The following is a 72,089-nucleotide window of genomic DNA, read 5'->3' as shown; positions in this document are numbered from 1 at the left end:
CCTTCTTGATAAGAAATGCCCTGATCACTGGAAACTGAGATTCTCATCTATCTAAATTTAGGAATTCCCTAGCATTCAAAGCAGAGTTAGACATTTTTCAAAGTTTGGCAAAGCCTAGAAAACAGAGGCATAAAAAAGGAGTTCAGTCTGCCCCTTGGAGCTTGCCCCTTGGGTGATTCTTGTGGGAGCCTCACCCCTGGCTCTGGAGACAAGGGGCAGAATGGTCCTGTGATGCTCTAAGGAAGAGGGAAAGAGCATGAGCAGTGAACACTGCCCCATCTGCTGCCTGGAAAAGCTAATAGTCTTCCCCACCTCCTTCCCTCAAAATCCCTTCTCCTCGTTAAAAATAAAGAAAAGAAAAATCTCTGGAAAAGAGATTTTACGGTAGAAAAAATGCACATGAAACGTCACAGGCTACAGTGAGGGATGTATTTATTTTGTGGAATAATATTGATGACTTTCAGTAGAAATGATAATATATGGCTAATAATATCTTCCATAGCATCCTCATTCTAAAATATTCAAGGATGCATAAAATAGGCCAACTGGGTACCCTTCACACACACAAAATATATATATACATACACACAAACACACACACTTCGTGGTGCATCATCTGGCTAACCCTCACAACACCCCTTTACATGTGTAGTGATCTATTTCACAGATAGAGTAGAGTTCATCAGAGCGCATGTGTGGTTTGACCAATGTCACATGGTCAGCGGGTGCTGGGCTGGGATTCAAAGTCAGATCTGTGTGACATTAAATCTGTTCCTTCCATGAGGCCACATCCATCCCATAAATGAGCTCATGGCCTATAAAGTAGGAGAAAAGACAAAACCAGAAGGACCTTGTTAGATTACAGCTCCCTGCGGCTCCTGCCCCACACCATGCTGACCTTCACCTTAAACTCAGCCCTCAGCGGTTTATCCTATAAAGCACAACTCTCTCCAAACCTTTGCAAACTCCCAGTGACATTATTCCAGATTGTGAGAAGAGGCACTTCTTGCATTGCCTCGATTGCTTCCTCATCTCCACGTTTCCTTCCCATTTCTCCACCTCTGTCTCTCCCTGTTAAGATTGTGTCCTATAAGGAAATTCAACCTCCCCAGGTAATCCAGCATAAGATAAAAATAAAGAAAAAAGATAACAACAACATCTCCCTTTTCACATGTGCTTTGGGAGCTAACCCCAGGCTCTCAGATACCCAGTTTGTACAAGAGCTAAGCAAGGCATCTTATCCAAGAGACTTTTCTCCCTAAGAGAAATTCTGCTTCTCCTGCAGTAAAATGTTCTCCATCTCTTATCAAAATTGACACCAAATGATAACAAGTCAGAAATGTTTGGGAGAACAGAGAATATCTATCCACCCAGAGAGGCAGTAGATGGTCCCTCTCCTCATATAACTTCCCTGCTATAAAAAATTACCATGACCTTATTGGCTTCAAATAATTGAAGCTTATTATCTTGCAGTTCTGTGAGTGGGAAGTCTGGCTGGGTCTCCCTGGTTGGCAATCAGTGGCGGACAGCACTATGTTCCTTGTGGCAGCTAAAGGGAATGACTTGTTCCCAGCCTTTTCCAGCTTTTAGATGCCACTCTCTTTCCTTGGCCCATGGCCTTTTCCTCACATCACTCTGGCCTTTCTTTCCATCATCATTTCTCCTCTCTATAACTCTAACCCTCCAACATCCCTATTATAAAGACCCCTGTGATTACTTAGCACCACCTCACCAGGTAATCCAGCGTAATATCCCCTTCGATCTTTAACTTAATCACAGCTGCGAAGATCCTTTTGACATAGAAGGTGACATTCACAAGTTCCAGAGATTTGGATGTGGACATCTTTGGCAACTGCAGGGTGGCATAATTCAGATCATCAACCCCTCTAATATTGCCAGAACCTAAATTAGTTCTCCCCTAAACGAAAATCTTAAAGCACATGGCTAGGAGGAGGAGAGAACGGGTAGCAATACACAGATATGTGAAGCCATAAAGCTGGGAGGAATCTGAGACTCAGGGGCCCTCTGGTCTGCGGGTCTTAGGGGTTGAGAGACTTGTTCCATGACCTCTAATGAGGAATTCACAGGGCATAACTGTTTGTGCAGAGGTTCCTCTGATTTAGTGCCACAGAAGAAAAAATTTGCTGCTTAAACCTAATCTAAGAGAGATTGGTAAGGGGAAATTAAATGTTTCCTAAGTTTTCCTATTCATCAATAAAGGAGAAATGGAAAAAATTCAGAGCAGAGATGCCTTCCAAGAATAAGAACTTGCCTATGGTCAGGCTGAGTCGCCCAGCGGCAAGGGTGTCCATGCAGGCAGCATATGTGAGAGGTGCAGGGAACACTGCCAGGGGAGGAGGGAAGTGAGACAGGGAAGAGAAGATAGACCGTGACAGCACACATCAGCAGGCCTGTTGTTGTTGAGGTTGACTGGACCTCAACCCCACCGTGGAAACAAGGTGAATGTCCCTGAGTTATTCCACCTGAGATGTGAGGGCGCTGAGGTATTTACACACCTCCTTCTGTCAGTCACTGATTGAGGGCTGTCCTAGGAGGTGCTCATTCCAGGCCCTCTGGCCTGCGACGCATGCAGGCACAGCTGCTTCCCCCTTATTCAGAGTGAGCAGTGAGGCACAGATGGGGGTTTAGGAAGTCAGCAGAGGCGCACGGAAGTGGAAAGCCTGAGGGTACCAACAGCAACTGCTACATCCACCTAGAAGAGAATGTGTATTTTCAGTCAGGAGCTCCATGTGAGCTGCATCTCTCTGGTACAGGATACTGGCTGCCTAGTGACAAGCAGGTTCCTTAGAAACTCAGGCCCTAAGGCAGTAGGAGTTTTTTTGCACAGACTGCACCACTGTGGTTTGGCTACCTGCAGTCATGCCTGCAGTAACACCGCCCAGAGTCCCCAGGCTCCAGGGCGCTGATGCTAAAGGCTTAGTAGGTTCTACTGCCCCTGCTGCTGTGCTGGGCTGGGACAGGAGGGGCCAAGGTACAGACGTGAGATATAAAGGGCTCAAACCTTTGTCCAAGTTTTATTCGGATCCAGATATTTCTCTGTGTACATTGGCACTGGCTTGATAGGAAATGGTGACTCTCTGTCCTTGTGTCTGGGCATCTGGGTCAGGATGATGTCTCCACTCACTGCTAAAAATTAAAATAGAAAAGTGGCATTCATGGTGCACAGCAGGGGACATGCACAGAGCATGCATGTTCACTTAAGAGAGAGGGTTTACTCATCTGGTCTCTCCCCACAGCCTCCCTGCTGACCTGCTCTCCAGAGAGCCAGGTTCCAGAGGAGTCTGCAGTAACATCCTGGTAGGAAGTGCTCAGAGACTGGGGAGTGCATCAGACCCATACAGAGAGACTGGGCAGAGGGGGTGCTGGTGCAGCAGAGAGGGGAGGGATGCAAAAGAAGAGGCACCAAAGAAAGGATTCAGATAGCCCTCTGTGGCTGTGGGGTTTCTGATCTGAGATGGGGGCTGGAACCCTTGTAAAGAAAACAAATATTTAGGAGGGAACTTTTCTATCCTAACCACACTTGGAGAAAAAGGTAACAACTAGCTCTCCTGTGATACTTTTCTTCTTAGCCAGCCCAGAATCACACAAGATGTTAGATTTCAACAGCTACAGAGTAGATTGACTGTAAGTGGGAAACACCTGAAGTTTAGAAGATGTTAGTACAAGTGGTATAAACTCTTCAGGAATTCCAATGCTCGTCTGTTATTTTATCCTATTGATCACCAACCCATCTGCTTTCTTTCTTTTTTTTTGTTTTAAACGTATTTATTTTATTTATTTATGTTTGGCTGCATTGGGTCTTTGCCACTGCATGTGGGCTTTCTCTAGTTGCGGCGAACAAGGACCACTCTTCACTGCAGTGTGTGGGCTTCTCATTCTGGTGGCTTTTCTTGTTGTGGAGCACAGGCTCTAGGCACATGGGCTCAGTAGTTGTGGCTCATGGGCTCTAGAGCTCAGGCTCAGTAATTGTGGCTCAGGCTCAGTAATTGTGGCTCAAGGGCCCAGTTGCTCCGCGGCATGTGGGATCTTCCCAGACCAGGGCTCGAACTCGTGTCCCCTGCATTGGCAGGCGGATTCTTAACCACTGTGGCCACCAGGGAAGTCCCCCCATCTGCTTTCTGAATGGGGTCTCACTTTCAAGTTCACACACACCCCTGGGTAAAGCCTATTTCATCCAGAGGGATCCATCCAACCTCCACTGAGGGACCTGACAGCCATTGTTTCGGGGACCATGTGGAGACATCGATCAAGAGAGATCCTGGCCTGCAGGACAAGCAGGCATGTCCACTGTTGAAATGGACTTCCTGATGAGCGCCAACTCAGATCCCAGAGGCTCTTTGACCAGTGGCCTCACCTTCCAGCTCCTAAGGCTGTGGCCGTAGGTCTGGGGTTTAAGTTCTTTCTTCCCACATGCATAGCCCCTCTCAGAATTCACTCTGGACTCCTCCATGCTTTGAATGCTAAATCCAGAACCATCTTCCTGCTTCCCATCCCAGGAATCGAGCATTAATTTTTCTTTGTAAATCCTCAAATTGCACCCTGATAGGAAATGGCAGGATTTCCATTTCCATTTCCAAACAAGGAGTCAGCATCTCCCCTGCAGGAACAGCTGAGAATGGAGGGAAAACCTGGAACACAGTTTTGGTGTTGAGGAGACTCATATAATCCATAGACTTGGTCTTTTCCAACTTTTCCTGTTTCTTGACCACAATTCTATTTGAATGACCCCTGGAGGATGGAGGGATTAAGGAGAACAAGAGGCTGTTTCCTACTAAAGTTATAAAAAGAGAAATAAAGATAAGGGAAGAGTAGAATTCATGAACTCTTCAAAGTGGTTTGGGTTTCTCTAGCCATGGTCATAGCATGACATGCCTGGGAGAGCATTACTTATTATGGTTTCCTGCCTTTATGCCTCCAAATCCCCACCAGCACTCACACACGTTGATAATGACTCTCCTCTACTAAAGAGTAGATCTAAGGTCCCGCCAGCCTCTTCCTTTTACCTGCCTTTTCTGTATAAATGAGAATAAATTTAGAAGCAAATTAAAAAATGATAATAGAAGTTAAGCAATAACAAGAAGCCTGAAGTTTGGAGCTTGTAGAGTTGATGCAGCAGCTCAGTGACAGCAGAAACGACCTGGTTTCTTTCTATATATTTGCTTTGCCACCTTCACCTCATTGGTTTTTCAATCTTGGGCTTAATGCCTCATGGACTCAAGAGGGCTGCAATGGCTCTGAGCATCATGTTCTCTCATAACTCTTCCAGGAATAAAGGCAGGGCTTTGCTCTTCACCTCTTGTCTCCCCACCCCCAATCCCTGCTCCTCCCCTGAGGCTGAGAGAGGTCCCCTGTCCTCACCTGGCACAGCACTCTCCCCAGTGAACCTGATAGGAAATAAAACTAACTAACTAACTAACTAACTAACTAACTAAGATTCTCTCCTTGTCCAAACTCTACTCAGGCTCCCCTGAGCCCTTCTTCAAATAGGCCCTGATTTTGTTTTGTTTTGTTTTTGTTTTTCTGCAAAAACTCTTTTTTGATTGAAGTATAGTTAATTTACAATGCTGTTAGTTTCAAGTGTACAGCAAAGTGATTCAGTTATACATATATATATTCTTTTTCAGATTCTTTTCCATTATAGGTTATTACATGGTATTGAGCATAGTTCCCTGTGCTATACAGACTTTTGGATTCCATGTTTGTCTCTGCATGATCCAATTTTAGCAAGAATCCTGTTAATTTAGCAAGAATCCCCCATCCTCCATCCCCAGTACCTAATCAGGTTCCTCATCTTCCACCATCCCCCAGGTGATGTCTTCATCAAGACTCCTTCAACAAGACTCCTGTTAGGGTGATTTAGCCAGACCATCCCATCCCCTCACCCCTGATGTTTCCCCTTAGTAATTTTTCATCCACAGCGTTAGTAGCCACACTTCTTGGCTACAAACTCTCACTTGTCCATGCTGTCTATATTCAGAACTGAACCTCTGTACTGAGGTGTCTTTTCCCCTATTGCAATTGTCCTGGACAAAACCTGTTTTTACTACTTAACTACTGCCCAGTTCTGATTCTTCTTTAACAAAACATGGGTGATGAAAGAAAAATTCGTGAAAACAAGACATGGGTGATGAAAGGAAAATTGGTGAAACTTATAAAGCCAACTGTCCGGAGTGTGCCTCTTTCCAGGTCCAAAGCGATTTTGAGGTAATAATCTGAACCCCAGGGATATCCTTCTATTGGAGCAGTTCTTGTAACCACATAGGTTGTGTGAACCCACGTACAGACAGAGAAAGAAAAGCAACTCTTGGGTCCTCAGACCAAGGTTGTATGAGAACTCTTCCTTGTCCCCATGCCATCAAGTGACAGAAAGGGATTCAAGAAGATTTGCCGCATCAGAGCCAAGAGAGTCATTAGAAAGAGCTATACCAGGTTTTTTTTAAAAAATAGGAAGTGTAATATACATATATGTATATATATATATATAATATATATATAAAATTTTTATTGGAGTATAGTTGCTTTACAATGTTGTGTTAGTTTCTACTGTACAGCAAAGTGAATCAGCTATACATATACCTATATCCCCTCTTTTTTGGATTTCTTTCCTGTTTAGGCCACCACAGAGCATTGAGTAGAGTTCGCTGAGTTACACTATAGATTCTCATTAGTTATTTTATACATAGTATCAATAGTGTATATATGTCAGTACCAATCTCCCAATTCATCCCACCCCCCCCTTTTTCCCTTGGTATCCATAAGTTTGTTCTCTACATCTGTGTCTCTATTTCTTCTTTGCAAATAAGATCGTCTGCACCATTTTTCTAGATTCCACATATATTCGTTAATATATGATATTTGATTTTTTCTTTCTGACTTACTTCACTCTATGCCAGTTTTTCAAATGCAACATTGAAACATACTATAAGAAAAGAAGGATGCTTACCAAATACAGACAGAACATATTCTGGAAGAAAGCATCACCTGAGAAATAGAATGATATCCCTCACCAACATGTTGACCTGTGAAAGTACTTAATAAAGATAAATTCCATAAAATGAGACCCCCCAAAGTTGAGATGAATTAGTTAATAGAATTGAGTGGAAACGGAGATTTCAGAGCTGAGGAGACAAATTGAGACCTAAACCAGCAGGATCAAAGAACGATTTCTTTAGTCTACACAGTTCATACCCAACTAGAAGCTAAGGGGTAGGGGAAGGGCTATTTGGACTCCTCCTACTCATCCTTGCTGGCCCAGCTGGCCAGGTATCAGCCTCAGGCAGATAACAGCACAGATGTGGAGACTCAGATGAGCTTCCTGTATCCTGCTGCTCTGGGTCTTGCATGAGGAAAGAGTATGGTAGATTCTAAGAGAAGAGGAAGTGCCCCCAACCATTCTCTGGTCTCAGAAGAAGACTGTCTCTCCACCATTGCTCCTCCAGATCCACCTTATCCACTGTCCCCCTTTTTGCAGCATCTTCAACCTTCCCCTCACTGACCTCTCCTCCTAAGCTAATCAAAATGCTCAAATACCAGCCTGCTTTCCTTGGATTTGTGATTCCCTGTGGCTACCACACTTTCCTTTCTTTCTCTCCCTTTACTTTCTAAGTTAAGAGCATTGCTCAACATCACTAATTATCAGAGAAATGCAAATCAAAACTACAGTGAGGTATCACCTCACATGGTCAGAATGGCCATCATCAAAAAATCTACAAACAATAAATGCTGGAGAGGGTGTGGAGAAAAGGGAACCCTCCTAAACCGTTGGTGGGAATGTAAATTAGTACAGCCACTATGGAGATATGGAAATTCCTTTAAAAAATAAATATAGAGCTACCATAGGATCCAGCAATCCCACTCTTGGGCATATATCTGGAGAAAACCATAATTTGAAGAGATACATGCACCACAATGTTCATTGCAGCACCTTTTACAATACCCAGATGTGGAAGCAACCTAAATGTCTATCAACAGAGGAATCGGTAAAGAAGATGTGGTACATATATACAACGAAATATTACTCAGCCATGAAAAAGAACAAAACAATGCCATTTGCAGCAACATGGGTGGACCTAGAGATTGTCATACTGAATGAAGTAAGTCAGACAAAGACAAATATCATATGATATCACTTATATGTGAAATCTAAAACAAAGTGGTACAAATGAAACTATTTACAAAACAGAAATAGACCCAGAGATATAGAAAACAAACTTATGATTTCCAAGGGGGAAAGGGGAGGGGAGGGATAAATTGGGATGGACATATACACACTACTGTACATAAAATAGATAACTGATAAGGACCTGCTGTACAGCACAGGGAGCTCTACTGAATATGCTGTAACGACCTCTATGGGAATAAAATCTAAAAACGAGTGGATGTAACTGATTCACTTTGCTGTACAGCAGAAACTAACACAACATTGTAAATCAACTATGCTCCAATAAAAATTAATTTAAATATATATATAAATATATATATATATATATATAAAATGGAAAAAAAGAGCATTTTTTGAAAGAGTCTTCTACACTGACTGCCTCCAATTCCTCACCATCCTCTCACTCTTCAAGCTGCTACTGAATGTCGCCCTCACCACTTCACTGAAACTGCAAAATCACCGTTGCCAAACCCTCAGTGGCCACGCAACCACCAATTCCAACGTCTTAACCCTTCCCTTACCTGCTCCGCTTGCAGCATCAGACACTGTTACTCATCCCCCCCCTTCAAATGCTCCCCTTTTGTTTGTGTGAGTCTCTTCTCTCTTAACTCTCCTCCTTCCTCTCTGGTGGCTCTACCTGTCTTTTGCTGAATACATTTTTCTGCTCTCCCTTTAAATGTTGGCACGTCTGGACTCTCTACTCAGCTCTCTTTCTTTCTTCCTCTGCCCAGTCAAATTGCATACGTGAAAGCTCCATTAAATATAGAGTGTGCTTGTGATCCAGCGAAGGATCCACCTGGAACTCTGTGTAGGAACCCATGATCCTCCAAAATTAACCTCAGTCCCGCTCTTCCCAGGGAAACTGCGGCCTGGGAAAAGTCTCCCATTATGATTTATTAATACCCAATAGAAATGATCTTTGTGAAGAATAAGGTCACTGAGGTAGGATTCTGGTCCTCTGGAATCCTGTCTTGCCAGAAGTTACATGAGCTTTTCAGAGTTTAAAGGTATGAGAAATGAATGCACAACTCATTTTGTGAGACCCTACCTCTGAGGAGCACCTCTGCAGCCCAGGTGAGAATGAGGTGTCAGGAGCCCCGCTGAGGTTTCCTCATGCTGGTGGAAGCGGGGGGTGGGGGGGCGGTGGAGGGGAGGGGAAGGGGCTGGTGCTCAGGTCATTTTCCATGGGAAGGACCATAAGACTCTGGGGCAACATTTGTTTTCAGATTGTATGAGTCCCAATACAACATCAGGAGAAGAAGCTGAGTTGGGGGAAGTTGGGGGTGGGGTGTAGCTAGGAAAACTGCATGATGCATATATGCAGGTAGCAGCTTATTTATATGATGCTCAGATTGTTCACAAGGAAGGACTCCTAATGCCTACCCTTCTTGCTCCACACACACACACACACACTCACACACACACCCCTCAGGTCCAGAAAGAGTGGTGAGGAGGAAACCAGACAGAATTGCAGCATCTGGAGTAGGGCTGGGCCCTAAGGAAGCATCAACCATGGCCTTTGGAAACGAGAGTTCTCTTCTAAGCTCAGTTCCTAACGTCTGTATGGCCTTGCTCAAGTCACTTCCTTCTTATGAAACTTGCTTTGCTCCTTTGTAAATGAGGAAATTGAACTATGTACTCGCTAGGATTCCTCCTAGTTCTTCATCTCATGAGTCTATAAATATAAATTAAGCAACATTAATGCTTGTGTTTGGAGAAGTTGCACTTACCCACTTTGACCACTAGAGGAAGACATGCGATCGTTACAAAGGCTGGGTTTTTAATTTATTTTTTTATTTTCTATTTGGTCGCTGTAAGGTACTCTTTCCCTGCACTTAAAGGCAAAGAATTTCTTGGATTTTTCCATTTTCCTCATCAGTTGTGATTATCAGAGAAGGTCAGAAAGAGTCACCTTTTCAATTTAACAATAATTTATCAGCAAAACCTCCTAGAGAACACATTTAAGAAGGAATGTTCAAAGATAATCCCTTTAAGCCTGGTATTGGCTAATTATGACTACAACATTCTTTAAGCATTACTTACATGATATTCATTTAAAAATGACTAGAAATCTGCATATTCTGTTCATCTCAGCATTATTTATATTAGGGAAAAATTAAATACTAGCCAAGAATTCAAAAAAAGAATGGTGAGGGGAAAGCATATGGTTCTTTTAAATAGTAGTACTCACTAAAACTGATAATAGTAACTAAAAATAATGACATAAGAAAAATGTATATTGTTGAGTGAAAAAATCAAGATAATTTAAAAATTATTATTACATTTCAATCTTGACTATAAACATATAAAGAAAGATAGGAAAGAAATCAACCAAAATTTGAGAGAGTTTATCCTTGTTCATGGGATTATCAGTTGTTGTCATTTTTCTCTTTTTAATGTTATATGACTTTCAAATTCTTCAGTATGGACTGGTATTACTCTTGTATTTTAAAACAAATATGAAAAAAAAAAAAAACCTGCCATGAACTTTCCAGTAGATTTAACTGATCAACCATATCTGTATTTCTGGCATCAGCAAACAATGAACACACCCTTGGCACCATCCATTTCTTGGCTTTACTTTAAAAATGCCTGTGATGAAAGACTTCTACTTCCCTCGTACATCCTACTGTATAGTTGGTTAGTTCTGATTATGACAACATTCCAGATACAAAGCCAAACTCTGCCTTTTTGAATTTCCACCCATCAGTCTGATTCTGCCTCCTGCCGCAAAGGCCATGACAGGACTTCACAAGTTTAAGGCAAGCTCACAGGACTCCTTGGTCCTGCAAGTGTTCTCTTGTCCAAGCTGAATAGCCACCATTGATTCCTTCATTCTGTTAATATTTAAGGGTCAGAAATTGTGCCAGATCCTGACATTTAGCAAAGAGCAGAGCTCAGGGTCTAACATAATAAACCATAAACCAGCTGTGTTACCATCAGTGTCACATGTTTGATAGGAGTAAGCAGGGGCCCTGGGCCACGCGTGAAAAGGCATCTCCTTGGACTTGAGAGGTTAGGAAGGCTGCTCCAAAGAAACATCTTCTCAGCTGAGAGCTGAAAAGAGTGAGATAGGAAAACGGTAAGAGTTGGGATGTGGGGAGGAGAGCTCTAGGGCTTTAGGAGAACATAGCAGGAAGACGATGTGCAGGGACCCAGAGGGGAGAGAGCTGGGGCTTTGGGAGAGCATACTTCTCCATCCCCTCAGTCTTCATGAAGTCTCTGCTTTGTCAGGGTTACCCCATCTTATAAGCTATTTGAGGACAAAGATTGTTTTATTAAAATTTTTATTCTCTCTTTTGTCTATCCAAAACATCCAGCCCAGTGCATGGAACATAGTAAACCACAACGAGTTTTTGTTGGATGAGTGAATAAATAAACATGACAACACTCATACAGCCTGATAAGCACAGAGTAGCACAACAATGTAATCTGCCTCAGTCAAAATATGGGTCTTCAATTTTTTATTTCTTTTTTACTATAGAGATCAACACTCAGTGATCGCTTAGATCTTTGAGATGCCGTAAAAGGTATAGTCACCCTCGTGGACTCAGTTTTCACCCATTAAGTCACTATTGATCAACCCATGATATAATTCTCCATCTTTCTTTCTTTTCTTCCATTTCAGTTAGTTCATTTATGTGTCCCAGGGAAAGAAGCGCATGATGTAAAATTCACAAGGGTTCCCAAGCCTCCAGCTTCTCTCCCTAGAGTCAGCCACTGCTTCTAGTTTCATGAGTATCCTTCTGGAAAGAGCCTATGTCCCCGCAAACATGTATGCAGGTGCACTTTCTGTCCACAAATAGTAGCAGAGTAGGCCTGTGTACCATGCAAGAATTCAAAGCAGTTGGGAAAATGGATGAGTTGTGAGTTCCAAGTGTACAGGGCAGTTCCCACACTGATGGATCCAGCAAAAGCAGGGGATACCCGATGCAACCATCACAGCAAATGAAAGGTAGTGAACATTCATTCTTGGTGTGTTCCTTGTGACTGTGGAACAGATAAAGGGCTTGCTTGTTTGGCAGATAGTAAACGTTCCAGTTCTGCATTCAGCAACAGTGATGGAAAATTTCACTCTGGCCCTAAATGTTCACCTGCCCAGGAGTTTTTCACTAATTAGGAACAAGAGGGTAAGATATACACAATGCAGTGATTTCTTTTTTGAATCATTTTTAATATTACCACAAGTACTAGTTCTATAATGAGCTAGACAATAATGACCCTTGGAGAACTAAGAGACATAAATGAAAATTAACTAATTAATTTTAACTAATTATGGATCATACATCATGAACAAGGGAGAATTATCCCTGTGATGCAAGGATGGTTCAACATATGAAAGTCAATCAATGTGATACACCAGGTTAATAGAATGAAGGATAAAAATTTCAGGATCAACTCAATAGATGCAAGAAATGCATTTGACAAAATTCAACACCCTTTAATAAAAGAAATTCTCAATAAGTTACATATAAAAGGAATGTACCTCAATACAACAAAAGCCATTTTGAAAAGCCCGCAACTAATATTATATTCTAGGGTAAAAAGCTGAAAACTTTTCCTCTAAGATCCAAAGCAAAGCAATTATTCCTACTCTTACCACTACTATTCAACATAGTACTGGAAGTTTTACTCAGAGTAATTCGGCAAGAAAAAGAAAAAAAAAAGGCTTTCAATTAGAAAGGAAGAAATAAAATTATTTGCTTGTAGATGACATTATCTTATAGATCGTCTAGAAAACCCTAAAAATTCCATCAAAAAACTGTTAAGACTCATAAACAAATTCAGTAAAGTTACAGGATACAAAATTCAGCTATGTTTCTATGCACTAACAATGAACTATCCACAAAGGAAATCAAGAAAACAATCTCATTTACATTAGCATCAAAAAGAATAAAGTACTTAAGAATAAACTTGATCAAGAAGGTGAAAGACTTGTATACTGAAAACTATGAAACGTTGATGAAAGAAATTTTAAAAGATATAAATGGAAAGACATCCTGTGTTCATGGATTGGAAGAATTAATATTGTCAAAATGCCATACTACCCAAAGCAATCAACAGATTCAGTTCAATTCCTGTCAAAAAGCAAAGGAAATTCTTTACAAAAATAGGAGGAAAAACCCTAAAATTCATATATGAAAACAATAAAGACTAAAAACAGCCAAAGGAATTTTGAGCAAGAAGAACAAAGCTGGAGACATCACACTTCCTGACTTCAAATTTTATTGCAAAGCTACAGTAACCAAAATAGTATGGTTCTGGCATAAAGACAAACAAATAAAACAATGAAATAGAATCAAGAGAACAGAAATAAACCTCAACATACACAGTCAACTAATATTTGAAAAGGAGCCATACTCAGTGGAGAGAAGACAGTCTTTTCAATAAATGGTGCTGGGAAAATTGGATATTCACATGTAAAAGAATAAAAACCCCTATTTTACATCACTCACAAAAAATAACTCAATATGAGTTAGAGACAAATGGACAAATGTAAGACCTGAAACCATGAAACTCCTAGAAGAAAATATCAGAAAAAAAACCCTTGACATGGGTCTTAGTAATGATTTTTCGGAAATCACACCTAAAGCACAAGCAACAAAATAAAAAGTAAATTAGTGGAACTATACCAAACTGAAAAGCTTCTGAATGGTAAAAGAAACCATCAACAAAGTGAAAAGACAACCTATGAAATGGGAAAAAAATACTTGCAAACCATATATCTGTTAAGTAGTTAATATCTAAAATATATAAAGAACTCATACAATAAGAGTTAAAAATAAATAATCCATTTTAAAAAGCAGCAAAGGACCTGAAGATACATTTTTCCAAAGAAGATATACAAACAGCCAACAAGTATATGAAAAGATGCTCACCATCACTAGTCATTAAGGAAATGCAAATTAAAACCACAGTGAAATATCACCTCACACCTGTTAGAATGGCCATCGTCAAAAAGATGAGAGATAATAAATGCTAGTCATGATATGGAGAAAAGGAAAGCCTTGTGTTGGTGGCATTGTAAATTGTCAGGTCCACTGTGGAAAACAGTATGGAGGTTCCTCAAAATATTAAAATACAACCACCATATGATCCAGCAATTCCACCTCTGGGAATATATCCAAAGGAAACAAAAACAATAACTCAAAAATATATCTGCACCCCCATGCTCATACTAGCATTATATACAATAGTCAAGACATGAAAACAACTTGAATGTCCATCAATAAATGAACAGATAAATAAGTTGTGGTATGTACATACAAAAAAAATATTATTCAGCCATTAAAAACTACCATTTGCAACAACATGGATGGACATTGAAGGCATTATGCTAAGTGAAATAAGTGAGACAAAGAAAGACAAATACTGTATGATCTCATTCATGTGGAATCTAAAAGAACAAAAAATCACCAAATCAGAGAGATCAGATTTGTGGTTACCAGGAGCAAAAGGTGGAAGGAGGGGAAATTGGAAGAAGATGGTCAAAAGATACAAACTTCCAGTTATAGGATAAATAAATACTAGCAGTGTAATGTACAACATAATAACTGTAGTTAACACTGCTGTATGATATATGGAAAGATGGTTAAGAGAGCAAATCCTGAAAGTTCTTATCACAAGGAGACTTTTTTTCTCTTTTCTTTTTATTGTATCTCTATGAGATGGTGGATATTAACTAAACCTATTGTGGTAATCATTTCACAATATAAGTAAATCAAACCATCATGCTGTATATCTTGAACCTTATGCAATGATGTATGTCAATTATTGCTCAGTAAATCTGGGGAAAAAAAACAGACACAGAGACAAACGAAAAAATAGAGCCCAGAAATAAACCCACATGTAAACAGTCAACTAATCTTCAACAAGGGCACCAAGAATATAATGGGAAAGGGATAAATGGTGTTGGGAAGACTGGATATCCACAGGCAAAAGAATGAATTGGATCCATATCTTACACCATACACAAAAATAAACTCAAAATGGATTGAAGACTTAAACATAAATCCAGAAACTGTAAAACTCCTAGAAGAAAGCAAAGGAGAAAATATCTTCCTGACATTGGCCTTGATAATGATTTCTTGAATATGACACCAAAAGCACAGGGAACAGATGGAAAAGAATGTGATTATATCAAACTAAAAAGCTTCTGAACAGCAAAGAAAACAATTAACAAAGTGAATGGGCATTCTATAATATGGGAGAAAATATTTGCAAACCATGTATCAGATAAAGAGTTAAAACCTAAAATGAATAATGAACTCCTACAATGCCATAGCAAAAAAAAAAAAAAAAAAAAAAGATAAATGTTGGTGAGGATGTGAAGAATAGGGGACACTTGTACACTGTTGGTCAGAATATAAATTGGTGCAGCCACTATGGAAAACAATATGGGGGTGTCTTTAAAAATTAATAATAGAACTACCATATAATCCAGAAATCCCACTTCTGGGTTTATATCCAAAGGCATTTAAATCAGAATCTCAAAAAGATGTATGCATTCCCATGTTCTTTGCAGTATTATTGACAATAGCCAAGACATGGAACTTAAATGTCCATCAGTGGATGAAGGGATTAAGAAAATGTGATATTTGCTTACATACAACCTTAAAAAAGAAGGAAATCCTGTCATTTGTGAAAATATCAATGAACCTAAAAGATATTATGCTAAGCCAGTCACAGAAGAACAAATACTACCTGATCCCACTTATGTAAAGAATCTAAAACAGTTTTACTCCTAGAAACAGAGTAAAACGGTGGTTACCAGGGGCTGAGAGGAAGGGAAATGTGGAGGTATTGGTAAAGGATACAAAATTTCCATTATGCAAAGCAATTAAGTCCTAGAGCATAATGCCTATAATTGATAATATTGTATTGTATACTTAAAAATTTGTTAAGAGTGTAAATCTTATGCTAAGTGTTAAGACAAAAAATAGATAGATGGGAAGATAGATAGATAGATAGAATAGATAGATAGAGGGCAGGAGGAAACTTTTGGAGGTGATGGATAAGCTTATGGCATTGATTGTGTGATGGTTACGTGGGTATACTCATCAAATTGTATACACAAAATAAATAAACTCATCAAATTGTATACACAAAATAAATACAGCTCTGTGTATGTCAATCATACATCAATAAAGTGATTTTTAAAATGGCCACAAGTAAAGAGGTAAAGTCAAAAGACAAATGAGAAAGTGGGAAAATATATTGCAGCTTATATCACAGACAAAGGACTACTCTCTCTAATATACAAATAGCACTTAGAAATTGATTGAGGAATAGGCAAACAATCCAATAGAAAAAAATTTAAAACATATGAACACAGAGTTCATAGGGAAATAATTGAAACTAGATCTTAAACATAAGAATAGTTGCTCAACATATCTCATAATAAGTGTAAATTAAAGCTACAATGAAATGCCACTTCTCACCTATTAAATTCAACAATATATTCTGTTGGTGAGGCTGTATGGGAACAGATACTCTTATACATTCTTAGAAGTGATACAAATGGTGCAACCCTTATGGAGGGAAATTTGACAATGTCTAAAACATTATACATGTATTTCTGTCTGTCTATCTATCTCCCTCTCAATAGTGAACTCATAAATTTCATAGAGTCAATTGTTTTAATCAATTGCTTTCATTATCCTTTTTTGATATTCATGTTGTTCTATTTTTGGTTAATAAGAACCCCTTCATATGTACGTCTATGTCTTTTGACCCAAGCCATTACTCTTTAACTTCCTAGCTTTTTAGCATGAAAAATATGCCAGGATCATCTTGTATATTTCCTGCTCCAGACCCGGAATCAGCCATTCTTTTAAGAAATCCTGATTCCTTTTAGTGAAGACTAGTATTAAGAGGATCACATGTTGGTTCTGGGCACACTCATTGTTATCAGATTGTTATTGATTCTGAGATTTTCAGGAGAGCTAGAGGAAAAGGAGGACAATCCACTGGATAGCAAGAAAAGCAACTACCATAACAACTATTTAATATGAAAACTGACAATTCAAAGGAAAACGTCAGCATTTATCCTATCTTATTTATATAAACTATATGAGCAAAATCGTTCTAAATGATGAGGAAAACTGCTGTGACAAGAATGAACGAAGTAGAAAAATCACTATTTTCAAAGCCTAATGAAAAAAATTTTTTCAGGCAACAATTACTAATGCATTAAATCATTATCTGTCCCTACCTGAATGTAATGATTAATCTTAGCATCATGAAAATCAGAACAACAGGGACTTCCCTGGCAGTCCAGTGGTTTAGACTTCGCCTTCCAATGCAGGAGGTGCAGGTTCGATCCCTGGTCAGGGAGGTAAGATCCCACATGCCTCGTGGCCAAAAAACCAAAACATAAAACAAAAGCAATATTGTAAGAAATTCAGTAAAGGCTTTTTTGGGGAAAAAATGGTCCACATCAAGAAAACCATCTTTAAAAAAAGAAGAAAATCGGAACAACAGACATTGGGAGTTTCCTTTGTGATGTGACATGAGGCACACTGCACCTCTATAAAGTATTTTTGCCACAGAAGTCAAACATGAATTTATTAAGCCTGTGGAGCTAACTTCCTTTTATAAGAAATATAGTAAACAGAGAAAGAAGATAAATGACACCACAAAGAAGCAAGTAGACAAGTCCAAGTAGGAAGACAACCAACCTGGTTAGGGCAGTTAATCTGATGTCTGCAACAAGTCATTGGCAAGGTGGTTAAAGGAAAGAGGGACCATTGTAGATTACAGACTCAAGAGTCATGACAACCAAATTTAATTGTTAAACTTATTTGGATCCTTATGCTCAAAAGCTTGCTATAAAACAACAATTATGATATAGTTGGAGAAATTCAATTATAAACAGCATAATAAACGATATTAAGGAATGAATGTTTATTTTGTTAGTTATGAAAATCAGGGTCACATTATAACTTTTATGTGTTCTAGAAACTTTTGTGTCTGTGAGCCCCTTCCTCCATAGGAAAAATATTAAAAAGTGTATTTTATGACCACAATGGTGTAAAGACTATTTAAGTCCAAGGTGAATTTGATATTATGTATTCAATATTATTATATTTATTTTTTCTTATTTTAAAAGAAATAAAAATTAATACATTTCTCTGGGCTCCTAAAAGTACTGTGGGTCCTGGACACTGTGCCCACTGTGCTCGATGGATCACTTAGCCGCAATGATAATGGCACAAAGAACTGAAGAAAGTTCTTCACAATTGTTTTACACCATCGAGTAAGTCAATAAGAATTTAATTCAACAAAATAAGAGCCCAAAGATGAGAACATAAACAAAACAGAATAAGACTGAAAGCGAGTGCAATTCTAAGGAGAAAAAAATGAGAACCCACATAAATAACATTGTTAAAAATTAACACATAAATTAGAAACAGCAAGGAAAAGAATAGTCATTACCTTAGACCATTTGTGCTGCTATAATGAAAACCACAGACCGGGTGGCTTAAAAACAGCTGACATGTATTGCTCACAGTTCTGAAGACTGAAAGTCTGAGTTCAGGGTGCCAATTAATCAGGTGAGGGCCCTCTTCTGAGTCACACACTTCTCATTGTAACCTCACACTGTGGAAAGGACTAGGGAGCTCTCTGGGCTTCTTTTATAAGGGCACTAATCCCATTCATGAGGCTCCACCCTCATGACCTAATCACCTCCCAAAGGCCCCCATTTTCTTTCTTTTTTTTTTTTTTTAACATCTTTACTGGAGTATAATTGCTTTACAATGCTGTGTCAGTTTCTGCTTTATCCGCCATTTTCTAATACCATCATCTTGGGGGTTAGATTTTCAACATATGGATTTTAAACATTTCTGAACATTCAGACCATAGCAGTCATCTTTCAAAATATTCTGTTGACTGAATAAAGACTGGTGATAATCACAATGAATTCATAAAACAAAGACTAAGATGAAAGAAATTAGTCTAAATATCCCCAGTTTTATTTACTGATCCCCAAGAGAATGAAGCACATGCAGGGTCTTAGCCATTCACCTCTTGATGAGGTCTGGGTGACCTATGACCCTTTAAAAGTGTGGTGCCCAGAGTGGAATATAGTTTCCCAATTATGGTCAAATCAACAGAGAGTAGGGCAAAGCCCTGATATTATTTGTCTCCAATCAGTACAAACCAAGGGTGATAACTGACATATCTGGATCAATGTAAGGAAACAGAGCTCATCTAGGAATCTCAAAGAAGGATGCTCTGTTATGCTTGGGAATTCCACTGTACTATTGTAGTTGGAAATGCAGTACCAGGTGCACATTCCTGTGTATTAGTAGTACCATGGGAATGGGGTCACCACAGAGCCACCCTCCTTCAAAGAGACCTCCCTGGCCAGTATGGGGACATAGACCAGCAGCCATCAGACAGGAAGGGATAGTGGTCAACAGCACCCTCTGTGGTGGGTGGGAGGGAATGGTAGCAATGGTAGTACAGTAAGTACCCTACATACGAACGAGTTCCATTCCTGGAGTGTGTTTGTAAGTCTAGTTTGTCCTTAAGCCCAACAAAGCCCAGGTACCCAACTAATATAATCAGCTATATAGTACTGTACTGTAATAGGTTTATAATACTTTTCACATAAATAATACATTAAAAAAACACAAAAAATAAAGAAAACAATTTTAATCTTATAGTACAGTACAGTACCTTGAAAAGTACAGTAGTACAGTACAACAGGTGGCATACAGGGCTGGCATCGAGTGAACAGGCAAGAAGAATTACTGACGGGAGGAGGGAGAGGAGGTGGGAGATGGTAGAGCTGAAGGATGTCAGCAATAGGAGATGGAGTGCAAGCTGCAGTTTCACTCACGCCTGACATGATTGGACAGGCGAACATACGTTCGCATCTTTGAAAGCTCGCAACTTGAAGGTTCGTATGTAGGGGATCTACTGTAGTGATCCCCCAGGCATGGTCTCACCTGCCCTTGGAACCTCCTAGTTTGGACAGCATAAGTCTTCCTTATGACCCAAGGGCTAGACTTGCTGAAAGTTTGGATTCTTAAGCAGTTTAATTTAATTTGCATAGTAGTTTGTAGCTATTACGGTTACATGAACTGATGTATAACATTTAAGAAAAATATGGTTTTTCTATGATGATAATTGCCTTTTTAAATGATGATAATTGCCTTTTTAAAACAAGTTAATATTCTCATAATATTCTTTCTCTTTTTTGTTGGTTGCTCAAGCCAGACTATTTTAGTCATATTTTTAAATAAAGAATCAAATCTTGGTTTTTCATACTTGGGTTAACATGTCTTCCAGTTTCAATTTTTTTTCACTGTTACAATGAGTTTTTTGCAAGGGCTGACTGATTTGTTGATTTTCTAACTATTTTAATTACTTAGGTAGGTGTTCCATGGAGGATTTTATTTTTCTTTTTAAAGTCTGGATTAATGTTACGTATTTTATACTTGCTGCTGCTTCCCCCGCATCATGTACAGTCACTGGTTTCATCTCTGGTATATCCATCATCTGCAAATAGTTGTTTCATGTCTTCTTTTTGTTCATGACTATAGAGTCACTGGATATGCATTCTCTTTGTCTGTCTGTGTATTTTGTGTGTGTGTGTGTGCTAGAATTTGATGTTGCACTATGCCCACATCTGAAACAAATAAACAAGCAAGCCAACAAAAACAGTTGCCCAAGCTTCTGCCTGCAGGAATTCTCAGCGAGGACTCTCAATGGGAGGTGAGAGACTGTTCCTCAGCCCACTAGGATGAGACCCCTTTGAGTTGTAATGAAAGAAGATGCCTCTCCACACATCTTCAGACAAAGCCCTCAAAAAACGCCACCAAAGTTCCTGAACGTCGCCAATTGTGAATGAAAAGGACTAGATTTCCTCCGGGGGCCTGAAAAGTTCTCAAACCTCAGTGCCCATTAGAACCACATTGTAGGCTCCTTTGAACAGATTAGTGCCTGGGTCCCATTGGAGATCACAAGAATCAGATCTCTGGGGAGTGGGGCCAGCTTGCACAGGTGACTCTACCTGTGATTTGCTGTCACTTGCAACCACTAAGACTTGGGAACTCCTTCCCCACAGCTGGGCCCATGGGTCAAGAAACACCGGCAGCTGTGGCACAACAGACAGTAGAAAAAAGCACCCATGGAGAACCCATTAGATGAACAGCAAGAGTGAAGGTAAGAAGAGCTTGATGGCAAGTGTTAACACCCATTGGTCCAGCTGCTTTATCGGACTTCTCTCCTACATGTGACAAATTGGCAAGGATGATGGTTTTACAAACCTGATTACTTTGAAAAAGTTAATTTTTTTTCAAAAACAAAATTATTTTGTTCTTCTTTCCATTTTTCCTTTCCTGGGGGTTCTTACAACTTAGGGATTATTGCTCCTTGACAAACTTTCAAGGCTGTCAATACGGTTGTTAAATTGCACTGCTGTCTAAATTATGGAAGTTAAGTTAGCTGCTTTCTGCTTGGTCTCTTTTCCTAATTCTGTAAGTGTGTTCCCTGTTACCTTTATTCAGCTGTTAATGACTCCCAGTGTGCCTCTGAGGGTCTAATTGTATCACGTACCTTACTGAGAAACGAATTCTTTAAAGCTTTAGAGCTTTTAAGTAGAAGAGGTGAGAGCACAAATGCCTTGAGCTAGCTGTAGTCTCTAACAAAGCTCTCCTCTCCCTCGGCCTCTTTTCCTTCCCCAGACAAGTGGGTGGGTGAGAGAGCGACCCTAAGCCAGTGTGGGGTGGTGAGGAAATGGGGGGGGGGCTTCTAAGTTTCCCACTGTGCTCTCCTGCCTACTTTATTTTTTTTTATTTTTTAAATTTTTAAAAATAAATTTATTTATTTATTTTTGGCTGCGTTGGTCTTTGTTGCTGCACGCGCTTTCTCTAGTTGCAGTGAGCGGGGGCTACTCTTCGTTTTGGTGCGTGGGCTTCTCATTGCGGTGGCTTCTCTTGTCGTGGAGCACGGGCTCTAGGTGCACGGGCTCAGTAGTTGTGGCATGTGGGCTCAGTAGTTGTGGCACACGGGCTCAGTAGTTGTGGCTCACGGGCTCTAGAGCACAGGCTCAGTAGTTGCGGTGCACGGGCTTAGTTGCTCTGCGGCATGTGGGATCTTCCCGGACCAGGGCTCGAACCCCTGCCCCCTGCATTGGCAGGCGGATTCTTAACCATTGCGCCACCAGGGAAGTTCTGTCCTGTCTACTTTAATTTTAAATTATACACTGCTGCATCTGGAAAATCCTGCTATGACAACCTTTCTTCCTTTCTTGCATTCCTGCTTGCTTAATTTCCTTCCACTCTCCTTTCAATTGTTCTTTCTTTCCCTTCTTTTTCTCCTTCCCTCCCTCCCTTCCTTCCTCCCTTCCTTCTTTCCTCCCCCACTTACCCACCTTCTCCTCCTCCTCCTCCTCCTTTTTGACCACCCTCCCCCCTTCCTTCTCCTCCTCCTTCCCCTCCCCCTTCCCCTCCCCACTCCTCCCTCTTCTTCTTCTTCCTCCTCCTCTTCTTCCTGTTTCTTCTCCTTCCCTTCCTCTTCTTGTTCTCTCTCTTTCTCTCCCTCTCCCTTCCCCCCTTCCTTTGTTCCTTCGTTCCTTCCTATCTTTCTGTCTTTTTTTTTCCCTCTGCCTATTATTTAGCTGGAAAAACTGAGTTGAAGAATCTACTGCTTGCTTGGGGCCTCACTAGGTCCAAGTTGAAATCTCTCAATGTTGATTATTTTCTTGATCTCTAATCACAGTTTTATGGATTCGTAGATATGAGTAGTAGAAATTTAGGCATTTTCTTCCCAATTTAACCAGGACCAAGAGCATTTCAGAGGCATTCCATTATTGTCAATAATGATGTCTTGAGTATCACTGCGTGATAACCCCTATGCCAGTGTTCTTCCTGCCTTAACTCAGACCCTGCCCAGCCGGGGCCCCCGAGCTTCCACCTCCATCAGCTGTTCTTACTTCTAACCTTGAGCGTGCTTTTCAATCTGATGAGTCTAGTCGCTGGCACTGAACTGAGCCTTGCTTCCCCTTCTGTATAACATTTCTAATTTAGTCACTGGGCTCTCAGTCTGATTTTAGTTCCTTGCCTGCATCATATCCCCATTACCATTTACAGTGAGGCACTAGTCCAACTTACATAACAAGTGCCTATAAATCACCTCAAGCATGTTGGGGAAGGGGAATCCTTCTTCTTCTTTCTCCTTGTCACTGTGGGTGGGCATAGCTCTCCCCTAAGGAATTACTGTGTTGGGGCGTGGGCTGAGGTAGGAAGAAACAGACAAGTCATTTTCCACTCTACATCTGATCTGTTACTGGAGAACAGTCAAATCATCTGTTATGTTCAGTGACATGTATCTTTTACCATCTCTCAATCAAGATGAGGTTACATCCTCAGTGTTTCTCCAAATTTCCAAGCCCAGTCTGCAGTTACCCAAATGATCAATGGACAAGACAGGTTATAAACTCCATATTCCTCTACCATTTTATGGGACCACTGCAGGGAATATTGGCTTCTTTGGATCACGTAAGCATCCACTGCCCCTAATTCTGGAATAACAACACCTGGTAGCTTTCTTCTAGTGAACTGTTCTCTCCCAACTCTCAGCCCTTTTCTTCTGATGATGGTACTGAGTCCATCCCCTGCTCCCAGGATGGGACCGTGTCTCATAACAAGCTGATCAGAGCCTTGCATTCCCTTGGCCATAGTGATTGGTTCTGGGATCAAGCCATATGTGAAGTCACACCCTTAAACTCTCACCTGAACTGACGAATTCCATCTTTGCTTTAGCAGCTCTGGGCTGGCTTTCTGTCACTTGCGACCATAAGGGCGCTGATGATTCATCCATCGGAAACTGGTGCCTGCAAGGGTGTTCCCATGTAAGACCAGCTGCCAGCATGCAGGAACTTGGCCTTGGGTCTGTGAGCAGCTGCTCTGACTGAGACTTCCGGGGAGAGAAGAGGCATCTGGGAGACAAGGTGAAGTGGGATGCGTGAACACAGGATGAGTGTACAAGGGGCCGCCAGAGGACACTGTCAACCCCGTCCAAGGCCACCAGTCCCCAGGCCTCTGCTCTGGCTCCCTTCCAATCTGGGCCTTTTTTGTGCCTCTTCTTCCTCCATTGTAATGAATTCAATCTTGCAGTCCTTGTGCGTCACTTTGTCACTTTTCAAGTCCAGTCCAGACTAGCCCCTGATCTTTCTCATCAATACCCAGGGCTCATAAAAAAGAAAGTAATCTTGCCATTTGTGAACACATGGTGAACCTTGAGGCTTTATGCTAAGTAAAATAAGTCAGATAGAGACAGACAAATACCATCTGATCTCACTTACATGTGGAATCTTGAAATTAAAAAAACAACAACAAGATCATAGAAACAGAACAGTTTGCTGGTTGCCAGAGGCTGTGGCGGAGGTGGGGGATGAAATGGGTGAAGGGGGTCAAAAAAGTACAAACTTCCAGTTATGAAATACCTAAGTGATGGGGATGAAATGCACGTACGGTGATGATCGTTAACAATATTGTATTGCATATTTAAAAGTTGCTGAGAGAGTAGATCTTAAAAGTTCTCATCACAAGAAAAAAATGTTTTGAAACTACGTACGGTGACAGATGTTAACTCGACTTATTGTGATGATCGTTTCACAATATATACAAATATTGAATCATTACGTTGTACACCTGAAACTAATATAATGTTATATGTCAATTATACTTCAATTTTGAAAAAAAAGAAAAAAATACCCAGGGCTCTGCAGCCTGTTTTCTTCTCCTTCTCCTTTCACAGTCTATGGGAGTGATGGTCAGCTGTCTCAGAAACCCCCCAGACCCTCTTGAGCCCTCACCTTAACAGCCAGGCTTCATTGACCACCTTCAGCCAAGGCCAAGTTTCCCCAACACCCAGTGGTTCTCAACTCTCGTGGTGCATAGAATCACTGGAAAAGATTGGAGGAAATACCCAGGCCTGGGCCACACCTGCAGCTCTTCTGATGTAATTACCCGTGTGTTGTACCCGGGCATCAGTATTTTGTAAAATTCCCCGCATGATCCAAATGTACACCTATATAGCATGGGTCTCTTTACAATTTCTGGAGAAGGTCTGAGCATGGCCCTTTGTACCTGCTTGTTCAGTTTAACGGATAGCCCAGGCAGAAGCACAAAAAGCCTCACGCGGCTTTGCAGATGATGTCAGCCTTTTCTTAAAACCTTCTTGTGGTTCCCACTGCATAAGGAATGGCCTGGAAGGCCCCGCGTGATCTGGCCTCTGCCCACCTCTCCACCCTCACCTGAAACCACTCTCTGTATCGCACACTGTGGTCCAGCCCCACTGGCCTTCATTCTGCTCCCTCTGCCTGGGAACCACCCTCACAGGCCTGACTGCGGCTCGTCACACAGTCCTCGGCATCCGTGTCCCCTCCTCAGAGTGGCCTTCCCTGATCCCCACCACCCGCCCCAGCTGAAGTAGCTCTCCTCCCCAGTCGCTGCATTGCATCGTCTTGATCCATTTTATAGCACTTAACACTAAAGCAATCTTGGGTTTTTTTTCTGTATTTATTTATTTCCCACCCCCCCAACACATACCCCAGAATGTAAGCCCCAATAAGACAACAATTCTTTCTTTTCTTTCACTTCTACATCCCCAACAGTGAGTACGTGACGGTGCAACTGGCTATCAGCAAATAACGTGGTAAGTGGATGCGTGGTCCCTAGTGGGAGGTGCAGATGCAGTGAGACCAGAAGATATCAAATTCCACCACATGGTGGCAGCACATACCTGGCCAACCGAGGTTCTTCTATAATACCTTACACGGAGAATAAGCAGAAAGCCTGGAGAAATTGTCAGCCATTAGGCCCTCCTGGCTTCCCAAGCTTCCATATCTGTCTGAAGAACCTACATGCAGTGAAGACCAGCCATCAAACCATTGTAAAGGAGTCTAAACCTTTACATTGTTCCTAATTGTTCTGTCTTTATAATGGGCACATTAATATTCTTCCAAAATATTGTTTAATAATAATAATAAATTGCAATTGTAAGGTCCTTTATTTTTTATAAATTTTTGCCATGTGTTTGGGTACACAAAATGAATACATGAAACATGCAGCAATAAAGTGCTAAAACTTGGTAGTTTACCCAGTTAAAAATGAAGAGAGCCGTGTGGAAAGGGAAAAGAAAAAATGGCTTGGAGAAAGAAGACCTGAGTTTGAATCCTGGTTAGGTCACTCAATCTTGAAGTAAGTGTCTCGTTTCAGCACATGGCTGGTGCTCTGTGCATGTTAGTACAGATGCATTTGTAAAGTGGGAATGATAATAATAATACTAGTTTCTGTGATGGTGAGAATTAAATGAAGTCATGAATTCAAACAGGCTTTGTAATTCATCAAATGCTATGATATATCATGTGTCATTATTATTAGAACCTAACTGTGTGGTCAAATAATAAGAGAGCCTGTAGTCAGAACAGAGGGGTTATTGTATACCAGAGGTCCCAGGGAAGGCTTCCCAGAGGTGGAGAGGGGAGACAAAGTGCTACAAAGCATCCTTCTCCATCACTACCAGCAAATTTGCATCCAGGAGATGCTCACCAGGGAGCAGTAGCGTATTTTACCCTGACTAAGGTGGGAGATGTGTTCTTATTCAGGAGCAGAGGCCAGATACACTTCCCTCACGGCTACATCCTCTCAAGGCTAACGGTTATTTTCCACCAAACTGGATCTAGTCATATTTCTGGTAGGACTCCTTCCACCCCACCTCACACAAATTAGCATCCTCGGAAACAAGGCTCTCGATCGATTCAGAATCTTATTATTGCCTCAATAATTAGTATAGTTATGACTATGACAGTCATTCTAAGGAAAATCATCCATGTGTTGGAAAGCAGAGGAAGGAAGAGGCTCTATGGCTCTGAGCAAAGTTAGAAGGCCAGCAAAATAGAGAGAGGTGTCAATGACCGTACTCTTCCCACTTACAATGTCTTCGGTCCCCCTTGCCTCCTCTCCATCCCCTCTGAGACTGCCCTTGCTCAGGTCCCCATCACCCCATGCCTAGATTTTTGCAGGGCTCCCATCACCCACCTCCCAGCCTCTAGTGAAACCCCAAAAGGGTCTTCCCCAAATAGATGGTATCATGTCACTCCCCTGTTCAAAGTCAGCAAGAGTTTCTCATCTATTAGAATGTACATGTTGAAGTCTTCATCATGGCTTGAAAACCTTCATAGACTGGCCACTACTTTATCCTATCAGCCCAGAGACAGACAGAGAGACTCACGGTGCCTGTACACACACCACCTGTTCACGCCTTGTGTCCCCACTTCTCTTAGCCTGATGGTCTGGAAGTATATCATCCTTCCTTCAAAGCCCTGGCTCAGACTGCCTCCTCCAAATATTTCCCAATGTTGGGATTATTTTCTCTTCCACCTCTCCTAAGTATTTTATTTGAGTTCAGGATACTCTGCCTTGGATTTGAGCTACTAAGTTCATACTGTTAGTTCCCCCAAATCGACACTCTCTAGAGGTCAGGATCTGTGCCTGAGTCACTTGCTGCATTACTGTTTAGCACCCAGATACAGTTGGAGCTGAATAAATGCCTGGTGAGTTGCAAGTGTATTTCATCACCTTCCTTTGACTTATTCTCGCAAAGACTCTGAGAGATGAGTCCTTGCGGGTAATGACTGTGGGCGTTACACGTGGGCAGACCAGAGGCCAGACAACTTGGTCCGGGCCAGACACCAACCGATGGAACCTTACATAGAATCGAGCTCCATGCAAAAAAGCAAGAGGGCCCATCCTGGGAGGGTGCATCCTCTGGTGGGGACGTGCCCCCGGTGACTCTGATGAGTCATAATAATGTAAGTTAATGATTAAGAGTCCAGACCCTGTGCCTGGATCCTGGTTTCATCATTTCTACCTCTACGATTCTGGGGACGTTTCTTGACCTCTCTGATTCCTCATGTAATAGCAACCTCTTAGAATTGCAGATAAATTAGACAGCATTGAATACCTTGCACTGAATCAGGTGCACACTGATACACAGCTAGAGGTTTGTGGTTATTAAATCAGCATTAAGAGCATTAAAAAACAATGGACTCAGATTTCTCTTTTGTGCCTGGGAATAGTGGTGAGGAGTCCAAAGTACCATCCCAGGAATGGGGAGGAGAAGGAGAGGCTGGAAAAACATCCCCTGGTCGTCTGAGCACATTCCCAAGATACCAGGCCACCCATCGGCATTTCCCAAGCAACAGGTCACTGTCATTTCCTCCCCCAATGCCCTGGGAAAGTGCGCAAATTGAGTTCATTCCACGAGACACTGTCTCCTGTTCTCAGGCCCAGTCGTGACCCTCACCAGCTATTTGATACTCAAGAGCCAGGTATCCACCATGTTGAATGTGGTCCCAGGCTTAAAGCAGTTTGCTCAGAAAGAGTTAGGAGTCGGTGCACACAGGGAGATCAGCTCGGTGCTTTGTGACCATCTAGAGGGGTGGGATAGGGAGGGCAGGAGGGAGACGCAAGAGGGAGGGGATATGGGGATGTATGTATACATATAGCTGATTCACTTTGTTATAAAGCAGAAACTAACACACCATTGTAAAGCAATTATACTCCTATAAAGATGTTAAAAAAAAAAAGAGTAGGTGCATGGAAGAGATGCCACCTTGCTCCTCTGAATCCAGAGAAGTATTAACTGAATCCAGTCATCCAAATGGAAGGCAGAAGACAGGAAAAAAAGAGACGATTCAACAGTGACCGGGAATCAGGAAAAGGCCGCTTCCTAGGAAGCAGTACAGAGGCTTACGAGTTCAGTCCCTAAAGTCAGCCAGCCTGGGTTCAAATTCCTACCCCATCACGTCTAGCTGCATGGCTTTGAGCAAGTTATTTAAGCATTTTGCAATTCATTTCCTCACTTAAAAAAGTAAAATTACTGCCAGCATCTGTAACAGAATTGTGAGGATTAAATGAGATAATGCACATAAATGCTGCCTCAACCAGGGCCAACATTCACTTGGGTAAGAGGGTTGGTGGTGATGATGATTTGACCCTAACACAGCCTGGCTGAATATTTTTATTCCCATTTCACAGTTGAGTAAACTCTGACTCGAGAAGTTAAGTGCCTTGCTTGAGGTCCCATGAACAGTACATAGCAGATCTTCTAACTCAAGTTCTCCTCTGTTTCTGCCCAGGACCCCAGCAAGGGATCCAGATGCCTTATGCGAGGAGGAGCTGGGACCAGAATGGACATCTTCTTGGGAAATCAGAGGATAATGAAGATGCAAACCAAGAACCAACGGAGCCTTACGGCTAGGTAAAACGTCAACGCGCTCCAAATCACTACATAGGACCAGGTAAGAGCATATCTGCCGAGAAAGTCTCTCTCCTCTAGTTGCCTAAATAGCCCAACTTGTGCAAGATTTAACTATTCTCCCCCTGCCAGATTTGTACACCTGAGGTCATTTGAGTCATGGGAAGTCTTATTACAAGGGACAGGTGTGAGGTTTCTTCTAGAAGGAGTGCAAAGTCAGTGGGTATCAGCAGGAAAGGCAGGGAGGCCCCAGACTTGCCCCCAGGGCTATTTCAGGGTGGCCTGAGCTACAGAAAAAGACCACCTCTCGAGGACCACCATCTATGGATGATTGACCCCAGGTAAAACCTGCTCAATCAAAGAATCAAGGCAGTATTGATTGATCAGGATCTGCAACTTCTAACTTAGTATGTTAGGACTAAGAGGAGGGGGTGACCTCAAGAATAACAAATGACTTGAGGGAGTCATGAACTGTGGCATTCGTCACCCTTTAGCTATTGCTGTGATGTCACTGGGAATTCGCCTTTGACTTGTCATTGCTCTGGCCCCAGCACTCATATGATGGCATGACAGGTGGTCCATAGATACCTGTCAGATGAACAAATACAAGCCACCATCATTCGAGTTGAGCTTAGTTACACCCTGAAGCAGCCTTTCTCTCCTTTGGTCCTCATGGCATCACTGAGAGTTCCGCGTGGCACACGCGGTTATCCAAGATATGCACAAGGCTCATCTGGGAGCATCTAGCTTCTGAGCACAATCCTTTGAGCTCTCTACGCTGCCACACTTGGAGTGATGGGGATGTGGGGGAATGGGGAGAGGTTCTACCTGATGCATTCTGGGACAAGTGCCAGCTCTTTGCTTCCTTCTTCCTTTCTCCTGCACGGGTTGCAGGAGGAACCAAAAGTTTGGGCCCATGTGGCAACTGCCTTAGGCCATCCTAGCTGTCACTCTCACTAGCTTCTCTGAGCGAAGAGCCAGGTGAGATATTTTCAGAAGAGCTGTGGCTTTTCAGTGGACAGAACTGGAGTCTAGGACCAGCTCAGCCTTCTGCTGGCCCCAAGTCACAAAACATTTCTATTCCTCACTTTCCACATCTGTCACCTGGGGTGTGGTAACGTGGACTAAATGGCAATGGGGATGTGAAGGACCTTGGGTGGTATCTGGCACATTACGGGTCCTGGAAAATTTGTCATGAGGGATAAATGAGAAAATACACGCCAAGTGCTTATCACAGGGTAATTTGATACCTGGGTTCAATGAATGTTGCTACTACAGTTATTGTTTCTGACCAGCTCTCATCCCTGGGATGTAACGTCTGTCCAGCAGACTCAGCCCGAGAGCTCCCTCACTCTGGCCACCGTGCTTTCCTCCTCCAGGCCTCGCTGACAACCACCCACTGCCTCTCTACCCTCACTGGGCTCCCCGACCACTCTAGGCCACCTATCACCCAGTCCTCTGGGCTTGAGTCTTGTCCAGTCGGGCCCTCAAGATCAGGCCCATCACCATTCTCCCTGACCTGCTGGAACCCCTGCCTCTCGGAAATCCATAGACTCTGTCTGAAAACCCTGGGTCGTGTCACGTCACCAAAGGCCCCATCATGCCTTTTCTGTGTCTCTCCTCAGTTGGGCAGTTTTAATCATCTTGTGTCCATTTTGAGCACGTTCTTCACCTGAGTTGCCCCAAACCTCCTCCAGCCTCCCAGGGTGCCTGATTCTACCCCAGCCTTCCTTTCTAGCAGGTGACTTTGCCTTCCTCGATGAGCACCTCTCCACATCCCATCAGGGATGACCCACAGGCCACATGGCACAGCTGTGGGCAATCGAGAGGGAGGGGGATGGGAAGGGTAGAGCTGGAAGTATGCAGGCATCATGGGAATAGAAGTGAGCCTGAGTGTAGGCCTGCAGACCCACTGACCCAGAGCCCTGATGGGGAGAGGCAAGGCCTATGTGGAGCCTGGCACAGCGTAGCTGCTCAGTAAACATCACTTTACTCATGCCCTGTGTTGACACTGAATGTTTTTTATTGTTTTCAAAACCACCTCAAGAATGCTGGTATCCAGGATCGAGCTGCCCACAGCTCTGCCATCTTTTGGACTCCATGTCTGGGCAGGGATTGAAGAGGGGGAGGCCTACCCAGCTCCTATCACCCAAGATAATATACTAGTGATAACCCAGAGCCCTGGGGAGGAGAACAGGGGGACTCTGCTGGGTCAGTGGGAAGAGCTGGAGTCTAGGGGAAAAGATCAAAGGAGGCCCAGGAGCAGGTGGGAATGTATATTCTGATCTTCAGAAATCAGGTGTCCTCAGAGGTTGTGACTTTCAACATCCCATGCCATCCAGGACAGTAAGGTTGTGGGCCATGAACCTTGTAAGAAGCACCGGTGTCTGCTGTCGTGGGGGACACTGGTTGCCAGCCTGGCTCATCTTCTGTGCACACAGATGTAGAGTGGGAAGCAGGCTGGAGGAACGGCTCTGTGGAGGAGACGGCCCAGAGGTCCACAGAGGGCCCGTGGCGGCAGGGGAAGATGTGCAGGATGGAGCTTGGGAATCGGCTTCTCATTTGGGCTCCGTAGCTGACTGTGTGTGGGGCAAGGAAAGTGGCCCTTCTGCCCACAGGGCCTCCATTTGAAATTTGGAAATTGGTCAGGACCAGAGGTCTTAAACTTGGTTGGGTACCAGAGTCATCACCTAGTGCGCTTGTTAAAACACAGATGGCCGGACCCTACCCCATCAACAGGTAGGGGTGGGGCCTGAGTCTGTATTTCGAACAAGTTCCCAGATGGGATGGACCCAGGGACCACACTTTGAGAACTGCTGGTCTAGGTGATGACTACTAGAGCTTCTTCCAGCTCTGAGGTTTTAAGATCTGATTTCCAAGAAGTACGTAAATGGGAAGAAGAAATTTAAAAATAAAGGAGGATCTTAGAAGAAGTAAGGGGAGATATTTCCAAACAGATGACCTAGCTGTGGCCACAGGCAGACACCCAGTCATGGCCCGGGCCGAGCAGGAATGGGGCAGCAGGCCTGGTGAACCTGCTCTCTCCTCCCTTCCGCTCTCAGGATTTCTTTTCATTTGATTTTCATTGGATTCTACATCTGAGACCATATTTCATGACGCCAGCTGCTTGAGTCTGTAATGAAATACTTTATGTGAAAGCATTTTGAAAATATGAAGTATAAGGCAGGGGCTGATTTTTAACGTATGTTTATGTTTTCTGCTTTATCTCCTTCAAAACAGCAAATTATGATTGCAATAAAAGACAGAGATGTAGTTGACGGGAGAGAGTTGAATGGGATGGAATGGAAGGGATTTGAATTAAATAAGAGTTGCATTATCCCTACTCATAGAAACCAAACACTGAATGTAGGTGGGAGGGGAAGCCCGGTGACTCCAAAGATGAAAGAGAAAGGTTGTCCCCAGGGACTGAGGAGTGGACGGCACAGTAGTGCAGGGCATGGGTGTCATGCCGAGTGCTGTGCATGGAGAATATTTGCTTTCAGGAGACCTGGAGCCACGTGGAGACGTGGTCTTCTGTACCCGGGAGCCTAGACACTGGTGAGCCAAAATGCCTTGGGGCTGCAGTCAGAACATTTGGTGACCCAAGTCCCAGAATGAGAGCTCAGGCTTCCTAACCCCTGGCCAGCGTCTTTCCCACCATCTCAACATCCTTCCATGGCCTTGGAGTTTCCCCGCTATTGGTACAGCAGAACACCTTAGACGTGGACCCAGCCCCTTCTCGTTTGGGTTTTCTGTCTACACTTGTGCAACTGCTCCTTCCAGCAGTCTACCCCGGTGCGCCCTCCACACACGCAGACACAGACGTCTACAGGGACTGAAAAGCTGTTTGAATGCAGTTCACCCACGAGCAATACCGCCTTCGACCCCAGGACAACCAAGGCCCCTGACCTAAGCCCTTTGACTTCGAGGGTCTTGCTCCGGCCTCCTAAGCCATGGGTCTTCCCATGAGATGAGGAGTCTGAGGGGCTAAGGAGACAAGCCCACCGGGAGCCCCCTGCCCACCTGGATCATGCTCCAATACACACGCCTACGCCTGGGGGGTGGCCAAAGAGCAGCTGTCACGGGGAGGGCTGCAACGGAATCAGGCCATCCACACATCTGTGTGCAAAGCCCCTGGGGGTTCAGGTCAGAGCTGGGATGGGAGGGCAAGTTGGGCCCCAGGCCTGCCCATAAAACTGAGTGAAGTGCCAGCTTCACAAAGGAATTATATTCTATTTGTATTGGGAAAGAGGCTAAAGAGAGGCAAAGCCAGAGTCGTGGCCAAGTCTCAGGGCCTGCCTCTAGATCTGGCTAGAGAAGCCCAGCCAGGTGGGTACCCCACCTGCAGAGTCCCGTGGCCCCCAAGGAGGCCCCACCCTGCTGGTGGAATCACCCAGCGTCACTCAAGAGTCCTTCTCCAAGGGATCAGCTGCACTCTTCATGAGAGTTGTTTCAAGCCAGGATCCCAGTTACCCTTGAGAACTCTTGCAAGTAGACTGCTGGCCAGGGTGGCGCCAGGCAGCCCAGAGCTCAACAACCCCACGACCTTCTCCTGACCTCTGCATAGGAGCAGGGCCAGCAGAAGCCCTAGATGGAGTCCAGTGGGCAACGTGTTCTGGAAACACAGCTGAGGCACCAAGGACCTGCTTTCTGTGGGCAGCATTGGAATTTAAACAGGCTGGGGCACTGAACTCTTACCAGTCGGAGAAATATAAGTCCTGGATTTAGGCTCAAAAGCTCAGCTAAACAAGAATCAAACGGAAGAGACCCCAATAACCAGATCATCGAGACCGCAAACTGCCAGCGTGCCACAAACTCATCTGAGCCAACAGCCTGCTAAAACAAACCCAGAAAACAAATGCAATCTTAGATTGCATTAACGGAAGTATAAGAGCCCAAATAAAGCAGGTAAAAATGGGTCAGGCCATATTTGGTGTATTGTGTTCTGTTTTAGGTAGCCCATTTTTAAGACTATAATTACAAACCAGAATATTCTTTAATCAGTAGAATGATATGGTGAGGAGCTTAGAAAGTAACCTTGAAAGAATTTTTAAGGAAATGGCTGTTTAACCTAGAAGAGTCAGGAATCCAGGAGATTTGACAGCTACCTTCCAATATCCACGGAGTCACATGGAAGAATGCTTGCTCCAACCCGGGTGTGACAGTAGATGCTGAGAAACACACCCCGTCGATAGAAATTGACACGCTTTTTGGAGAACAGCATGGCCTTCCATACCAAGACCCCTAAAAATCCTCATGCTTTTTGGTCCAGGATTTCTATTGCTAGGAATTTAGCTCAAAGAAGTACTTAGAATGTGGCAAAGATTTTCCTACAATGATGTTTACTGCCATGTTATTTATCATATCGAAAATTTAGAAACAACCTAAGTGTCCAACAGTAAGGAAATGGTCACACACATTGTGATACATCCATGCCACAGACAATTTGGCAACCGTTAAAAATACGTCTTCGAAGACTATTCAGTGCTATGAGAAATGTTCACAATGTCAGGGAAAAGAATGAGCGGGATACAAAACCTATAATGAAATACAATTCTAATTTTGTAAAACACATGCATATTTCTTCCACAAATGGGAAGAAATACACCAAAGCACTAACAGTGTTTATCACTGCGTGTTATATTTATCAGTGATCTTTCTTTCATATCCATTTTGTTATGCTTTTCAAGTTTTCTGCAATGCATATGCATCATCTTTATAATCAGAAAAAGAAGTATTAAAAATATTTGAAGAGCGAGGGTTTCCCTGGCTGTCCAGTGGTTAAGACTCCCCGCTTCCACTGCAGGGGTCTCAGGTTCGATCCCTGCTCAGGGAACTAAGATCCCTCACGCTGCACAGCGTGACACACACCCCTCCCACCCCAAAAGTTTGAAGAGCAGTTGTGGGCTGAATAAGTGATAGACTCACGTATGAAGCAGCAGCTAGAGCTGCTCAGTACCAGCTTCCCCATGAGGTGGAGGCCTCCTTGTCACCGAGTGTCAGGGATAGGGGGGGAGGTTGAACAAGAGGGCTGATAAGTGTGCGAACCAATAGGATGAAAAGGGAAAATGACATTTACTGTGGTCCTGCTATAGTCAGGATGCTCCAAGTCTGAGATCTACCATCAAAATAACTCCCGTAATGATGTAAAGCTGGTAACAGTTAGAGCTGGGATCTCAATCCAGGACTTCCTGCCTCTTCAGCCCATGTTTGAAAGAGCCTTTTCCCTCTGCAAGAGCCAGGCCTGCTCTAGTCACCTGTTTATATGCCCAGCCTGCATCCCTTCTTGGGATCAAGGAGCAGGTAGGAAATCTTGCAATTTATTACAGAGACTTTTCTCCCATGGATTTGTGAAGTCCTAGGGTAGAGATCTCTCTGGGACAGGAGTTGCTCAGTGAGTAGCTGGAACCCAGCTGGATTCTCAGACTGCAGTGCCCCCCCCCATCACCAAGCATCTTGGGGGACACTCATGTGGATCAAAACTCCAGTTGATGGACTCCCATTTAAAATATGTAGAATAGATTCCTTTTCTATCCATGAAGCATGAAGTTACACTCAGAGGCAATCCATCCAAATGTAAAATATCTTATTTTCTCACCTCACCTTTGCTGCCTTAGTCACCTGAAGCCATTTGGCTAAGGTGTCAAAGAGCACAGAGCCTAGTTCCCTTTCACAGAGGGCAATACTGAGTCTGCTGTCAAAAGTTCTAGACACGAAATCTGGGACAGCGATGTGACTGTCTCTCCTCAAGGCTTTGGACTTCTAGAGGGTTACTTGAGTGAGTTATTTTCATGAGAGACCTTCAATGGGTCCTAGGAAAAAAAAACAAGCCACAAATGTAATAGTGCTTAGAACTTTCTGAGCACAGATGCATTCTTGTGTTATCAGCCACTGCTCCTTTCCCTCCCTCCCCCCACCAGCTACACACACACACACACACACACACACACACAAGTACAAGCACACACACAAACACACACAAAATCTTCCCCATAAGGGCTCTGAGGGTCATCTAATTCAAGCAGTTTCTGACTCTTGCCAACAGAGCATGGAAAGCAGGAGCTGTTTTCAGGAAAGTCTGGCCCAAATGTGAGAAGGTAATGTTTTCAGGGGACAGGCCCCACCAGGAACACCCCTTGACCTAAGGGAGGTCAATTACAACCTCCATTTACAGACACCAGTCTATCAAGGGACTCGGCTCTGAGGGTCAATGTCACTTGCATAGTCTGTCAAGAAATAAAATGTCTTCCCATCTCAGAACCAGGGGAGTAGGAGCAGGGGAAAGGAGTATCTTGTTTTCTGAGTTCCAAGAATTTAACAGTAGCCTTTAGTTGAAAACAGTATAGCAGTTTCTTAAAATCAAAAAAAGAACTATCATATGACCCAGCAATTCCACACCTGGGTATATATATGAAAAAAATGGAAACACTAATTAGAAAAGATACATGCACCCCAATGTTCATAGCAACACTATTTACAATTGCCAAGATATGGAAGCCACCTAAGAATCCATCAACTGATGAATGGATAAAGAAGATGTGGTATATCTATACAACTGTGCACTACTCAGCCAAGAAAAAAAAAAATGAAATTTTACCATTTGCAACAACATGGATGGACTTGGAAGGTATTGGTGCTAAATGAAATAAGTCAGACAGAGAAAGACAAATACTGTTTGATTTCACTTATATGTGGAATCTAAAAAATACAACAAACTAGTGAATATAACAAAAAAGAAGCAGACTCACAGATACAGAGAACAAACTAGTGGTTACAAGTAGGGCGAGGGCAGTGGGGAGGGGCAAGATAGGGGTAGGGGGTTAAAAGATACAAACTATTATGTATAAAATAAGCTACAAGGATACAACACAGGAAATATAGCCAATATTTTATAATAACTGTAAATGGAGTATAACCGTTGAAAATTGTGAGTCACTATATTGTACACCTCTAACTTATATAATATTGTATATCAACTATACTTCAATTAAAAAATAAATAAAAGTAGCCTTTAGTTTTCTTAAGGTAAACTATATTTCCAGATCCTCCTACACCTGAAACATTTTCTTTGACCATGAATACATACTTAATGAGAATCAGAAATGCCAAATTGGACCATTGCATCCAGCAGGAGAACACTTCACTGCCAACCTCAATAACATCATCTGCAGAGGATATAAATATTCCCCTAGAACAACCAAAGAACCCTAATAGCCCATTATGGGTATCTATCTGTATGACTTGGGGAGCTCATTTGACATCTCTTGATGTCACTCTCCTGCTCTATAAAGTGAGATTGTGGTCACCAAAATTCCTCCCAGTTTTAAATTGTATAATTCGACCCACCTATGAATTTACCTAGACCCAGGGTTAGCAAACTACAGTTGGCCGGTCAAATTCAGCTCGCTGCCTATTTTTGCAAATAAAGTTTTATTAACACAGAGTCAAGCCCATTTATACCTATTATCTATGGCTACTTTTGGACTACATTGGCAAAGTTGAGTAATTGGGACAGAGTTGCCACAAAGCCAAAAATAATTACTATCTGCTCTTTTACAGGGTAAGTTTGCCAACTCCTGGTCTAGACCATTAGAAACTGAGGTAGTCTGAGTCAGACGATGGGAAACCAGATATTCTGTAGGGAACACACAGGAGTGCATCCATAGGCTGGGAATCTATTTATGTTTTGAGTCTGTGCCATCTCTTGGGATGGCACAGCAGGCAGCAAACTTATGGAACGTGTTAAGTAGAACTTTCTCGTTGTTGTCCTCAAACCGCTGCTTCTGGGCTTCAGTGAGTGTGCCCTTGGCAGGCTCACCTATCTCCTCCTGCTTCGTTCCCTCTGCTACCCACTGATTCCCATCACATCCCTGATCACCCTTCCTCTTTCCAAACTTCACTGGTTTTTTTTAAGTCTGTCCTCAAACAGAAGGCTCTCCTTCCCCTTGAGCATTTCCATTGCACTTCTCTGGACCATGTCTAGGTTCATTATGTCTCCCATAAGCCTTGCGGGCTTATGACCAAAACGACACTCTTTCAGGAGCAAACCTTGGCGTCAAGCAAGGAGAGAAGTTTGGGCCATGGGGCTCAGGGGTGGGGGGCCAAGCTCTGTGGCTGGACCTGGATTGGAATCCTGACTCCCAAACCTCCCAGTTATGGGGTCTTCATCAGTAACTGCCAGGCTGCCTCCAGAATCTCTAAGGTGGTTGTAGTCATGGGCTGATGAGACACGGGACTCAGAGAAGAACCTGCAAGAATGCACACCTGAGATGGAGAGTTGGCTGAAGATGCTGTGCGGATTCCCCTCCTCAGAGAAGTCGGCTGTGATTTCAACTGTATATTTGTACATGTTATGTGTGTGTATATAGATATACAGTTGAAATCATAACTGACTTATCTGAAGATAAGAATCTCTCTCTCTCTCTATATATATATATGTATATACATACATCCATATATATATATACACACATACATACATATATGTATGAACATTTATATAGTTGTATTGATATTAAGTGTGTATATACATACAGTTGTATAATATATAATACAATATATATATTACCATATATATACATATTTACTTACATATATTTGTACCATATTTTTTAAACTAACAAAATGTTTCCAAGCTGAGCACACTAGGCTCCTTGCAGGCACTCAGCCTCACCCATCTTTCTGCACATCCAGGGGCCAGCGTGGCACATGTGACATATCAGACTGCCTTGGTGAAGGGACCCCAAAGGCCACAATGCGGCCCAGAAAAATAAATTCCAATAGAATTTAAAGCTATAAATGAGGAGCTATAATTGCTCCATAAATACTTGGGAATTCATGTTTTAAGTGGAACGGCTCTCAGAACCTGAGTGTAAAAAGTTATTTAGCCAACCTTGATTGAACACCGACTACGAGCCAAATCCCTTCAAATAGGACATGTTCTTTGCACCGCTAAGTATTGGTTTACAACTCATTAGCCATTTGACAGGGCAGCTGGGAGCGCAGGGGTGGAAGAGAAATGTAACCCTGGAGGGTCCCGAGCCATTGTCACCTGGAGATAATGCATCTCTGTGATGTGAAGGAAAGCCCGTGAGAACCCATTTCCAGTCACAAGCACTTAGTGGATACCCAGACATTTAGGAAATACAGAATACCTCAACTCTTCGGGTCTCTGACCTTGGTGCCCTGCATCCTGTGAATACAGTTGGACAGATTTTCCTCTGAACTGCTTACCTTGCAAGTGGCTCATTTGTCCCTTCCCTGCTAGGCCACAACAGCAGAGACTGGCCTCAAGAGGCCCTTGTCCCTAACCTCAGAGTCGACCATCTCAAACACTGACAGCCAGAGGAAGATTACCTGAGAGCTGAGAGGAACCCAGACCATCTCCCGCCTCACCTGGATTTGCCCTGGGTAAATCTGAGTGTTTCAAAAAAGCAAAAGAGTTTCCAAAGGCCTCCGCTCGAGGCTCCCATTACCCCCGAGCAGACCGCTATCTCTAATCAGGATCATGCATTAATGACAGAGACAAGTCCTCAGGAAGATGAAAGGCCTTGTATAATTAAAAAGATAAGAGCGGTCCTGGGAGAAGGAAATTGGGATTCAATTAACACGAGCGCTCTGCCCCTACCCTCCCCCGCTATCAAATGTTCCACTGAGAAGTGCCCTCTCTGCTGCCCGAGAGTGAAAGGCTGAAGGGCTCTTATTTATGGCCTGCTTGGAGTGGGGCCTGGGGCCTTCCTCGGCTGGGGAGTTTGTTTACTTAGAGCTCAAGAGGGGAGGGGAAGAGCAACACGAATCCTGAAAAAGGAGGTAACAAGCTGCTTTTGACTCCTTTTCTTTCCTCGTCTCAGCTCCTCTGATCTTCTTGACAGGGGAAGAAAAATACTCAATAGAAGGTCTATTTCCTTCCTCCTTCAGCCTGAGGCTGACACAACAGGCTAAGGGTCACTGCTGAGAAAGCTCTGCGGGGTTATTTGTGTTGGGAAACCAGGCCACTTCCCCCTTTCCGTCTTTCTCAGGTTTCCGTGGAGGCAGAGGGAAGATAAGGTTGGAGACGCAGCTGCTCGAAGGGTCTGTGGGACTGGACATGTGGGGAGACCGGCCTCGGGGAACCCTACTTCTGGGCATCCTCTGAAGAGTTCTAAAGCCAGGAGTGGAGTTCACTGGGGTCTGTGGTCTAAGCCGGGATTGACAGGGTGGGGACAGCTTAGGGTGCTCCAGCACCCTAAGAGCAGCAGCTGACACCAGGTCTGTGGGAGTTGGTCCCAAGGTGCCTTTACTTGCAATTCTTTTACTTCGCAGCCAACTTAGCGGTAAAGGCAGACCTGGGCCCCAGGACCTTACAGAAATATTAGAACATGGCGGTCCACTTGGATGGATGGGCTATGTTTTGAAAACTCTGCTTTGGCTGAAGGTTGGTGAAGCTTCTTTCTGCCTCTCTTTTCAAGGGGCTCATGGAACCCTCCCCACTAGAAGGCATCTCCCAGTCACCCTGCAGGGCCCTCGAGCCTATGTGTCACCAGGCCAATGGGGTCCATGAAGCTAAGGAGGATGGCTTTGAGGAAACCAACCCAGGACATCTGGGACCGAGAAGATAGAGAATAGTAGAACAGCTGGAAGGAGTGGAGAAATTTGCAGACAAAGCAGAATAATCAGGATATTAGATCTTGTTCTCTGCCCGGTTAATCATCTGGAAGCTCTATTCAAGGTTGTACATTAACCTCACTTGATACACTACAGACACCTCAAGTTCAAGACATGTAAAGCCAGCCTCCACATTTTAACCATCCAATATCTTTTCCTCCCATGTTCCCTATTTCAGCGAATGACTCAATTAGGACTTTCTAAGCCTCAGTTGTTCAATCTACAAAATGGAAGAAACAACGCCGGCTCTGTCTCCTTCAGAGTCGACAGTATCAAGTAGAGAGCCCAGAAACAAACACACTTTGGAAAATGTAAAATGCAAGGCAGATTGCCAAAGCTGGAGACCTTGACTCTCTTCTCCCTCAGTGTCCACATTGGTCACCTCCTTACTGACTCTCAAAGAAGGGGCTCCGTGTCACATGAAATGAGGATGCAACCGCACTCTGGGAACTGCAGTGGGCTGCACCTGTGAGCGGGTGACAAACCAGTGCAACCCAGCTCCAGAGAACTCCCTCAGGTGCAATGCACATCCATTTCTGCAGAACCTTATTAAAGACTGAAACTGAATTTTTAGTGTGGAACAAGGGGTTGACAATGTAGCAGGAATTCTAAGCTAGATGGGAGAGGAGAACGGTTGCATAACGGATTTGAAGGAGAGCTATTTGGACCAAGTTATAATGTGAAGACCTTAGAGACAATCAGCCATATTCTCTTTATTTTTCAGGCAAACCGTGTGAACTGAGAGAGGGTGTGGATGTCAGCCTCCAAGATGGTCTCCTGGAATTCATGCCGTTGTGAAGTGCCCTCCCAGGCTGATGGGGGCTGGCCTGTATAACCATTAGGATATTGAGGAAATCACAACTTGTGACTTCTGAACCTAGCTCACAAAGCACATTGTGACTTCTGCCCTGGATCACTCACTCTGGGAAGCCAGCTGCCAGGTCATGAGGACACCCAAGGAGTCTTTTGGAGAAGCCCACGTGCTGAGGAATTGCAGCATCCTTCCAACATCCACATGAGCAAACCATCTTGGAAACAGATTCTCCAGCCCCAGTCAAGCCTTCAGATGAGTGCAGCCCTAGACAATGTCTCTAGAGACTGTGAACCAGAACTTCCCAGTTTTGCCACTCCCAGATTCCTGACCCACGAAAATGTGAGATAACAAATGTTTGTTATTTGAATTCACTAAGTTGTGGGGTATCTATACAGCAATAGATAACTAATACAGAGAGTGTATGTTACCTACTTATGTTCTATATTTTCACAATGTATCCAGGTCATTATCTCATTTTATTCTTATACTTACTTGTTCTCTCAAAAGTAGAGAAGCTGAGGCTTGGAGAAGTTAAGTAGCCTTTCCAAGTTTACATTATGCATAGTGGCAGAAACAGGTAAAGAAGCCAAGCATTGCAACTTGTTTTCTCTTTGCACACAATCCAGCTTCTGAAATCACATTATGTAGGCATCTGAATCCTTTGTCATTGTCTAGGGCCTGCTCTGTTTTCCAAGAACTGCTTGCTGCATGCTCTAGGGCACAGGTGGATTAAGGAGTCACCTCAACTTTAGCACAACCTGCTAAACTAGCCTGAGTATTCCCAGCCATCATCTGACAAGCCTCAACTGAGTGCCTGCGTATGACAAGTGTCAAAGAAGCCACATCTACGGATGCATTTCCTAGAGGCACAGTTCAATAGAGAGCCAGGGGGTGAAATAAAAGAGAAAAGAAAAAATAAGAAAGCTATAACATTTGAGCTTGAAATGTCACAGGGAGCCAAGGAAGTTGTCTGATGGATTGCCCTGTCATCTCCAAGCCAAAAGAAAAAAAATTTCAGATCCATCAATGTGTTCCTGCCCTTTTAATCCAAACAATATTTTACAGCATCAGAATGCAAAGATATTATGTTCTTAGACATCCAGCAATGTGTGAGGATTGCCGAGCACTTCACCAGAAAACAGCAAGTGAGAACCACAGGTTGTTCTAATGTCTGCACATCTTCTTGACCCATGTTATATGTAAAAATATACTATAACATACACGAGAGCCTACATGGTGCTGTATGTTCATTCATTCATTTATTCACTCACTCATTCATGGGGAGCCCACTGTCCACGTGACTCTGCCCAAGACAATGAACATGAAGGACACCTGCGTACCTATGCTCCAGCTGCCCAGGTCAGGGACATCTCCTGCCTGCCCTGGACCTGCTCCTCCCTCTGGCTGGCTTCCTGGTCAGTAGGCATGCTCTCCACTGTCTTCTCCTCAGGCTTTTCCCCTACGCTTCTACCATCTGCCCCTTGGATCAAATGTTTGGCTTCTGGGCTCAGGTAATATGGGAACATAGCTTTATTTGCAGGGTAGGTTGAAAAACGCCTAACTTGATATGAAAAGATGACTGGCAGCATGAGGTATATGCTGAAGCTTTGAGAAGGACAAACACTATAGTACTGGCTTCGTAGCAAAGGCTTCCAAGTGAGGTGCAATTTGATGGGGTATTTGCCAGTCCTGAAACAAGTCCTGCCTTCCCTCATCCCCAGGTCTTAAGTCACACTGCTTCTGCCTCCTCCAAGCAATCCTTCCTGATCCCCTCAGTCAGTGTGATCTTCCCCTTTCTCATCATGTTTTGTTCCTCTATCTCAGTGATCTGCTTTGTATTTTAATTACCCATGTGTGCACCTACCTTTCCCACTAGATTGTGAGTCATCAGTGGGCATGATTGTATCTATATCCCTATACAATAACTAGCACAGCGAATAATAAATCTTTGTTACAATGACTATCATTATCTACTCCCATTTGACAGATGATGAAATGAAGGCCAGAGAAATGAAATAGATTTCTCAGGATCATACAGAGAAGAAGTGGTAGAACTGGGATTTGAACCCATGTCATCTGACTGCAGAGCCTGTGCTATTAATATCTTCACAAGACTGGAAGGCATTGCTTGCTAGTGATTCCGTATCTACCCGTCTTCAACTTCTCTGTTTTCTGTGGGAAACCAAGTCAGTAGACAAAAACTCTTTTCTACATCCTTTCAAATGTTTCAGTGTTTCCGCTGAATTTTCTCTTTTGAGGTTTAAATATCCCTTCTCTCAAGTGTTCCATAAGGTGAGTTGTTTCTAGCTCCCTCACCATCTTGGTCACCCTGCTGAATAAATTTGAGTTTGTAATAATTCTCATAGAAGATGATACTAGAAGTAAACACCATATTGCACATGTGGTTAAACCAGCATGGAGTAAAACGAGATGATGATTCCCTGTTTGAGGTGGAGCAGAAGACAGACACCTGGGCTTAAGGAAAAGCCACTTATAAGGGGACAAGGGTGATACTGAGTCAGAAAAGGAGACAGGAAACCATGAAGTGGTAAAGCGTTCGGGAGGCTACAAGAAGGGTACATTCTAGTAAAAGTTTAAAGTGCTATGAAAACGAAGAGAAGAAGGAGTCTAAAGATGCAGGAAGATGGCTTGCAATGTGAGATTTTTGCAGAGGGGTTAAGGATAATAAGAACAGAAAAGATGGACAAATCTGCTGGCTTGGGGAGAGCAGTTGGGAAAAAAATGCAGGAGTCATGGAAAGAGCAGGCAATGAGCAGTGTGACTTCATGTTACAAAAGGAAAGGGAGGAAAACAGTGACCGGTGGGAGCAGGGGCAGGCAACAGGGTCACATAAAACATTATTTACTTGCCGTGGAGGTGGGAAGAGGGGTGTTTTTCAGTAGAGAGGATGAAGAGGGGAAGATTGAATTTGCTGGAACCAGGGTAAGATGAAGGGAGCAGGCAAGATGAAAGGGGAAAAGAACAATTTGCTAGTAGAGATAGAAATATTGGAAGGTCTGAAGGTGCAAAGAAGGGGGGTCTGGTAGGAACCCTCACTTCGTGCTTTGTGGGGTGCAAAACGTATCCATGTTTATTATCTCAATGAATTTTTACACCAATCCTGAGAGGGAGGTATTACTATGTCTGGTTCACATGTAAGACAATGGAGGTTCTTAAAAGGTAAGTGACTTTCCCAAGGTCCAAGATTTTCTGACTTCTAAGCCCTTTTTCTGACCCTATGACTGCAGTCTATTGCTCTGTGTACCAGGGTGTTCAGTAAGGCATGAATCAAGGCCATGTTCTAAAAGGGAAGCAACAGAAGTGGGTTGCTGAGTAGTGTTAGAGGCTAAGGAGAGCTGAGAAGATTGAGCACACAATTGCAGAAAAGGGGTCAATGAGAAATGAATAGGAAGTTTGCCTGAAAGCACCAAGAGCATCAAGGTAGTCAGCCTAAGTTTGCACTGGTCCACAGGAGCCCAGCTCCAGTCTTCTCCTGTTTCCTGAGAAAAAATAATCCATCCATTGATTCCTCTGAGCTTAACGAGTACCACTGTGCCAAAGAACCAGTAGGCTACTCAGGGAAGGAGTTTTATGTGGCCAGAGACAGGGTAGATGGCACAAGATATACATGAATCATGACAGTGCCCATATATGGCAGAATGTGACCAAAGAGTGAAGAGTCTTCTTGGACACCCATAGGAAATGGAGGCAATTCCATGGGAGTGGGTAGACTGAGAAGGTTCCTGTGGAGGGTTAAACCCAAACTTTTACACATGCTCAAGCATGGTGGTGAAAGTAGCTACAGAAACTGAGAAACCTTGGTGTTAATGAATGTAGGTCAAGTCAAGTCCTGTTACTAGAAGGGCTGGAAAACGCCTCCAGAAGGCCTGGAAAGGGATTGGAATTATTTCGGTGGAGAATACTTTTCCTCAAGAAGGAGAATTATAAAGCATCAGAAATTACTTAAAGTTGATACTAAAGATTCACTAACAGCCACTAAGGAGAGCCTCAGAAACTTGGAATTCTCTTAGGCAACTGCTAAACTCTCTTCCCTCCCAGAATGCTACTCTCAAAGTGCTGCCAGGGTAGGACTCCAGGGGCCAGGAGACCTAGGCTACATCCTTTTTTTGGTTTTTTTTTTCTGCCCAGTTCTCTATATCCATCTTCAACAAGTGATTCTGGGAAGAGCCCAGTACTGTGGGCAGAAAGTAGGAGGGCAGGCTTGCTGGGGCAGGAGCCCCACAGACGAGGCGAAGTGGCCACACGGAGTCACAGGCCAGGTCCAGCTTCTTCTGTGTCGCTGCCAGCTTGACCTGCAGCCTCTTCCTTCTCCAGTCCAGGTAGCGCCTCTGCAGCCAGCTCACCTGCCAGGCTAGGAGCACTCCAGAGGTGAAGGTCACCAACACAGACAGCTGCAGCAGCCTCTCGAGCACGTCCACCATCGGCTGCCAGGCATGCAGTGCCCAGACACATCCTTGAGGTTACTAAAGCCTGGCCAGGGTCTCCTGGTGCCATCTTGTCATGTGCACAGGTATCTAACCAATCTCACCCTTGTCCCCCAATCAATATACCCCTGGAGGATCTTGGCCCTCGCTAGAACTTTACAGTAAATGCATGAGGGGGAATCCATTAGAAAATATTTCTGTGTAAAACAAACAAACAAACAAACTTTAAAAGCTGCTCTCATTTTTGAGAGTGGAGAGAGTTTGTAAGTTGCCAAGAAGAATGCCCACCCCCAGTTCTGCTGCAACTCTGGGCTCAGTTATTAACAACGCTTTCTGAACCCCAAATTGAACTGTGCGATCTCATCTACAATTGTATCTATGAGGATGATGGGACAACGTGTTTGAAACTGGTTCAGCACATACAGGTAGAGTCACCATTGTGTAGTAATAAGAGTTCCAATTGGCCAACCTGAGTCTGAGTTCTGGGAACCTCACTTGCTCTGTGAACTTGAGCAAGTCTCAGACTCCCAGAGTCAACTTCCAACCTCAGAGCGCCTCGTGGTGTTACAAGAATAAAACAGACCAATCTGCTAAAATGGCCAAATGATATATTATTGTTATTATGTTGCCAATAAATAGTAAGAAAGTCTTTAAGTTAGACTCCAGAGCCTAGAGTTTAAACATTTGATGATGACTTGACTATCGCTGCATGACATTTTTCCTCATCTGCCATTCTCAGCTCAGTAACACATAGCAAGTCTCCTTCTGCCAGGTATCCTCAATCATTTTTAGCAGCGAAACTTCACAACCTCATGCCCTCTATAATGAGTCTGGAACTAAATCAGGAGGTTTGAGGAAGAGTGCTTCGTGAACTAAAACTGATAATTCATTTGGGAGACTACGTCTTATTTTCACGTAGGGTACTTCCAAGATTTGACTCACTTTGGACTGGAGCTATTAGAAAATATCCATATGGCCTTAGTTTGGGAGTGCTACCAAAGCACATCCTCTGGGACCATTCTGATGCCAGGCACTTTCACATCCTTTAAAATACACAGTTTAATCCAATCCTCAATGAAACTTCTAGGGTTGAAATAAGTATTCCCATTTAACAGACAAGGAGGCTGAGGCTCAGAAAAAATTAAGAATGTACCCAAAGTCATACAAATAACTATCAGGGCTGGAATTTTAACTCTTTTCTTCAAGTCCCATATTCTTTTCACTATACCACCCTTGTAAAGAAAAGTCTCAGTGAACCAAATGAATTATTTGGGGCTCCTTCTCATAGTATATTGACTCAAGAGCTTCACTGAGTCTTCTAGTCCATCAGCAGGGCTGAGATAGACAAAGTATCCAGCGAAATAGACTACAGAACCCAGAGACAGGCCTGCATGTGGACGGACACCACTTCATATAGAACACAACTGGTGTTGCAGATCAACAAAGAGAGAATAGACAGCTCAACAAATCTTGCTGGGACAACTGGTAAACCATAAAGAAAAACTAAATTTTAATCTACTTCACAGCATATATAAAATCAATTTAAGATAACTTAATATCTGTGGAGAGTAAAATTTAAAGCTTCAGAAGAAACTGTGGGGGAATATCTTTATGACCTCAGGAGATGAAATACTTTTATCTGAAAACACAATATAAAAAATAAAGCTCATAAAGATTGTTAACTTTGACTAAGTTGAAATTAAGAACGTGGGTTCATCAAAATACACTATAAAGAAAATAAAAAGACAAGCCACAAAACTGGGAGAAAATATTTGCAACACATAATCAACAACAGATTTTCAGAACAGAACTTTTGCAAATCAGTGAGGAAAAGACAAACAATCTGACAAAAACAGTCAAAAGAAATCATGAATAATCATTTTACAGAAGAGGAAACGCAAGTCGCCAATAAACATACAAAACTTCACTCAACCTCACTGGTAATCAGGAAAATTAAAATTCAAACAACAATGAGAAGCAATTTTGCACCCCAAAATTTAAAAGTCTGATAATACCAAGTGTTGGTGGAAAAAGTGAAGCAAGCAAACTCTTATTACTCGTGGGAGTGTACCCTGATACAGCCACATCGGAAAAAAATTCAGCATCATCCATTACATTGGAAGATATGCATTCCCTGTGACCTTGAAGTTGTACTCTTGGCTATATACCACAAAAAGCACTTGGCCCTTGCAACAAGAGACAGTGAAAAGAATGTCCATGGCAGCGTTACTGTAATAGAAAAATATACTGGAAACACATCAGCCAAGCAAATGTTCATTAACAGGAAGATGGATGAATACCTTTTGACATAGTCCTGCACTGCAATAGCATACAGCCATGAAAAGAAAGTACAGATGCCAACATCAACACACAGGAACCTCACAAACGTCTACTGAACAAAATGAGAACGAACTCAGCTGCACAAGAATATACATATTGCATCATACCACTTATATAAAATTCAAAAATATGAAATATTAAGCAATCTATTGTTTGGAAGACATAGATTCAGGGCCAACTACAAAGAAAAGTAAAAGGAATAATGAACCCAGAATTTAAGATACTGGTCACCCCTGCTGGGAGAAAGGGGTCTGGGGTCTCCAATGGTTCCACAGGTGATGTTCTAACTCTCAAGCTGTGTGATGTTTATATTGGTGTTCATTATGCAAGTCTTTCCACCTTATATATTCTATACAGGCTGTATTGTGAATATGAGTTTGGTGAAGGACCCAGACAAGGAATATTAATATTTATAATTCAGATTGGGCAACCATCTAGTGTTCTGGACACACCTCAACCCAGTACCAACACTAAGTTCTTCTTATTGAAGTCTATACAGCCAGCGCCTGGCACATAGATCATTACAGATGCATAATGATAACTTTATAAGGGAATAAACGGTAGAGCATTGATTAGATGGATGGGTGGGTGGACAGACGGAAGACGGAATGAAGTGGCCAGCTCAGGGCCTAAATAACATGAAGGTATTTAATAGAAGCTCAAGGGCAAATGGGAGAAAGAAGCAAGAAGCTAAATAAGACTTGAGAACTGCAACGAGAACTTTCTTTCTCTCACCTCTTGAATGCACGCAATAAGATAAAATTAGAATCATCTAATTTAACATAAGCCTAATTGAATCCCTCTTTATTAAATGGAAAGAAGACTGACTGTTAATTCTACACAGTCCTCTCGCCACTACCCCACCCTCGCTAGTCGGCTTGGAGAATTGCCTTTTCTTTCTCAACTCACTCGCGCTTTGCCCTGACCCCTGTTCAGTCTTTCAAACGCACTTTGATTATGGACATTCTTTACTAATTTGCAAGCGTGATGCCCTTCTGGGCCCTTCTAGGCTGTAGGCTTGATGAAGGGAAGTGTGTCCTATTCATCTGTTAATCCTGCACCTATTACAGCACTTGACAGATCACATGTTGGACACATACTTCTTTTGAAATGAACAGATCCTGATATGCGTTAAAAGCAGTGAATCTAAGTCAATGACTCCAAAACTCAAGTATTAATAGATTAGCAGAGTAGGGATCTCAAAATCAGAAGGAAGGGTAAAAATACAAAGTAGACTCCAGGCTGATTATGGCTAGGATGTAAAAAAGCAATTTAAACCAAGCTCTGAAATCTTGCTGAGTCTTCTACAAGCCAAGCAAATCTGATGCACATAATACACCTAGCCTGGGCCACACACAGCCCAGGGGATAAAGTGGCTCCATAAAGTTTGGGCTGAGATATCTTTAGAAGGTTGAATAAAAGCCAGCTTTGTGAAAATACAGCATTTGAAATGAAAATTCTTTCGGGTATTGATCCCTGGAAAACACATTAGGGTGCCCTGGAAAAAAAAAAAGAGGCAGGTGACAAGGCCAGGAAGATGTGTAGAAATACAGCGAGGTGAGTGAGGCGGGTGGAAAGTCATGCACAGAGAAGTGTGAACCTTGGATGGAATTAATCACACCTCTAACTGCTCAGGCCACTGTCTGTATTGATCCTATAGTAATTCTGGTGCAGTAGCCAAAACTCAGCTGAAATTCTTCTAGCAGACACTGCTGGAAACTCCTCTTTGAAAAATCTATCCTAGTTGCTTTATTTTGTTTATACACTAAATGCTTCTTTGCATCCAAATGTAAAGGCAGAACTCGAGGAAGAGATAGGTTAGAACTCATAATTGGATCTGATGATTACTTCCTTCTTCCTTTCGGGACTATTTTCAAATATTGGTAGCTTAGCCTGATTGGTGAAAGGTGTTGTTGTTCAGATACTGTATGACATGCCTCACAACAGCAAACAGGGCTGTTACAACTTGTTGACCAGTTGACTACTCACTACGTGCAGGCACTATCTTAATCCGTGAATGTACATTATCCTTGTAACAGTCATAATAGTGCCCTCAGGTCGGGATTATTACCCCATTTTCTATATGAGAAAACTGAGTCTTGAGAGATAAAGTAGACTGAGCAGCAGTTTGTCTCCAGGGCCATCTAATTTAATCTCCTTCCAGCTGATATTCATAAAAAGACATCTCTAAGGAACACTGGGCTCTCTACAAGTATTGTCAGATATTTCTACCCATTTTTAGGGCAAAAAACAACCACCACTAAATCATGGGAAACTTGTGGGCAGGAATCAGCACAGAACTGGGTATCATGAAACTCAATACATCTACTGACTGAATTTTGTTTGGAGACCGCGTGGAGCATCAGGGCTTTGAGAATGTCAGCCGATGAGAACTTCCCATTGTCAGTGGTCCTTCTTCTTTCCTTTTCCTCTTTTCTCCCTTCTTCCCTTTTCCTTCCTTTCTCTCCTGCCTGCCTTCCATTAAATGAGTATTTTCAAGCACCTACTACGTATAAGCTTTGCACTTGAGGTGGGATACAGAGACAAAGTAACATGGACCTCGCACTCGGGTACCTTGAAGAATAGACATGGGAACACACCACAGCACAATGAGAGAGAGGCTACACAAACTCCAGAGGCAGAGTCAGGTTCATCTCCTTCTCTTCGTGTTCAACCAGTAGAGTACAGGGCCATGCTTCCAAATGGGAGAAGACCTGGCATGTGAGGGCAGGTCTGCAAATGAACCAAACCACACATTACGTACAGGAAGGACAGTGCAATCACATGAAGGAAGAGCCATCTGCCAGGGATGGAGGGAAAGAGGGGACAGGAGAGAGAAATAATTTTCCTGAGCCCTACGAAGAGGGGAAATCAGCAAAATTCCTTCCTGACCAGTCACACACTCACTCCCACTCTCAACCTTTCCGTCTCCCAAGGAGGACTTTGGCTTCTCTCCATACTTAATCTTGTAAATAAGAATGGGGAATGTAAATTTCATCAACTCGGAAGAGCAGGACAGAGCTGGAGCCCACGTGGCAAGTGGAGGGGGAAGGTCAATTCCAATATTTATTTTTTATTATTATTATTATTTCGAGGACAGGGAGAAAAGGCAGAAATATTTCCAAAATGTCAACACTATTAAGGAAATCGGAACACCTTAATCCATTTAAATGTCAGCTAGAACCAGGCGTGGGTTTTCAGGAGGGGAGAATGAGAAAGTAAGGAGGGGCAGAGGGAATTAATGCCAGATTCCACATAATCTATCAAAGTTTCTTTCTTTTCTTAATATATTAAATATTAAATGCTTCTTTGCATCCGAGTGAGAGAGGAGAGAGAAAGGGACCAGTGTGGAACTCATAAATGCCTAGATAATTGGTTTTGAGGGTTTTTTTCTTCTTTCTTTCTTTCTTCTTGGCGGATTCTCAATTTCCCTATAAAAGAGAAAATTCATTTCCAGCCGCTAATGTAATGTCAGCGTGCTGTTTACTAAGCATGGATGATGTATAGGGGGACACTACTTTCAGAGGACTACTTAATGATGCATAGAATTAAATCCTGAACTCCTCAGCTGAGCCTCCTCCCTCCCTCCTGGTTCCCAGGCTCCCAGTGCATCCTGGGAGAAGCAGGATTGGCCTAACCTGCCTCCCTGGTCGCTAGAATTCTGGGGTCTCTGCCGGGGAAGCTTGAAAATAGCCCCTTAGCCTCAGCAGACACATTTGCCCCTGGCATAGCCTGGGATGACCTCCTGGGCAGAAAGAAACTGATGGACAAGGGGAAATATGGCTGCTCAGTGCTGGGGAGACAGAAGAAGGGCGTTAATGGGAGGCACTGGTTGGGGGGTGAGGGGGATGTGGGGCATGGGAGGGCAGAGGGCAGGGTGAAGTTGGAGAGCCTTGGGAGGGAGAGGGCTGACCAGGAAGAGCTGGAGGTGGAGCTTCTCTGAGCTCACCCTCTGCCCTCTGGAAACTGCAGCATTCGGATGTCTAGGAAAATAGATGTGGGCAGTTCAGCTGCATCCCTGGGGGCCTACGAGGCGATCATTGCCAGAGCAGCACCTTAGTTCTTCTCCTGCACCAGAAGCTCATGTTGCTTTCACAGCGGGGCTGGGCAGCCTGAGGGGCGGCACCCCACAGTGGGACAACCCAGCTTCCTTCCCTGTGGAAGTGACCCAGCCATGCCACCTAAGAAACGCTGGTGGGCCGGCATGGCCACCTGGAAACTGGGAGAGAAGGTAGGAAGGTAGACAAAGGGGCTGGTGGTGAGCTGAGGGTAGTTGGGGAAATGCACGTCTAAGTGTGACGGTGTGAGGAGGGGGTAATCACCCAGTCCGTTCTGCATCTCCTCCAGGGCTGCTCTGGCCCCCTCCATCCTACTGAGGCTGGTCCCCCTTCTCCCCCTGGGTAAGACGGGTGGCCTCATTTTCTTTGTCCTCCTGGGCATTTGATGTCACTGACCACTTCTTCTTTCTGGAAGCCCTCTACTCCTCTGGCATCCTTGACACTGCTCTACTTCTGACAGCTCATTGCCTGTATCCCTCGTGTGTGTCTTTTTTCTCTCCCGTCTACACACCGTAGACTTTCTATGGGCACTTTCTTGGGAGCTCACTCCTTCTCCGTGTGTTTTCACTCCCTATACAGGTTCCTGCCTTTCATGACTCCAAACTGCTATCTCTAGTCTGACCACACTCCTGGGCTCCCAGGACACATTGGCAACCACTTCTAAGCACCTCAGTATAAGTGCCCAGCTCTTGGGGCACATTCAGTTTCATCGCTACAGTCAGCTGCCCTTCCCCCACCCCATTTCTGCCCATGCATATGCCATTCTTCCAAGCTCTCAGATCAGAAAACTTAGAGTCATCATTGTCTCGTCTCTCATTTATCAGTTTTGAAATGTCCCCTGGCTTCACTCTTTCCTATTCATCCCCTGACCCAGCATCACCCTGATCTAGCTCTTATGCCTGGACTCCTGCCAAGGTCCCCCAGGTTTTACCTGCCCCCAACCCTGAACTCTGAGGCCAGACTCATCTTCACAAAACAACATTTCCACTAAGTCATTTGACAGAGGCTGATCACCACCTACTCAACTGTGTCCAGACTACACAGCACCGAGCAGACCCCACCTGAAAGAAGAATCAGCCCTGGGGGAACAGCACCATGTACCAGCCAAAACTGGGAGGAGACCCCAGGCTCCAGCCGCCCTATGGAAGAGTGATTGAAGAAACTGAGAGTTTCCAAACTGGAAGAAGGGAGGCTAAACATTTGAGCTTAATCTGAAAATCCTCAAGGAGGATCAGAAGCTGATTGACACAGAGGGACATGTCTGGAACCAGAGGACACAAGAGATCATGAGCTAGGACTTCCCTGGTGGTCCAATGGTTAAGACTCTGTGCTTCCAATTCAGGGGGCACTGATTCGAGCCCTGGCTGGAAACCTAGGATCCTGCATGCCACGTGGTAGAGAGAAAGAAGAAAGAAAGAAAGAAAGAAAGAAAGAAAGAAAGAAAGAAAGAAAGAAAGAAAGAAAGAAAGAAGAAAGAAAGAAAGGAAGGAAGGAAGGAAGGAAGAAGAAAGGGGGAGAGAGAGAGAGAGAGAAAGAGAGAAAGAAAGAAAAAGAAAGAAAGAAAGAAAGAAAGGGAAAGAAAGAAAGAAAGAAAGAAAGAGAGAAAGAAAGAAAGGAAGGAAGGAAGGAAGGAAGAAAGAAAGAAAGAAGAAAGGGGGAGAGAGAGAGAGAGAAAGAGAGAAAGAAAGAAAGAAAAAGAAAGAAAGAAAGGGAAAGAAAGAAAAGAAATCATGAGCTAGATTTTAGAAGACCTTTCCAACAGTCAGAGACATCTAAGGATGAAATTGCCTGCTCCTGTCTCTATATATGTTTCAACAAATATTGATGATCACAGGTAGGGTTATCATAAAAGAGACCCATGTGTGGGATTAGCAGGGTAGGAAGAGTTTTTCTAGAAGGCTTTAAAAAGTTCCTCCTCACCCATAGGTTCTAGACTATTCTACCTGACTTCAAGGCCCTCCTTCGCCTGACCTCATGTCTGTATCCATCTTCTTTCCAAGTATGTGTCCAGACAGGCTAGATTCTTCACTGTCCACACCATGCTCAATGCATCTCTTCGTCCATGTGGCTTCTGGAGTGAAGAATGGCCTCTTGTTGATTCTTCAAACCCACTCAGTCTTCTCTGCTCTCTCCCACCCTTGACTCACAGCCATTCAACCACATGATCTCATACTGTACTCCTTCTCCTTACCCTCAAATTTTTCTAAGTGTGAATCCCTCATGACCTCATGATCTGATCATGATGCTTCTTTTGCACTTCCACAGTATCTAACACAAACCCTGGTGCACACTGACCATTAATAAATATTTGATCAGTTAATTGATTAACCACTAGTATATACATGTTATCATTGCCCACCTTGAGTCTGGCTCTGTCAGCCTTGCCAGCCCAAAAAATGTCCTTGAAAGAAAGATCCTGTGCATGGCTTTCTATCACATACTGAATAAAATGCCAGTTCCTCAGCATGATACTCAGAGCCCATCACACCCCAATCATCAGCTACCTTTTCAAAATGTTTCTTAAACCCTCAAAACCAATCCACATGCTTTGCTCTGGCCATGACAGACTCTCACTCTTCCCCCTGCCTGATATATACCCTTCCCATCTTTGTTCATCTGGAAAATTCCTATTCACTTCTCTAAAGGCAACTCAGAAATCACCCTCTCTGTGAAGCTTTTCCTGATGACCTCTAAGGCGGCTCCTTCACCCCCTCCTCTGTGCTCCCATGACACTTTGGGCAGGACTCCATTATATCACTCAACATATTTTATTATAGTTAATTGTGTACACATCTGCCTTCCCCACCGTGTTATGTGCTTGCCCTTCAAGGGCAAGGATAATGTCTTACCCATCTCTCATCCTTCTAGTATCCAGCAGAGTGTAAGGTATATAGTAAGTATTTAATTAGTAGGAAAGGGGAGAGGAAAGGGAGGGCTGGAGGAAGGGATACAGGAAGGAAGGAAAAGAGAGGAAAAATCATGGGCAGTGAGGGTATTATGACAAGAAACAGATGAGGGACATATGCATGGCCTGCAAGTAGTAAGTGACGAAGAAGAAGGCACTCTGTGAGACTTCATGGGTCTTAGACAGGGATCTTTGCCTTATCTTAGGAACATCCACTCTGGAACATGGTTACAGCTTCCTTGCATTATAGGTCATGCTGATTGAAGCAAAAATCTCCCTCGCTTCTGGGACCCTGAGGTCCTCTTCTGTATAAGAGAGAAGAGAGTATTTCCATGAAGGCTGGAGATCTTGAGTGATGGGATAACTTGGTACAGGGACTTGGGAGAGTGTATTGCCCGGCATTGTGATTCATTAAGCCCATGGGTAGAGAAAGTGGTCCTGGGCCTCACAGTGGTGTCAGGATAAGTCAGAGTAACTCTCCTTGGTGCCAGTTCTCAGCAGAGTTGGTGTTCAGGAAAGCTCTGACCCTGGGCTATCTGCCTAGTCAATGCTGTTAACTGGAATAACAGAGTCTCCCAGTTAAGCCAGAGCAGAGACTCTGGTACAATCTGGTAGATAGACTTGAGAAATATATCTCTCCCAAGAATCCCTCTGGATCCTTCTTTATAGCAGAGCTGAGATGATTCCCAGAAAAATCTTGAACTGAGTCGGTAGGAGTCTGTATATAAACAAACATGTCTGATGAGCTCTTGGGTGGTTCCCCCTGGAAGCCCATTTGTAGGAAGGAATGACAGGGACCTCGTAAGATAATTCACCATTAGGAAGAAAATCTTTCAGAGCAAGCCAGACTCAATAGCAGCACCAAGAGTTAGAGGGTCATGGTATTGAGTGCAGCATGAGTTACTTCAGGAACTTGTCCCAATTCAGCTACCTTGAGGACGCAAGGGAAAAAAATAGCTCTGTGTGCCTATAAATTGAAAGAGGTGTTTCAGTAAATTTTGATTCTTTGGGGGTATAGGCAACCCTGCTTGGAGATTTCCCCCAACTGAGCACAGAGGGTACAATGTTCTCACTTCCTAAGAGCATTAGTGGTTGAGCAGTGGCTTCGGATGACAGAGCCCCCAGTGGTGGCATTTCTGGGAAGAGCAAAGGCTCTTGCTGACCAGCGGAGATGACAGACCAAAATAACAGAAGCCAGCACCATAGCTGCCCAAACTAAAATGTCTACAGACACTACCCCTTGGGTAGTACAAAAATGTTTGAGAGAAGGAAAAGATTGCATGGAGAAGTCGGTGTCAAAGTTAGCAAGCTCCAAAATTACTATTAAGGTGTCATCACCTGAACCCACAGACAGGTGAGAGTCAAGACATTGAGAACTGACATTCTCAATGAGAAATTGAGACTCTCTTTAGTTGTTGTAGTTGTCATTGTCATTCTAACATTTTTTTTGTTTGTTTGTTTAAACACAGAGGGTGATCGTGCAGGCCAGGAGAGGAGAAAATAAAATAACACTGGCAGATTCAAGTCATGACACCCACAGCCGTGTTGTTCTCTAAGTTCAGGCTCTGTGACAGGGGCATCCACCCCCTAAAGGCGAGAGGTTCCAATTGGGAGACTTGGCTTCAGCCCTGAGAGTCAAGTATACTGAGGATGAGTTGGTGAGAGTGGGAGGCAGAGCTCAGAGTCTTCCTCAAGGGTGTCTGAACTGTTCTTCCTTCCCGGAAAGCCCCTCAGCATCAACAGAAAGAGATTTCAAAGGGTCTCGAAGAAGGCAGGCCCCTTGTCATTGGTTAGTCCAGCCAAGAACTCTGCTTGGCACCAATTTTGTATGTATGAGTGTCTGTTCCTATGGCCTGGGCACAGCCAGTATTTCTTTGTCTTTGTGCTATTTATGGAACCCTTGACTTTTCACCATCAAATATGAGTTCCTTCGGATTATGTCTTCTAGATTTTGCCTTTTAACATACAGATCTTTGTAGAATATCCTGATTTCTCTCCCTTCTCATCTCCTTCACAATCCAACCCACCTCCGTTTCCAGGCCTTCAGTCTTAAAAAAATGGACTGGCCCAAGGAGGACGTGAAGACCATACAAAGTCTGCCCATCCAATTGTTCAGCATTCCTCTCCTCCAAGTCGTTGGGTCACCAATGCCTCCAAACCTGGCCCTGGACTCGGCCCCGTCTCTTTCCTCAGCCCCGCTGCTTCCTGCTCGTCTCAGACTCCAATATTCTGGGTTCTGTAAACTCTCCTGGGTTGAAATGTTAATGGCTAATATGAGTAAATGGGTTACATTTTCCTGAGGCCTTTTGAAGTCACCAAGGGAGGAGAGTTCCACTCAAATTCTTCACTAGGAGGTACTTGAGACATGCATATTTTAGTTCTGGGGAAAGTACCATGACCAAGCTGCTGGGAGAGCTGTGCCCCTGAGAGACACACCCCACCTACTCCATGCCTCTTGTGTTATGTCCTGATCAGTCTCAGTTTTGGGTCAGTGTCTCAGCCTCACAGCTCCTGGGGGTTCCCCACACTGGGGCCAGTCACCACCCCCAGAGGACTTTGTCTCCAGTCCATAGTGTCTGGTTGTTCTGGTTACATCAGCCAGGAAAGAAACTTACTTACTTGGAAATTCCATGGCGGTCCAGTGGTTAAGACTCTGCGCTTCCACTGCAGGAGGCATGGGTTCGAGCCCTGGTCAGGGAATTAAGATCCCACATGCCAAGCAGAGCGGTGAAAAAGAAAAAAAAGAACTTACGTACCCCTCCACCTCTCTCTCTCTCTCTGTCATAGACCCTCATTCATGCTTACCTGCCTCAAAAATAGTTCCATGGATGTTTTTCAAAGTTAAAAGTAGAAAGACTTTAAAGACCCCATCTGGGGGCCGTGATAAAATAAGGGACAGTTCATCCCTCTGGATAAATTTTGAGATGGTTATAAATGACTAAAATTAGAAACTTGGGATAGAAAAAATTTCCCAGCTGTTAGTCTCAAAGCCAAGAGTAGAAACAGACCCTTCACAAAGGGAGAGGGCAGGGAGGACTACAGGGGGGCACTGAGAAAAGTGAGGAGTAGAATAAATGTTTCTGGACTAGGAAATGAGACCTGGGGACGGGAAACACTACTCCAAACCCTCCTCAGGCCATAAAGACTCACTCACACGCCCTCCCACAATGGCACTTCCCACACAACATGTGTAAACAACAGAAGGGGCTCCAGTGAGCTGGGACATGAGCAGGGGAGGAAAGGGGGTGTGGATCAGTCTGAACTCCAAGGATCTCAGTCCAAAGTCTGATGAAGCATCCCTCTCCCAGGTTGGGATTTGGGAAAAGTGTGCCTCAGTTTCCCCATTTGTAAATGATAATAATCAAAGCTAACAGCCACTGAGACTTCTCGATATGACAGACACTGCAAAGTTTTTTACATGCATTCACTGACTTACTCCTCACAACAACCCAACGAGGTGGGTCCTATTATAGATCCCATTATACAGATGAAAAACTAAGGCTTGGAGAGATTAAGTAGGCAGCCAGAGGTATACAGTGCACCTGCGATTCAAACCCGAGTCTGCCTATCTTTCTACACTGCTTGTCTGGAGGCTCGTAGCATAGCCCTTGCATCTCATTATTCCCTGGGGCTAGAGACATCACCCTGGGCCTTCTCCCCTCCATAGTTCATTCTCCTAATCATCAGACTAGAGGCAGAAAGAGGGTGAGTGAGTTCCCTTAAGCTGGTCAACTAGAAAGTTAGCCAATGCCAACAACCCACACACATGGACAACACTTCTGGTTTGTAAAGTTTTCTTGTATGTGTTCTCTTTTGGCTGTCACAATAACTAAATCTATAAACAGAGGTATGTTGCCTTGCCTATAGAATGAGCATAAAATCACTTGCCTTGCAGGGCTGGTACAAAGATGAGACAATTATGGGAAAGCCCCTGGAACAGAGTCAGGCACAGAATTTGCTCTTTCAACAAACGTTGAGGTCTTTTCCAACTCTCTCCAAAGACTTCCTCTCTGGAAGCAAGCATGTCTTGGCATCCTGTGTCTCTTCTCTGGGCTACCTTTCTCCTTTCCCCTTTCTGCTCCTCCCGCCCCACCTCAAATGTCCCTTAACTGCAAGTCCTAAATGGATTTACAATGTGATACTGTGTTTTAGGGCAAGAATCTAAAAGAAGACCCAGGTTTCGAATGGGTAAGGGCTCAGGTCACTGAGGGGAGAAAAGGCACATGGCACTGAGAGATGGACAGGTGAGTGCACACAAGTCAGTTGGGCATGAGTAGCATGCATGTACACATGTGTACACACACACACACCAGTAGGGGCCTGGCTAGAGCACACCTCTGGCAGTAGTGATGTCAGCAAATGAGCCCCTGCTTACTCTAGAAAAGAGCTGCTCAGGCAACCTGGTATCCAGGAAACACTCCTTTTTCTGGGCATGTGTCAAATATGTATAATCACATATCATTGTTTATGTGGCCAAGTGTGTGTGAGGACCAGCCCCCTCTGCTGCCCCTGAGGTACCTCCATAGTTCCTTTGGGCTCCACGGAATATACTTTGAAAAATACAGCCTTAAACCAGAGAAGGAAGAAATGTAGAGTCTTGAAGTTGGAGACAGAGGGACCATGGTTGACCTTCAGATCACATGATGTGCGCGGTTGTCAATATGGCTTTGGAGGGGTGGGTTGCCTGGGTCTTTAGTAACTTGGTGGAGTCCCTGCACCAGTGTTTGGCTGTCACATCCACATTCCTTGCTTTGGGAGAGACTGATACACCCCTGCTTTATTTAGGCTACTTTATTTGGATTTCGTGTTACATGCGGGTCAACTCTGGCCTTACCTGATCCATCATGCTATTCATTCCTCTCCTGGCCTCCTGCATCACAGGCTGACCTCTCAGTCTGACGCTCGCTCTTTCCCCTGGAGTCGACATCTCTCACTCTCTTCATCCACACAAATCATTCAAGATGCCTGCCCTGCCAGATTCATTGCAATATCCCCAGGTCTCAGATCCATGCTTGGCACACATTAGGCACCCAGTGAATATTTCTTAAGCAGAGAAATGAATTATCTATGCAGCTCTGCCTTGTTCCCATTATCCTACGGCTGTTCAACGTCCATCTCAAACCCTGACCCCTTGGCCCTCTCCTATCTCATATTTCTTATTGTCCATGGAAGATCTCTATTTGTTTGACCTTCCAACCCCTGCAACAAAACTTGTCTAAAGCAGAGCTTGTTATCTTTCCTTCCAAACCAGAGCCCCTTTCCACTTTCCCTATTACTGCTGGCAGCTCAATTAGCCTTAGGACGGCACAGTCATCGCTCTTCATTTTTCTCTTTTCTTGGCATTTACTCCCTCTTTGGGTCCTGCCTGTTCTTTCTCAGCAAGGACTCCAGATTCCGAGTTCTCCATTCTCACACACCACTCCTGATCCAGGCGCACCCTCTGTGCTGGGAGCCCCAGAAGGTTTCCTTCACGACACCATCAGGCATCTCCATTGCCAGTTCCCTGATGCAGATGTGTTCCAAAGTGAGTGTTGGGTGCTGGATGGATGATCCCCGCACTGGCTTCTCCTTGGGGAGAGGGGTCTTCTCTGTCCTATCTTCCCAAGGTGGACACAGTAATTCCGAGGCTCTTCTTAATTCTTCAAGTTTCCTTCATCCTCAAAACCAATCTGAAAACATATCCCTGCTCCCCTACCTTCACACCATCCACTCCCTGTCCCTTTCTCCTGATTCTGGACCACTGCCCTTCACTGAGTGGCATCCACATGACAGGTGCGGAAGGGGCCGTGATGGGGAATCACTGGTGATCTCAACAGCCTGCCTGTGGGAACAGATGGTCCGGTTCATTCACCTTGTCCTGCTACTGGACTTCCCAGACTTTTTCTTCACCTCTGTCTAGAAAACACTTCAGAGTTCCTGTTCCCTTCAATGTTCATCCTATGATGCTATCTTCCAAATAAATAAACAAAAAGAAAGAAAAATTTCTCCCCAGAGGCAAGGCCAGCTCATTTTTCTCACCACCCACCTGCAAACTCCAACCCTAGATCTGCCTAAAAGTGCTCCTCACACGAAGAATGGGGGAGAGGATTTTTGCCCACTTTAGCATGCTTTTTGGGTATAACTGTACATCCAGGATGAGGCTTTGGGGTCCCTGCACTCTCCCCTTCCACACTGCTCAGAGTCTATCTATGTTGACTGACGTATGCAGGGCTAAGACTCTTCCTGAGAAAACAATTTGGGATTTGGACGTACACAGGTGACACTGATGGGGTCTTCATGGAAGCCAGATTGTGGTGAGGAACTCCAGTCACCATTGAATCAATCTGGACATGGGACCTGAGAAGCTGATGGAAAGGACTCTACACAAGGCGAGACCTCCACTGTGTGCACTCAGTCTGCCCAGCCTTGCTGGTGGCTGGGATGTTCTTCCACAGAGAAAAGGCTGTGTATATGCACAGTTAAATGAGCTGCAAAGTCTTAGGGTTCAAGCAATTCTGCTCCAACATGCTGTAAGGGAATCACAGAAGAGAGGAGCCTTTTCCTCTCCTGTTTTGCAGATGCTCAGCAAAGAGCCATCCAGAGCAACAGGTGGTGGCCACACTTCAACAAGCCACCTGAGCAGAGTGACAATGGGAGCACCGGCAAGAAGCAAGCAGCCTCAGCAGATAAGGAGAGCAAAGAGATTCATGAGAGAATCATGGCACCCCAGGCACTGCCTGAGATGGATGGGAGGAGCCATGGGAAGGCGAGGGGGTGGGTGAGGGGGGGGATGATGGCCTCAAGTTCACAGAAGTGATCTCTCCAGTACCAGGAACCAGGCACACAGATCACTGTGACCTCGTTGCACCCACAGGCAGTGAGGTGAAGGAGCATTCAGATTACATAAGGACTCCTCCAGGTCAAAGTACATCAAACAAGTCCAAAGAATGAAGCAGGGAGAAAAGAAAAACAAGACGACAGGGCTTCCAAAGCACTGAGCACATTTGAGACAGCTAAGTACAGACAGTACTTGGTCAGAGGCTCAGTTTGGTTGGGGTTGGATGGGAGTGGAAGGATGCGGCAGGAAGTCAGTCCCTGGTTCTCCCCCAGCCCACCCGGAGCCATCACTGTGCTCAGAGTCGTGGGGAGCTCAGGGCGGTCCAAAAACAGTGAACTCCTTGGAGACTGGTGACTCCAGTTCCTCCTTTTCATCGATGGGCAAATGGGCTTTGCACAAAAGGAAATAATTAAAAGTAGCATTTGGATAGCACATCACACAAGGCCCCCACTAGTCCACGTAATTCTCACAATATCCTCAAGAGATATGGCTGTCATCGCTTTAAAGCTAAGAAATAAAGGTTCAGCAACATTAAGTAATACCCAAGGTGCCTTGGTTTTCCTGCACACCTGTTAAAGGACAATGGAATATTACTCAGCCATAAAAAGAAACGAAATTGAGTTATTTGTAGTGAGGTGGATGGAGTTAGAGTCTGTCATACAGAGTGAAGTAAGTCAGAAAGAGAAAAACAAATACAGTATGCTAACACATATATATGGAATCTAAGGAAAAAAAAAAAAAGGTCATGAAGAACCTAGTGGCAAGACGGGAATAAAGACACAGACCTACTAAAGAGTGGACTTGAGGATATGGGGAGGGGGAAGGGTAAGATGTGACAAAGTGAGAGAGTGGCATGGACATATATACACTACCAAACGTAAAATAGATAGCTAGTGTGAAGCAACCGCATAGCACAGGGAGATCAGCTCGGTGCTCTGTGACCACCTAGAGGGGTGGGATAGGGAGGGTGGGAGGGAGGGAGATGCAAGAGGGAGGAGATATGGGAACATATGTATATGTATAACTGATTCACTTTGTTATAAAGCAGAAACTAACACATCATTGTAAAGCAATTATGCTCCAATAAAGATGTTAAAAAAAAAAAAGGGGGGAACTTGGTGGGGGTGGGGAGTGGTGGTTATGAGAACTTTGTGAAATACTGAGCCAGCCCCTTTATCAGTAAATATGATGCATATGAAAACATGTTCAATATTTTAAAAAATTATCAAACACAAATTGGGCAGATTTTTAAGAACTGGGAAGTGCCATAAAATAGTGAGAAAATATGAGATTCAGAACAATTCAGGAAATACCTGGTCCAGTGTTTGGTGTGCATGAGAATTCATTTAAAAATATATACATGGGACTTCTCCGGTGGTGCAGTGGTTAAGAATCCATCTGCTAATGCAGGGGACATAGGTTGGATCTCTGGTCCAGGAAGATCTCACATGCTGCGGAGCAACTAAGCCCGTGCGCCACAAGTACTGAGCCTGTGCTCTAGAGCCAGTGAGCCACAGCTGCTGAGCCCGTGCACCTGGAGCTCGTGCTCCGCAACAGGAGAAGCCACCACAATGAGAAGCCCACGCACTGCAACGAAGAGTAGCCCCCGCTTACCACAACTAGAGAAAGCCCGCGCACAGCAACGAAGACCCAATGCAGCCAAAAATAAATAAATTTATAAAAATATATATATATATATACATGTGTGGGCCCCATCCATAAACTACTGAATGGGGATTTCTGGGGGCGCCTCCCTATACCCACCAACCTGCCCAAGTGACTCTGCTGTACGTGGAAGTCTGAGAACTAATGATCTAGGTTATAGTTTACCTTAGTTTATAATTATCAAGACAAATAATTAACTAGTTTGTAAAAGTCACGTTTCTTGATTACTGTCAAGTTTCTCTCTGATAATAATAGTGGATCTTCATGAGGACTTACTCTCTGCCATGTATGTATATTCTGATTTCATTTTCATAAAGAACTCTGCAGGGTGAGTAGTATTATCCTCACTTTATAAAGGTAGGACCTGAAGTTCAGGGAGATGGAGTGATTTGGTTGCTATCAGGCATGCTGTTAATATGTGGCAAAGCTGGGCTCTGCCTCCAAGCCCGGGTTCGTTCCATTGTACCCAAGACATCCCTCCTCCTTTGCCAGAGGCTAGGTTGGGAAGAGCAGGAAGAATGTCATGTGACTCCAAAAAGAAACTGGTGAGTTCTATTCTCAGCCCAGGTGCAGACATTTCTCACAGCCACAAATAAAGCCTTTTGAGAAGAAGCTGGTGAGGAAAGATGAGGAGCGTGGATGGCCTCAATGATGTCCAGAAGGAACAGGGAGCTTGTCTGCGAAAGAATGATGAGAGATTCGAGAGGGAGTTTGAGGTGAAGGAGATAAGAGCGGATGGAGAAAGGGAGGCAAGCTTGAGGAATGTAAGTAGTTTGGACCTGGAATCTGGGGAAAGTGAAGGAGTGAGGTGCTGTGAAAGGGAAATTGGGTAGAAGGGAGAGGAAGGAAACTTCCAGAAGGAGGGGAGGGGTTCAAGGATAGGGCTGCTGTGAATGAAGGGGGTGGAGTATGAGAGCAAGAGAGGGGTGAGGGGGTAGGGAAGGGGGAGTGAAGGAGTGGGCTCAGTATTTCTAAGCCAAATTCAATCAAACGTATAAGTAATAAATTTCAGAGACACGCTCTGGTCCCACAGTTCTCAAAAGTTTGCTCTCAGCGTCTCTTTACACTCTAAAAAATTACTGAGCAGCCCGAGAGCATTGTTTATGTGGGTTACAGGTATCTATATTTGTTGTCTTATAAATCAAAACTGGCACATTTTCAAAAGATATATTTATTAATTCATTTTAAAGTAATAATAAGCTCATTCATGTTAATATAGGTAATATATTTTTATGGAAAATATATTTTGAAAACCGAATGAGCCAAAGGTCATTAGTATCCATGTTTGCACATCTCTTTAGTGTTCGACTTAATAGGAGACGGCTGTCTTCTCACACCTGCCTTGACGCTCAGTGTTGCCATATGTTGTTTTGGCTAAAGTGTATCTAACAAACTCTGGCCTCACACAGACATGTAGTTGAAAACGGGGGGAGTATTTATTAACTCCTTTTCAGATAATTGTGGGCATTCTTCTTTGACACGACCTCACAGTTCAACAAATGGCAGTTTCTTAAAGGTTATTTGCGATGTGGAATCTGAAACCCTATCAACGAGGTTTTTGTTCCCTCCTACTTTTAAATGCATTGATCTGATTTGCATCCTGAGTGGATGTTTCACCCAAGCGTGATTTGTAACATCACGCACTGGTCACTTGGAAAATGTTAGCTCACTGATCTCTGCAGATCTTCCAAGTGTACAATAGAAAACCCATTGTACACTCGGGAACAAGTGAGCAAGGCAGAAGCAAGTGATTTTGAAGTAGTGTGGACCTCACAGACCCCCTGAGAAGGTCTCAGGTAGCCCCGGAGTCCCAGACCACACTTTGACAATCACTGCTGTTGTATATTGGAAAGTGTCCTGAACTGGGGATCAGACAACCCCAGGTACTAGATCATACTCTACTTCTCATTAGCTTGGACATACCCCTGAACTCCTCTGAGCCCCTTCAACCAAACTGGGTGACTCACTATCTCTTAAAAATTCCCCATGAATCCCTCCCACCAAGTCTTTCTTCACTCTGTCTGAAATATACTCTTCTCCACCGAGTTCTCCAATCGCCACCTGTCACCCTCATCCCCTCTGGAGGCCCAGCTGCTTAGCCAACCCTTCTGTGACGTATTTCTGATTTTCCCTCCTTAGGTCCTCTGCTGCTTTTGTTTGGACCTCTCTTGGGGATCTTACCTCATTTTGCTCCAAATGAGACTGTCATATTGAGTAAAGTAGTCAGAGAAAGACAAATATCATATGATATCACTTATATGTGGAATCTTAAAAAATGGTACAAATGAACCTATTTCCAAAACAGAAATTGTCACAGATGCAGAAAACAAACTTACAGTTACCAAGGGGGTAAGGGGGGTGATTCATTGGGAGATTGGAATTGACATATGCACACTATATATAAAATAGATAACTAATGAGGACCTACTGTAGAGTACAGGGCACTCTATTTGGTGCTCTGGTAATGACCTATACGGGAATGGAGTCTAGACGAGAGTAGATATATGTATATGTATGGCTGATTCACTTTGCTGTGCAGCAGAAACTAACACAACATTGTAAATCAAGAATAAAAAATTTTAATTAAAAAAGAATGAAAATGACCAGAGTGCTTGTCTGGCCCCTCCAGCCCCCCTCCCAACCACACTGTGTGTCCCTGGAGAGCGGAGACCACCAGTCATTCATGTTTGTGTCTCCTTCAGCTACAAGCCCAGTGCCTGATGTGGAGTAGGTGCCCTGTGGAAGTGAAATTAATTGGGTAGCATGTTTCAGAAAGATCTATCTGTAAGGCTGAATGGATATTTATGGGAGAAGAGGCAGGGACGAGGTGACTGGGAGGTGAAGGAAGAGGAATGACAGTAAATGGAAATAATGAGAAGACTGATGGAAGGAGACAGAGAAAAGAGGTCAAAGTACGCACCTAGAAGCTAGCTGAGGAGAGGGGATGGGACCAGGGCCTGGTGAGAAGATAAGAAGAGCATTTTAGGGTGGATTTAGACGATTGAGGCGGATGGGATGCTTGGGAAATGGCATTCCACTGGATTAAGAAAACCAAAGGATACCTGGAATGACAATCTTGAGAGGCCGGTGGGCAGAGAGGGCTGAGTCCCGAGCAGCCCTGGGATGGATGCCTGCGTGAGAGAGGGGCGTGAACAGCGGCTGTGGGAAGCCGGTCCACGTGGCCATGTTTCTAATTCTCTCTGCTAACAATTTCAAGGATGTTGCTGGCTCCCAGGCACCCAGAAACCCCTGCCGGCTCCCACACATCTGGTGAGGAATGAGCCCGCACGAGGCAGAAGTGGAAAAGAGCAAGACACTCAAAAACTCTATTTTTTTCTCTTCAAATATTTGCAGAGAGGGAGTATGGCGTAGGCACGGGAAATACGGTGCTTATGGCTCACACTACATTAAAATTCAGATTGGCTTGTGCAATATCCCTGGCATAACCGCTCTGCACTGATATTTTTATAACTCTTAATATCAAACAAATTGCCTCTTCAATGAGACAGTTTAATGTGACAGGGGCTGTGCCCACCACCTTCCTCACGCCGGCCCCATAAAGATCACCGTTCTGTTACTGGGGACAGAGGAGCCATGAATTTCTTATCAAATATATGGCTGGATTATGCAGAGTAAATCTTGGACCGTATTAAAGGGAACACGTTGTTTTAATTTCTTTTCTCTCCCCCACCCCCATATCCCCCATTGCATCTCTTCCTATTAATAAAATCAAATGAGGGGCCTCCAGATTGAATCAGCCATGAATCATCTTTTTTGGCTGAGGTCCCTATTTTTGTCACATTCATGCCTCTTCCCCAGTCATCAGTGGATGCCTTCCGCCCCACCCACCCTCCATAGATGTCATCTCTCTCTTTCATGATCTAAGAGAAAGAGATTTGAATGGATTTTCCTAGGAAATCCCCACCATGCTGTCAACTGCAGGGTCAAGAGTGTCCTCTTGTTTGGGCAGGTTTTGCCTCAATGGCAGTGGCACAGAGAACCACAGATGACATTCTACTCTGCATCCCAAACTCGTTCCCTCAGAGACCCCCTTTACTACACCGTGAACTCCTACGTGATTAGGGAAAACAGACTGAGTTTATTAAACAATTGGCTTTCCCTTCCATGTATTAATCAAAGACCTAGAAAAATGTCAATCAGAGCAATCCATTTGAGATAATACGTAGAAGTATCATAAGTTGGTAGAAATCAACCCAAAGCAAAGAAATTGACATTGTATTAGCCCAAGATGCTTTACAGTAAGTAATCCACATATTTTTTCAAATATCAAAAATAGTTCATGGACTCCTCCCTCCTCACATTACTGCCTCAGAGAGCCACTCAGGACACTGAAGTTTATAACAAGTGATGTAAAGTGTCCTCAAAGGCCCCAAGAAGTAGATTGATTGGAAGTGTTGCATCCGTAGAGATCTCACTACAGTACACATAAATTTTTATTTGTTTATAATAAAAGTGCTGATGACAGCACAAACTCAAAGAGCAAATGATCAGATTGTTTTGCCTCATCTTTCAGCCTTCCACGCTCCAGGCTGACAGACAGACGTAAAGATGGACACCTTGTTTTCCAAGGAAAGGTGATGAACCTTCACCTCAAAAGTGCCTATCACTTGGGTTACCTGTGTGGGGTCACTGAATTCCAAATTTTTCTGCAACATCTTTACACCTCAAATTCCTTTCTTCTTCTCCACTCATATGCTACTAGACCCTCTTCATACTAGACTCTTAGGATGATCCCACCATTTTCAAGTTTTACATTTTAGGACACTTTGAAATTAGTAGGTTTTTAAATTATGTAATTAATTTGGCTCACATTTTGTTTGCAAATGTCTTACAAAGATTCAAGCTAAACAACACTTTTTCTTCAAATACTGTGTCTTTGTTGGTTCTTAGAGAAACTGGAGACTTGTTTGCCTGTCTTGCTGGCAGAACATTCTCAGATCGCCCTGGTTTGTAGATTCTGGTGGTCTTTGAAACCCTATAAAGTTCTAGAAGGGCCGATCCAGGGTGAACTCTCAGATCAGGCCCACTGGAGTTGTCGACTTTTAAAATATGTCACATCTTATTCTAATGAAGCCAGGAAGGAGCAGAGATCATTGCTTTTATCACTGACTATGATAAAAAATAGGATAATTTGGATCATGCCAAGGTTGGCATATCTTTATAATAGCAAAAATTTAGAAATAATCGAACAAAAACGCGTGCCTTAAAGAAGTCGTACACAGAACATACAAACGTAAAATCAATAAACTGTATCCATTTAAAATTATATCTTAGGAGAATATTTAGTATCATAAAAAGGTAGGTATGTGCAATATTCAGTGGATAAAGAAGATCCAAAACAATGTGTACAACACGACTTTTCAAACTAGGATAGATACCAAACTATAGAATTAACAAGTGATTTTTATTTTCTTGCTCCTGCTTATCTCTATTTTCTTAATGTTTGACAGACTAATAAGTGTATTGTTTTTAAAATAAGGGAAAACATCGTCTGAAAAACTGGCACCAGTGCACATCCCATGGGAGGTGAAAATGGAGGCTTGAGTTTGCAACACATTCTTGTGTTGGTGCAATCACTTCCTCCATAGATAGTACTTAGGGACAACCACGAGCCAGCCCTAAGGTAGGGCAGCAAAACCCAGGACCTACCACCTACCCTCAGGGATCTTACAGTCAGCTACGCAGACAACCAGAGGAGTTAACCCCCTGCCTTGGAGGTGAAGCCTCGGGCTTGTCGCAGCCAAAACCTCCCACTGCCTCCCATCCTGTCCTGAGTGGTGCCTGTGACCCTGTGACCAGGACATGAAGCTGTTTGAGCTCCCATGGGATCTGTGTATGACTGAAGTAGCCCGGACCTCAGAGGCGGGTGCCCACGTGCACCCACCCATCCAAGGCCGCCCGTGCCCTCGAACAGCCACCTGCCCACCCACGCTCTTCCGTCTCCTCCCCACCCCTTCCGCCTTTGTCTGGTTTCTTCCCAGGCACCCCCAGAGACCTGCTGCTCCAGCCCCAATCTGTTGCTTGTGCCCTTCTAGGAAGATTTCTGCCCTTTTCAGCGCCACATCCTGGGGGAGAGAGAAAGGCACCCCGAGGCTGGAAGTTCTTCTGGGGGAGGGAGTTCCCTGGAGTCTGCGGCAGATGGGGGAGGCCCCAGTGGGGCGCACGTGGATGAATTTCTGGGAGGAAACCGTGTACCATCCGCTCTCGCTCGCTGCCATCCAGTGTTTTCTTCCCCCAGTGAGTCTCTTAATTTTGCTCATTTATCTTAAAGAGCTCCGTAAGCGCCGTGGGCTCCGGTGGGGGGCCCCGCACAGGGGCTCCGACACCCGACCCCCACGCCTGCCTTCCAGAGGAGCCATCCAGCGCGGACCAAATCTCATTTTCCTACAAATAGTTTGTCAGAAGCAGCAGGGCAAGTAATAAATCACCGAGAGCGGGAGCGGTGAGGGAAGGGGGGAGGCTGGGCGAGGGGAGGGCGGGGCCGGGGGCGGAGGGAGGGCTGCGGGCGCAGATGCAGGCAGCCTGGCGGGAGGGGGCCAGAGGGAGGGGTGGATGGGGATGGGGGCACCCAGGGAAGAAAAACAAACAGAAAAGGAGGGAAGGAGATAGAGAGAGACAAAGAGTAGAAAACGAGGGAGGATGAGGAACGGAGAAGGAGCGAGGAAGTCGAGGGAAGGGGGGCGGGGGGGGGCGGGGCGGGGTGCTGGTGGGGGAAGGGAGGGAAGGAAAAGAGAGAGCAAGGGATGAATCAGGAAGAGGGAGAGATGAAAGTAAACGAGACGAGAAAACGAATTTCCAAAGGGATCGTGAGATGTCTGGTCAAGAGGTAGATCAGAAAAAGGATGGTGAACAGAGGCGCCCCTTGCCCTCCTCCACTTTCTGTGTCCTGCGCTGTTGGGGAACCTGCGGTCTGCCTCCTTGGCCTTCTCCCCACCTCTGTCGCTGCTGCCTGCTCCAGGTGGACAGATGCAGGATGGAGGTCAAGTGGGGTCATCCTGGTCCACTATGTTAGCCAGCCTAGAGAGAAAGTCTCCAGTCACTGCATTGAGTGTGTGTGTTTGTGTGTGTGTGTTATAGAGAGGGGAGGGGAACCTGCATCCTGACTATTATGATGATGCTATGTGGCCTTAAGCAAGCTGCTTGACTCCTATGTGCCTCGGTTTCCAAATCTAGAAAATGGGAACGATAATCCCTATTTCCAGGCTTGGGAGGACTGGAAAAAGTCACCCACATGGAAAGGCATCTAGCACACAGTGCAGGCTGTTGATTAGGAAAAGGAGCCTCCCTGGAGTGTCTGTGGTCGGTGAACTTGGCCTGGTGGGGCCTTCAGACTCTGCAGTGCCTTGCCACCCCCGCAGTCTGTGATCCCCAGCCAGGCACTCCGATCCTTCAGCTGTCAACACAAGCACACTCCAGTGCTTTCTGCTTTGCCTTTGGTCTCCCCTGGGAAGCTTTGAACACTAGTGAGATCATCATTGTCAGGCTCTCTGGGCTTCTGGTGCAAGGGCAGCCAGATAAGGAAGACCACGGAGCTGCCTGCCCTCCACTCCATCCCCAACGCCAGTTTCTGCTTCTCCCCCCATTCACCTCCTCCTCCTCCCTGGCTGCTGGGATGGAGCCAGCGACCTCGGGGAGAGCTCTCCGGGTACCTTTACAGACGGGAAGAGGGAAGTGGTACCTGTGGGGGTCCCCACTGTGAAGGCTGGGCTCTTGTCTGTGTGGATCACAGAACTACTATCCCCAGCCCCTAGCACAGCAGCGGCACATAGTAGGCTCATAAAATGAATGAAATTCCTCTAATATCATGAATATGTATTCACTCATTCACGCTTTATGGCAGTAAAGAAGCTGTTGTTATCACATTTTATGGAACGGGCAACTAAGACCCAAAATCACCTGTCCAGGAAGGGGCAGAGCTGG

General features: G+C 44.0%; 1 pseudogene across 1 annotated transcript; it reads right to left on the bottom strand.

Annotated features, from left to right (window-relative positions):
* Positions 1 to 37,532: 37,532 nt before the first annotated feature.
* Positions 37,533 to 46,576, bottom strand: LOC309612319 (mitoregulin pseudogene; annotated as a pseudogene). Its single transcript has one exon. The product of its transcript is annotated as a mitoregulin pseudogene (transcript).
* Positions 46,577 to 72,089: the final 25,513 nt, after the last annotated feature.

This window comes from Balaenoptera borealis (assembly GCF_965194805.1).
Source record: "Balaenoptera borealis genome assembly, chromosome: 15".
Taxonomy (NCBI): Eukaryota; Metazoa; Chordata; class Mammalia; order Artiodactyla; family Balaenopteridae; genus Balaenoptera; species Balaenoptera borealis.
This window is presented reverse-complemented; position numbering and strand designations above follow the sequence as displayed.